The following is a 72,089-nucleotide window of genomic DNA, read 5'->3' as shown; positions in this document are numbered from 1 at the left end:
CACCTTTCCAGAACTGGCCAGAGCTGCACTGTCAGATCACAGCTGCACTCACGGCAGCACAGTCTCTCTGTTCCCAGCTCAGCCACACACAGGAACTGAGCAGCATTTCCTGCCTGTATGAGGTAACTGCTAATTGTATTAAAGCCAGAGCTTACAAGTGTAATTTTGGTAGACATCTCTGGAAATCCCTGGCTGTACTCAAGTGGGTGTGCTTTACGTGTCCTCCCTGTGTAGAGACAGCACTTGCTGCTGGGTGAATGTTTCAATGCGTTTTTGTGTCTGTGCTGGGGTTTAGGTGAGGTAAGCAGACAACTGAAGCCTTCCTGTAGCATAACCCTGCTTTGCTACTTGTCATGACCTCTGAGGCTCTGAATTACAACCCCATTTCTCTCTGCTCCAACTAATGGAAGGGCCTATGTAAAGATAAGACAAGATTGGTGTTTCGCGAACTTTTACAGAAGTTAGTTGTTCTAATATCAGACTCCATGGACAGCAGGTATTAGATATTTTTCCATGGACAGCAGGTATTAGATATTTTAAGATCACAGAGTTATTTTTAAACTAGCAATTAATCATCTTCTCAGCATATTCACCAATAACAAGTATAGTTAAAATCCTCATGCCTAGGTATTACAAAATAGGCCTGCACACATCCCTCACTGCTCTCACAACACAGCCTCAGTCTTTGATATGCTTGATCCAAAGACTTAGTGATACTGATACAGGTATTACTGGGATACATCCTCCAGCCTAATTAATGCAGATTACTGGGCCACAATATTCTACCTTTTTCTTGACTATTCAGCACTCAATAGCAGCAGCAAAATCAGAAGCTTATCATGCTATTAGCTGTAAGTAGACAGGTCTTACTCATTCCACTGTTTATGGTGATGAAGCCTTTCTCCTCTTAAGGGGTTTGCTATAACCTCAATAAAAGTTTAGATGACCTCTGAAACAATTCAACAGAGAACTAAATGCCAGAGCCAAGCATTAGGGTACAATATGTCAAGAACCATCCACAGCTGAGAGGAAATTTGGTCTTTTACTCTTGGTCATGCACAGTAAGAAGTCCTTCCAATTTGGAGTGTGCCACAGAACAGGCTGCAGGACAGATTAACATCAGGAGACCATGTGGATGAATGCTGTTAGAAGGGGACTTGGCAAAAGTAACACCATGAAGTGCAACCAGAGATGTAGGAAGAAAAAATGTACATGTTTGCATGCAAAAAGGAACACCAAACAAACAATATTAAAAGTGCAGGTTGGTAGATGGGACTGAGGCAGTCAGTAATGGCCTATGTTCCAAGAGAATACATTTCAGATTTATTCATGCCCTAAATGTTTGCAACTTAGTCTGCATTTACCAGCTTGCTTTACCAAATATAAATGAAGATTCTCCTCCCTCCAAAGGCACAAAGCTTTTCATGGACAGGATGGTAGAACAGGAGAATAAACATTATACATTATCTAAACCATCACAGCTGGAGCTGTTACAAATTCAGAGTAAAAATAATTGGTTTTAGTCATAAATAACCAAGATGCCTCCATTCTAACTGTTCAGTGAATACATACACATACAACATGCAGAGCACACTCATCAGTAGGAAAAAGGAACGTACTATCTGCCAGGCATATTAAAAGATGAAACCAGAAGAGGACTGTAAGAAATATATTGTTATAAAAACCCAAAGGCAATTATTCTAGTATCCCTTTAACACAGACAATACCAGCAACATATAAAGTTTTCCAGATCACCACAGAAAGTTGCTTAAAAGATATCCTGATTTATTGTAATGAAGAATGACAACATCTTCATTGCTGCCAGAAGTGGTGCTGAATATTTGTTATGTAGTTTTGAGTGCAAATATTAGAATCTCTTTTTTACTTGATCACAATTTCTGCTACTGAGATTTTTTAAAATACAAATAAAGACATAAGAATACTTCCAGTCACTTAACGCTATTTTTAATTCCCTTTGCTACGTACAACTTTGCCCAGTGCATTTTACTGTGAGGACTGAAGATTCTGAGACAAGAGGTTATCAAGTAAGACAAAGAACATAATTTTCTGAGAGACTAACTAGACTATACTCTCAGTAAAGCTGAGTTTCCTGCCATGGCAAACAAGCTTGCTGTAACTGAACACAAACCAGTTCCTCAGGGGTTCTCTAAATATGTCCATAATTCTATTAATTTATAATTGTAGGATTCACTGAAGTATTTTAAACTTTTTTAGTCCTCACAACAAGATTTTCAGGACTTATAAGGGTTAAGTTTTTGTAGCCTTTCAGTCATTTTTATCCCATTTTTATCCGTGCAGCCACTGTGCTGTTGGACACACACAGAAACACCACTCTGGGGAATGGCTGCTGCAGAAAAGGTTCCACTACACAGACCCAGAGGATACACATATAGTATTAAATTTAACAGCACAAAGGGATAAACAATTACTGGGACCAAAAATCAATTGCCTATACCATAAAATTGCTAAAGTAGTTCTGCAGGAATTACAAATAAATCCTATATCAGAATTTAGCTTGGTCCATGGACTATTCCCAGTGAATATTCTTTTTTTGAATCTGTTCTGGAAGCTCAGTGAACTCCACACTACGGACACAATCTGCTCCATGCCTCTGTTTTATTAGTATAGATAGAGCCTATCAGTCTATAAATTAGGGCAGCAGAGGTGGGGTGATCAATCATAGTAAGAGCCCATTCACAATGCTGTATGTGCATGCACACATTGTACTTTACCATGCACAGCCTTGGTGAATGGGACATGGCACATTCAAAGGTACCATGTACCCACTCTCACTTGTCCCAGAATGAAGAGCAGTTGGATAGTTACAACAAGAAGCAGAAAAGTTGATTTAATGGAGCAAGGAAATGTCAGGCAATCACAGAGGAACAGTATTTGGCAACACCAAGAGAGCTGGAAAAACTGGATCCAGCCTGGGATGTATTGAAATGGTCAGCAGAGATAGGTCTGGTTAAAGCTAACTAATTAAAAAAATGTAATAATATTCCATCCTCCACTACTTTCTGCTTTTTAAGAGGAAGAAAAAAAACAAACTTTCACTCTGGGATCATCATAGAATCATAGAATGGCCTGGGTTGAAAGGGACCCAAAAGATCATCTAATTCCAACTGCCCTGCCATGGGCAGGGACACCTTCCACCAGCCCAGGTTGCTCCAAACCCCGTCCAACCTGGCCTTGGACACTTCCAGGGATGGGGCAGCCACAGCTGCTCTGGGCAACCTGTGCCAGGGCCTCCCCACCCTCACAGGGAAGAATTTCTCTCTAATAGCCAATCTAAACCTCCTCTCTGTCAGTGTGGAGCCATTCCCCCTGTCCTGTCACTCCAGGCACTGGTGAGAGTCTCTGTCAGCTCCTTCAGGTGCTGGAAGGCCATGCTCAGGTCACCCCAAAGCCTTCTCCTCTCCAGGCTGAACAATCCCAGCTCTCTCAGCCTGTCCTCAGACCAGAGGTGCTCCATCCCTCTCATCAACTCAGTGGCCTCCTCTGGACTCCCTCCAACACAAAGTGTTAAATTCCTGACTAGAAGTTTTAAGAGTGCAAAGCTCACTCTTGCTGAGCCAAGGAGTCTCTTAACAAAAAGAACCAGACTTGAACATCCTGCAGGACCTCTGCAGTATATCCTTGCAATCCACCTCTCCTTACAGCACACTCATCTTTTCTCAGCCCTACATACACAGCAATAACTGCTGTGTACACCTTGGCTCAAATTGCTTTTTCTTTCCACCTTCACCATTGTTTGCCAGGGTCAAGCATAATTGGGTGAGGAAGAAGTCCTTGCAACCACAAATGGAATTAGAAGACAGTAAATAGCATTATTCCTATACATACAGCATGTCTTATACTCCGGGGAAAAAAAATAAATCGGGAAACAATCTACACATCGTATTTTTAGATCAAAATATGTGTGAGGTAGGGGCATATGCTTGGAAGCCTTTTGAAAAACCTAATTAAAACTGTTATATAAAAATATACTTGACAACTAAATCAGCATTAAAATAGTTTCTAGGAGATAAATAATTTACAGATTTTCACAGTTAACAATCTGCTTTCTGGAAATAAACTTCACAGTTTACTATAAAATGATCAAAGAGGGATTAGGTAGCTATTCAATTTACTGGAAAAATGTTACACCATATCAATGAGATTGGGAAAATGACTAAGGAGCTGAATATGTTAGAGAAAATGTAATGAATCTAAACAGTAATAGAAATTCACTGGGTATGGAGTCATTAATGTTAATTTTATGAATATTTAAATCACCAAGGGGAACAAATTTGCTGGCACTAAAGCTGATAATGTCTAAACAGTCCAAAAGACTTCAATTCTAAAAGGTTTAACAGATAGATACATTTTGAACCCTGAATTTGGAGATTCTTAGCGGTGGAACAGAAGTTACCCAGAACAATAATGTTCAGGTTTACGTTATTGTGGTTTACTATGAAAAATTCTGTGTTGTCTCTGATGTTACCTCAGGACATGAATTTATTACTCACCTTATTTGATCCCTCCTGGCCATTCCAGGGAGAAGTTAAACAGCGAAATGGAGGGTGTGAATATGCTCCATGTAGAGAAACACAAAATGAGATTTGAGATAACACCACTAACTCCAGCCTGAAACAGCTGAGTGGATTCACACTGGAAAGAATTAAGAATCTCCCTCTTTTTGATTCCAGAAAACTTAGTGTTATTCTCTGAAGCAACAAATAATACCTAGAAAATACGAACCCTCTTAGTCTTCAGCCTAATTTATTCTTCTCCATTTTCTGCATCTTGAAACACAGTAACAGCAGGAGATTTGATGTGCACACAATTCCTAATAAGTCTTTTACATCTTAGGCTTCAATACTGTTTAGAAAACTCTTTTTAGTACGAGTTTTCTTTTCTTTTTGAATGTGAATCTCGATATAATTTATCAGTTATAACTTTACATTTGGAAAAGTATGGTTTTATCTCCAATTATCTCTAGTTTCTTTAGGAAGGATGTAATTTCTACATGATCATCAAAATCTTGCTTGTCATGGTAAGGGAAATTTGCTTCTTGATTATGAAAGTGGAAAGGAATTTATATCAAATTTATTAATATACATTCAGGGTGTACTTGGCAATTCACCTTACACTGAGAAAAATGATTACTTTAGAATCTCAGAGGTCATAAAAAAACCAAATTTCCAAGTCTACTCTGCAAGGTGAAAATTAAACAAGCACAACCTGAAAACACAGACCCAGGAAATATTACATATTCACACCAATGCATATTTAAGAATGTGTGAATTGTGAATCTTTTATGCCCAACTTTGAGTAGAAACAGTACGATTAGGACCAGTCTCAGCAATAGCAAATTTATACCCCCTAATGAAAATGGACATTTCGAAAGATGCCACTCACCTCCCCTGCTCTGTCCTGCTGGACACCACAGTGACATTTCCAGGGGATTTCCTTATTCATTTTCTGTTGCAAGAGCTGCCACCATCCATGACCTGGAAATACCACAGGATGGAACAATCTGATGTCTCGTCACAAGTCAAAACTTTGTAACACAGTTTGCAAATGAATGGTTGTGAACCAGTTCCCTAATATTTGCCTGCCATTCCTATTTATGAACCTGGTTCTCTGGAGAAATGCATTTCCAGTTTCCCTACCAATTTCTCCCCATTAACTCTAATCACCCTTTTTCTCTCTTCCCAAAGAATTCTTTGATATCTCCATTTATTATCATTAGCCAGCAAGCAAGAAAATTATTACTATTATTACTTCCTTAATAGAGATCTTTGGAAATTGCTTTTAAAGTCCTATTTCTTGATTTTAAAACTTATTATAACAGAAACAGCAAGAAACATACTGAAATTAACATAACGCCCACTTCCAATATACTGGAAGTTTCTTGTTAAATCTTAAATATTCTAAATTTATGCCTCTAAAGTGTCTGCCTGCTTTCATTTCCCCACATCTTCTGCTTGAAGACAAATGTGGGAACAGAATAATTAGTTTCTATTGTAATGAACTGTAAAATTTATAGGAGATTATTAAATTCAGAAGCATAGAACAATATTATCATTAAGGATTTATAGGTTATAAAATTCAAATTATATATATTTCATAAATTTTCCCCGATCTTCATCGTTATTATGACTTTCCCAAATGTCCTTCCTGTTTCTTATTTCCATCTGACTCACACTCACAGGTTAAGGGAATCTTTAAAATTAAGGAAATGGAGTTTTACCCAGCTCAGCAGCAACAATTTGCTCTTTGTGGTTAATCAGGATGTTCCATGTGGTTGCAGGTGAGATCTACAACTCAGAAACAAACACCTGTCTTGGCTACATCCTGTGTTTAGAACACCCTACTCAGAATATGTAATTTGCAGTCATCAAAACAACATTAACCTTTTAGCACAGTACATATTATTTTATCCCGGAGAGAACGAAGCACATTTTAGAGCACTGTTAGCTCATACTTTCCTGCATCAGCCTGCTGACAGGTATGTTCTGGAAGTGGAATTCAGCTTAGCCCCCTGTTCAACCCTAACCCTTCCCTATTTTTTGTCCTCTTGTACCATAAACAGCTTAATGGCTCCCCCCCAGCAGCTCTGCAGCTGCCAGTGCCGACACCTTGCTGGGAGCAGGCAGCCACTGTCATTATCCAGTGATCTCCTAAACTGCCATTTTTCTTTTTCAACTATCTCTGCTATATATCTTCTTGATAGAAAACTACCATATGAAGTGCTTCTGAAGTAAAGAAATTCACTTCAGAGAGTCTGGAGATGTTTTTTCCTCCTATTTTTTTCTTAAATTCATGGCTCTAAAAAAAACACTGACAGTTTTGATGGAAGAGGTTGCTGCCAGCAAGAAAACAGATGCAAAATTGAGGAAAACGTGTGAAATGTTGAGAAGAGTAAATCAGTGCTTCAGTGTCAGAGTCACTATTTCATTATTCAGATGCAGTAGGCTGAGCAAAAAAGATGAAACACGTCAAAAGAACGAGGTTAGTATTGAAGTTCACTGAGAAACCTCCGCATCCAAGGTTCTGCTTTGTAATGTTTATAATTACTCTCCAAAATCCTTGTGCTCCTCTGCCTCATATCAGTTTTGATCAACATACCAAAGCAGATTACTGCAGTATTTGTTTCACTTCACTCCAATTTCACCGAACTCAGCTGAATTTCACCACTGGAAAGCTAAAGCTGTGTTGCAATGAATCAAGCCCAACAAAATTGCTTCCTTAAAAGTAAAGAAAAGATAATACTGAGAGAATGTAACATGTTTGGGAGAGTTAGAGGAAATTAAATTCCTTTTAGAAAAACATCCAAAATACACTGTCTGGGGTAGGACTGGATTTGCTGCCTGCAAATTAGACCCCATAGGGCTGAACGTGGATACAGATAGCTGATGATCACATTTGTAGGAGAGGACATGTATTCCTACATTTATTCATGTTTTTTTTTTCTTTAAATTAACAGTATTGTCATTACTTTCTGTCTCAGGACAGAAATACCCTGCAGAGGACCAAATAAAGGCTAATTTAAGGACCAAACCACCACAATTCTTCACTAGACCACAAATTGAGGCCAGGCTGAACTCAGCTCTACCACAGTCAGGCTGTATCAGAGCAAGGTTCATTTTCAACTAATTCACTTTGATCTAATATTCTTCACTTTACTGTTTCCAGCAAAGAATTCTTCAGAGGGGAAAAAAACCCAAACCAAACAAACTAGAGCAAACTATAATGTACCTGATCAGTTGTAAGGTCTGTTCATACCCTAAAATGTCACTTTAGTTGGGTTTTGTAGTGTTTTGTGCAACTCAGCCTCAACGATGGATAAACCTTCATGTCTGTAACCCTCTAAGGAAGGAGTTAATTTTGTTTTGAGAGGGTGGCAATGAAGTTAGCTCAAAAGCTTTGGCAAGTTCACCTCAGGTTTTTTAAGTGTACACACCAGAATGTTAACACAAATTCTTCTATAAAAATGACAATATGTTTAATTTTAATCTTTTCAAATTAATTTTTTACTGCAACTTACCCAAATCAACTTTTCACATCCAACTTGGCTGTTGTTTTTCAGAAAAAAATCCCAATAATGAAAATATTTTAAAAGTAAAATTAGTTTGGCAGAAAATGTCAAGATTTTTGTATAACTTGCCAGAAAATAGAAAAAAATACTTAGTTATTTACCTGTTCAATACCCTTAACCTTTATTAAACATCATAGACAACTTGCAGAAACACCTGGAACTACTGAGCATGCCCTGCATTTTCAGGAAAAGCCTCAGATTCAGCAATTTGCTTTTACAGATCTGCTTGGGATTCTCAGAAATATTAATCTATATCCAATTTAAGACACAAAGCACGACACAAAAAGGTGATATTCCCTGTGCCTTACTGCTTCAGTCTGTTTGAGCCAGAGGAACAACAGGATTATGAAGAGCTGGCCCAGAGATGATCTTGCTACTTACCAATTATGATGGCTGCTAATGGCTGATTTCTGCTCACACATTTTTTAAATAAAGCTTCTCATTAGTGTTAAGTACCGTCATTTGTAATTATTATAACATTTTTCTATGTTTTGCCTGTTATCCAACCATCCCACTGAAGGGGAAAGCCTGTAGCACCGTTTTTGAATGACATCTTCTCAAGTGGCAAGTCTGCACTAATCAATACATTTTATGTATAAAGCTAAATGCACTTCCAAGGATCTGCCACGTGAAGATGTGAGACAGCAGCTAGAATGCACTATCTGAAAGTCCTTCTAATTACTTTTCCTTCCCAAACATGCCTTGGTTATCCTGCAAGATTTCCAGCCTGATAGTAATCTCTTCATCTCACAGGGGAACTGTTTATTTCTCATGAATTAATATTTTAGAGCTTATACTGTTCATTACAATTTCCTATCCTCAGTCTAGACAAAAGTGATGATTTGTCATTTCCCAGAACAATATTTCTTATTCAGATTTTTATTCAGATTGTGCAGGAAAGGATCAGAGCCATCCTAAATTGAGTAAACAACCAGTGCACAGATGAAGGGAAGATGAAGGCAGGCTCACAAGAAACACAAAAAAGACATTTTAAAAACTTTTTCTCTTTCCTCTTGATCAATTTCTCTTCTCAAGGTGCTTTTTAAAAACGAGGCAAGGCAGCGTACTTGGCTCTGTCAAACCCAACAGTCCCTCAACGTCATTTGAAGAAATAATGATTTTCTACAGGAGAAAATCCTGTAGAAAGGACTCGACTGATGGCCCAGCAGATACATTTTTCAAGGGGGACAGACAGGCCTGCAGTTTTATACCAATTTTAGGAAGGCAGTTTTATACCACGAAAAGCGGAGATAGCACAGTTCAGCTTAAAGTTCAACCTCTTGTCCAGGTGCAGATGAAAGCAGCAGGATTTTGCAAAGAAAAACAAAAAAAAATAAAGAAAAAAATTAGTAATGAGCAAAATCCAGGGTAGAAGACTTTAACAGAAATGATAACAACTGAAAAGCTGTTAGAAAACCTTCATACACAGAGTGTTTCCTCTTCTGTTCAAAGCCTTTCTGCTGCCCTGGAGTCCCAGGCGATGCCCTCAGTTCACCCCAAGCCCTTGGCAGCACCGTGGAAGGAGGCAAGTCCTTTACCAGCAGTACCTGCCTCCCAGAGCTCCCTCCAGGAGGGAAAACACCTCCCCTCCTCCTGACCCTCTGTGCTGCTCTCCTCCTCGTGCCTTTTTTCCAAGGCATCATCACAAGGGAAGGCAGACTGTTCCCTTCCCTCCCTCCTGGGCAGCTCTGGGGGATCAGGGGTGAACGTACCCAGGAGGAGACACAAAGACTGTGTCAGTGCTGCCAAACCCAGGAGTGCTTCAGCAGCTTTAAACAATAATAGTCCCTTCTACTACAACCAATACCACAAATGAATTAAACAGAATTTCTCACTCGAGCAAGGCAGGCTGTCAAAGCTGCATTTCATACCCCTTTTAAATCCAGTGAAGGTGTTTCACACTCCTGTGACACCTCTGGCCACAGCTGTGTGTGGAGCAAAGCTGGTCCCCAAAGGCCAGGAGGAGCCAAGGTGCTGTGCAGCAACAAAGGTGGGGCAGGTTTTTATCTGCCCACAAAGGGACACTGTTCCCTGCCTGCAGGCAGAGCTCAGGCCAAGGGAGGAGGGAAACGAGGGCAAACAACAAGCACTGCTCTTCAGGAACGCTCCAGCTGCTCTCTTCTCTCTGTTGTCCTCACTCAGCTCCTTTTGAACTTCTCACCAAAAAGAGCAGCTCAAAGTCAAACTGTGGCCAGACATTTCCATGGCTTTGGGGATAACTCTGTGCAAGGTGTGTGCACAAAAATACTTTCTTAGCAGTAAATAGCAAAAACTGTGATCTCAATGGTTTCTTTTATGTCAAATTTAAATATGCAAAACTCCAGGGGTAAGTAGCACTGGCACAAAGCTATAGCAGCACACACACATGCAGAAAACACACAACAGTTAAGGAACTTTTTCCCCAGACCAAGCAGTTCCTAAAGCTGTTGTAGAGTTTGGGTGTCCCTAAGTTTGCACAAAGATGTTGACAAACCTATTCTATATTTTAGGTTATTCTTGGAGTGTTTTTTCTTTATTGTATGACCAGAATAAACATTGGGTGGGAGGATGGAATGTGTTTTGATTGCCCATACAGGCTGCAAATAATTTAACAAGCACCCTCATGATTTTTGCTGTAGGCAAAACATTCATTTTCTTCTGCTTAAAAGTAATGATTTTTTTATTATTTCCTTTTTACATTGATTCAGAAAAATGCTTAAAAGAATGCTTCTACTATAATCTTTTATGAAAAAGACAATGCCACAAAACTCACTCGAGCTCTTTCCATTAAAATCAAGCTATGCCAGACACTTGGCCACCATGGATTGCAAGTTCTAATAAAAGCTAAAAAAATCTATTGAGATTTTGATTATTACAAAACCGTTCAATGTGCAAAATTCCCTACACAGAAATATGTAAAAGATTCCAATTTACACTATGCTATCTTAACACTTAATTAATATTTTTGCTCTAATTAACAGTTACTGAGTACTCTTTTTATGATTCTTTTTTTATCTGATATCCCCTTTCCCTCCCTATCCTTGCAGTATCAAACACCAATTGAATATTAGCTTTCTGAACACTTTGATAAGAAAATATTATAAATTACATTTTGACCAACAGAACCCCCCCAAAAGTCACAGTTTCATAGCAAAATTACCCATCTATATTTTCAATTTAATAAAGAGCTTCTGAAGTTTTAAAGGATTATCAACCCAAAGAAGGTTAATAGAGCAGCTTGTCTATTCAAACTGGAATATACAGGACTCTGTTAAGGAACAACCCACAGTATACCCAAGAGTTGTTTATTTTCTTGGACACAACAAAATTAAAAGTATCGTTTGGAAACATTGCTTTCCACACACTCCTGTCCTTATTAAAACAAACAAATATTCACAGTATTGGGAACACTGTAATTGAAAGTCATGGTCTGACTGCTCCAGAGGTGTAAATCAATAAACCCATTGATCTGGTAGGAATGATTCAGTATTAAGTAAAATCCTGGTGGCAAATGTAAATCTGTGATAGATATAAAATATAAAATGTAAATTTGTGATAAATATGTAAACCTGTGATATTAATAGTGATTTCTCTCTTGTATTTTTCTTATTACTTTCACTTTAAAAATATCTTTTGTTTTCACTGACATCTGTTTATATCTGTTTACATACTTTTAATTGACAATCAATACCCAAAGTTTCAGAATCATATAAAAGGGGGGGAAATATTGATTATACAGAGGAATTGGACTTTGTGTTCTGCTCCAGATCCCACATTTCTCCACAGCCTGTGCCTTGATGTCCATGCACAGTGTTTGTGAGGTCATTTTCCTTCACAGAGTGTTTTCTAGAGCAAGGAAATAGTAGTTTGGTCCAAGAGAAGTAGTTCCCAGTGACCCCCACCAGTACAGAACAAGCCCATTAAAGGAACAACACTTCAAGGGAATGAATTCAGTTGGACCAGTTCCATCTTTGTGGAAGGACTGCAAGAACATTGCAGCCCAAGTAAACGACCAATAATTTTGTTGTTAGTAGAAGAATAAAAGACAAACAAGGAGTTTTACTGGAGTTCCCAAGTTATTTGTGGCTGAGCTGCACCTGAAATGTTGGTAATTAGTAAAAGAATGTGTTCTTTATAGTCCCATTAAGTCTGTATTTACTTAGCATTTTCTCTAACTTCCTTATTGGAAAACCAGGCAGAAGTAGTTTTCAAAAAGAATAAATATTTTCCAGTCTAGTTCAGCAAAAAGAAGGGGTTGAATTCCAGGGTGCCCAAAATAAAACTGGACAAACCTAATGATGTGCATTCGAGGTTCAACCACACAATACAGCTCCAGAATCAATTCATTACCACATTCATTCCAAATAGAGTTATTAACTGCAGACAGCACGATCTAGGAACACTTGAATTCCTTCAGAAGTGTGAGACTATGAAAGGACTGATGGATTTCAATGCCCTCTCTGTGGTGCAAGAAGAAGCAATCGATTAAAGCCTGTACAATTTAAAAAAGCATGCACAGATTCAGCCACCCAGCTCTCCTTGATGTAAACCCATAAAGTCACCTAGAAGTATTCAAAAAATGCAGGACTGTAACTTCAGACCAAAGCAGAGTAATCCAGTTTTCAAAGTTCCCTGATAAGAGCTGCAGTCTTTTGAATTCGCCTTGAGTTTCAGTTTGAAGATCTACAAAAAGATACCTATCTCTAAAGGACTCTGCTCAAGAAATGTCAAATGTAAACAGACTTTGAAGGACTTAAACAACTGTTTCCAGAGCAGCAATGACCAATTTTTAAGCTTATTTGTTGTTTTAGTCTGATTTAACACCAGCGAGAGGAGACCTCAGCACAAAGCAATAACACGTGGTGATGTGGTGGGTTGCAGCGTGATTTCATATTGCTGGGTACCCACATTAATTCTGGGTTATGTATGTACATCCAGCCCTTTGCAGCTGGCTTCATTTTAATATGTATAGAGTGACTGCTCTGACAGCTGTGTGCCATGACAGGATCCCATCTCTGCCTGACAGCAGTGATGTGCAGCCCTGGTGACAGCTATCTTTCACCACAAACAGGTATTATACAAGTAGGCCGTGTGAAAGAGGCAGCTTCTGTGAGAGGGGACCAAAGAGAAAAGGAAAAAAAAACCAACAATAAATTGAAAAGGGTTGCTTTTATTCAAAAAGCAGCAGGACAGGGAAAAGTAGGCCTTTAAGAAGAACCTTTCATCTCACAGTGCAGCCTTAGAAGATAAAAATGCTTCTCAATTTTCATATATGAATATCTAAATTCAATCTACAGACAGAAATTGAAACAAGAGTGGCCTGGTTTCCCAATATACCAAACACTTTCAATTCTTATTCTCTGTCTTATTTTCTGTATCATGCTGGTTTTTAAGGTATCTCTGTAGTGCATATTGCAAACTCCTGCAAGTTTGTTGTGTGCAATGCCCAAACCCAGCATAAGCAAGGCAGCTGGGGCAGGGTGATGGCTAAACCATGGCTGCTGCACCCAAAATTCCAACCAGGACATGGTGTTGTACTACCTGAACTGAAACACCTCTGGCAGGTCAGCTAAGTCCTAAAATTCAGATGCTGCTTTCTATACACCTGTACATCACACGTGCCTCACTGATCAAAGATGAGACATAGCATTCTATTTAAATAAAGGATTTAGATGAAAAATCAGGAAACAATAATATTGTTGTCCTTAAATGCAACCTAATATGAATTGATGGCGACCTGATAGCAAAGGGAATATTTTATTTTGATTATTTTTTTTTGACAATACAAAATATCTTCTATTCCCCCACCACATGTCTGTGTGCACATGCAAACATGCACACACTCAGATTTAGGTGTCTGAAGCATAAATTGATGGGAATTTTAACCTCTTCACCCAAACTGTGAAAGTCCCAAATCTTTGAACAGAGGTAAATCAACTGGGAGTTTTCTGAAATTGCGCATGTTCTGATTACAATGACCTGTAACATGTTGATAAGAAGACTCCACATGCACTGCAGGAAGAAAACACAAGAAAGTTTGTACCACTCCTTCCTCTATCTCTCCCTTTAAACTGTTCATTTTGCTGAAAGGAGGAGGAAGAAGGAAGGAGGCCAGACAGAAGGTGATTATACAGATATTCACACTGGACCAGGAGTCACAGGTCTGAGTGTTCAGCACAGAAAGACTTGAATAAAAAGTACCACCAATGAGGGATCCAGGACTAGAGATCAAGACAACCTCTACCCATCAATCACTAAACACTACACTAAAAAAATCTAATTTCTGTACCTGGCAAAGGCTTTGGGCATGTGGCTATCAGAGATCCTTCTAGAAGGCGGCCAGCCTCTGCTTTTGGTCACCAAAAAGGATGTCAGGAAATTCTGCAGCCTAAGTGGCATCACTATTGTTCCCAGTTCTCTTTGGTCCAGTGGTCAACTGCCTATATAAGAGGAAAGAATCAGGGTGAAACCCTTGTCTGGTGTGGAGCGGGTATTATCCTACAGGGAAGGGAAATGTGAAACACCTTTATCTTTTGCCTAAAAGAAGGTGAAACTATCTTGGTGAAACTTCCAAATTACAAAGGTGTTGCAACTGAAGTGCAAGGGTAACAGGAAACACCAGGGGACACATTTTATGTACACTTAAATTCAGTTCAGAGGAAATAATGAACATTTACTTCATGAATCCCATTAACACTTAAGTGTGAGATACACTAAGTGACTTAGCACTGTCAGAGCTGAGATACTGTTGAGACTGTCCTGAAGCCAAGCTTTTAACACTGGGATACATTAATTTAGAAAAGTGATTTATTAACACACAGATTCTAACCATCCAGTGGATTAGGCTGAGTGCAAACGGACTCAGAATGAGCAATTGCTGGGAGGTACAGACCTTTTCCTTATTTTCCCATTTGAAGCAACCATATGGCATCCTAAATGTTACCCAAGTGTCCTGAAACCATTACATTCTGCTAACAGGTTGACACCCATGAGCACTGCCAGAATTGCTCTCCTCCATCCCTCATTATTCCCACTTATAACCTACCAACCAGGAGTACTTGTTCTCTAGGATAATTGCTTCACCATAATTCACTATTAACTGTGGCCACACCGCAATGAATGGATCTAATACTAAGAGAGATTAGAAAATAAAAACCCCTGAGTGGGTATGGAGGATCATTTATGCTTCAAAATCAAGTTAAGGAATCATGATTGAGCTACTATTGCTCATATCCCTGCAGAATACAAAAAATTTAAAACCTGTCTGAACCTCTATTTTTCAATGTCTGTTTGGCACTGGCATAACTACCGACTTAAGAAATGGAAATATCCATTTCCAGCTGTTAGCAGCTTTTTCTTCTGACAAAAAAAAATATATCTGTGCTGAAACTGAGCCCCAGATAATCAAGACAATTAAGTTTGGTATCGATTGACAAGGCAAAAATATTTTTGTATTGTTAAGATTTCTCAAAATCAAGAATTAAAACACATATTATGTGCTGGTTAAAAAAAAGCTTAAAAATGCACCATATAATGACTGCTATAAAAATAAAAACACTGTGTAGTAAATCAGAAATATTTTTACAAGACTCATATTTGAAAAGATTATTCTCTTTTCAAAAAATGCATTTTATTGCACATGTATTATTTTAATCATGACATATATCAATTCCCAATTCCTTATCTTCCAGGGCTCTTCATCTGGATTAATCCAATTCACAGAATCACAGAGAATATCAAGTTGGAAGGGACCCACAGGGATCATGGAGTCCTGCACAGGACCATTCCCCAGAATCACACTCCTCTGTCATTCCCATTCCTTTCCACCCCTACACACCACATGTCCCATTATCAATTAATTACAGCCCATATTAACACCAAAATCTTTACCCAGCAGAGGGGACTCAACTCACCAGCAATAGGACACCCAACACAGACCCAAAGTCAGTAAAATTTACTAATATCCATCTCTCCAGTGTCATAAAACCTATCAAATTCACAGTATATTAAAAAAGTCAACCATGGTTATTATGGCATTGCAGCATTCCATACACAGAATGAAGAACATTGAGTACAATTGAATCTCCCAGGCTCACACCCAAGACTACTGCCAAAGCAAGAAGCAGGTTTGCTTTTCAGCAGACAAATGACTGATTATTATTAGACATTTTCTACTAGAGCTGTAACATCAAACCTTTCCTTTGAGAAATTTCAGAGATTGTTCCCAATGTTTCTGAGACACATTTATGGATAGTATATGACTTTCAAAGAAATTGCACCTTAGGATTTTGTTTCCATGACAAGAAATAATATTTCAACTCTTTCTTTAGTTCCAACAGACATATTGAAGGTCTGCATATTTAGACCTCCAGAGAAGGCAAAAAGTGAAAAGGCAAGTAAATCATCTTAAAAATACAAGAGCCTAACCATAAAAACCTATTGTTTATCTTTTGCAGGGATGGTATTTTACCATCCAAATAAAATTCCCAGTCCACCAATGAACAGAATTATTGAAGTAACACTGTACTACAGTGTTTTAATTTCAGGTATTTGAAATGATGATACCATAAAATGGTCTGAAGGATTGCTGTAGCATAAATCTCCAAGCACTTTCTGTGTCCTTAATGTTCAAGCTTAAAATTGTTCCATTCTTTAGCTGACAGTGCACATTGTAAAAGTTGCAGTTTATCACTTTTCTTCCCTTCTTCTCCAGCAGTTACATTACCACATTCTTTTTTATTACTATCGCAGGATGTCACTGTGTAAGTGACATCATGAGGGGAGAACAAGGATTTGCCAGGAATAATAGGAATTGCTCTGCTGTGCCACAGAGCTCTGCTTTTCAGAGACCAGGGGACAGTCTTGCATTTTAGCATGCTGAACATGTGCACTATCAAATCTATTGCCTGCCACTACAGTCCCTTGGACTGGATAAATTATATGCCACAGTTGGGTAGTACAAAGGTAATTCTGTTGCCATATGTTGTGCCAAAGAGCTCATGCCGTGACAGGGTGCATTACAGATTATGCTTTCCCATGTGATGCCAATTTTCTCCTTCATCTGTGAGGGATAAACCTTGCCTCTACTAAGGTTTTAAAGTGTCCAAATTAAAACAGTACCTTCGACACAGGGTAGATGCAAATTCTGTTTTAAAAAAATAATTTGAAAAAAAAAGGCAGAAGCCCAACAGTTTTTCAGATTTTGGAAATTAATTTTTTTGTCCCTGTATGCACACTATGCATCAATCCCATGGGATTTCCATCCCAGCTCAGAAAAAATTGAGTCAAGAACACTTTGATCAGCTTCACACATTTTCTTTATCAGACACTGCAGTATTTTTGAGTTCCTCTGGCTGGTTGATTTGGAATGCTGACATGGACAGCAGCTCACACAAAAAGAAAAAAAAACCACCATGAGCGTAGAAAGAAAATAGGTAAAGCCCCCCAGAGCATGTTTAAGAGATTTGGCTTGTCTGTTCAATCTATTACTGGATTTTATTACTCAGCAGAAATGAAGTGGTTGATAACGTGCCACAAATGATTTCACCCATCAGCAACCAGCTCAGCTCAAGAATAATCAAAAGCCATTGCTACCTGACTAGATTTGGGCAGTGGAGGGAAAGCAGCTCTGCCTGGAAGCTTCATCCTGGTGAGGACATGACCACAGCACGTGAGTGAACTCAGTGAACATGAGGCCTTCACCTCACAGAGCAGAAATGAAGATAACTACATTTTAGGCATAACTACAAAATATAATATGTCAGAGGGAAAAATGGACAGTAAGTACCTAACATCTCACAGGAGAAAAACTGCTCTTCGAGGTAAAAGGCTGAGGCAGGAATTGCCCATAAAAACACTTCTCACTTTCCTCAAGGATCAAGCAAGATACACTCCTGAACACACAGTCAGGTGTGCTCACAGCTCAGTGCTTCAGCCACTTTGGTTTTAGAACTCTTGGAGCAGAAACAGACATTCAGAAAGGTTTTGCATAACAACAGCCTTTGGAATTCAATGGTTTGGTGAGAAAAATCTTTGCTGTAAATTTGTCCAGGTATAGAGTCACAGTCACATCAGTGAGTCATCCCCACACAGCAAGGGAGTGACCGAGCTCTGACCGCAAGGATCATGCACTGGGCTGAACCCCAGCTCCCTCTGCAACCACCAGGAATGCTGCTTGCAAACCCAGGACCTGAGGAATACACACCTTGCCCACCAAAAGCAAGCCTGGGCCTGATAAAATGGCCACTCTAATGGGAATTTCCTTCTTTCACTGTTTTAAACTATGAGTTTAGATATTTGTTAGGCCAGTAGGCAGCCCGTAATCCTCACCCCAATTTCAAGGTTACTAGAACAAACTCTTTTTGATTTAAAGGCCTTTTGCCTTCAGCTAAAATAGAGCTTATTCTAATTATCTTCATTATAACACATAATTCAAGGCTCCCATGGGCACTAAGGGTGTAATGAGGATGGCACAACACATCCACTGACCTCTAAATTACTGCAAGTTTGTTTCACTGGAAGAGGGTACAAAGAAAAATAAATTCTTTGTTTTTACAAATGAAATGTTGGGGTGTGTTGTGTGAGAATATATGTCATCTGCATTCCTGTTTCTCAGTGCTACATACAACTCATGGTCCAGATGCTGCAGACATTCAAGGCTGTTGTATGTGCTACTTTCATGGCCAAATTGCTGTAAAGCCCAGGAAGGTTTATGGCCACATTAAAGAACATTCTCACATCAAGTCATCCAACTTTGCCACCGGGACACCACCTCCCTCTGTAAACATTAGAGGAGATCCTCATGTACAACCAGAGGAACCAAAAGCATCAAGTGGTCTTTCACCACAAGGAAATATTGTGGGTTTGTGGGTCTCCTTTTGCCCTGGGGCTCCCAAGACAAAAGAATAACGTGAGAATGGAAAGAGTATTCAAGGTGGGGTGAATAGAGGAAAATCATTGTTTCTCTTTAGCTGTGAGAAATAAAAAAAAAAATAAAACAAAGCACTGTTCCTAGGTGTGAGATTTGTTCTCACAAAGGCTCCCCAAGTTGTCCGAATTCAGTTACCACAGTGAATAGCATGGAAATGGCAGTATGGAGAATACCTTGACATGAAAAACAAGAACAAGTCCCATTATGTTCAGTAAACACTAAATCTATGATAAATCAACATATATAAATCAGCTAATCTCCTGTTCAGTTATTTAATAGGAATATTTGCTATCTACAGCCTGGACAGAGGTTATTACTTTTATATCACCTATTCCATCAAGCCTTGTCAGACCACCTGTTGTTAAGAAAACGCTGTAAGTGAGATCTGATGGGATTAGTTGTTTCAGGATTTCTCTTTTTCGTTTCTGCATGCCCCACCAGTTGGCAATTACTGCCTACTGTACAATCTCCTAAATATTCATGTCAGATATTATTTGCATAAAGCAGCTTTTCTCTGATAAAAAATATGTTATTCGTTCACTGCTTAGAAGATTGACCTCAGGTCCCTACTTTAAACACACAGTTATATTGATTGTGAAAATACTCTAGGAAAATTATGTAGTTTATATGCATGCATTATTTCTACTGAGTCATCCTCAAGCTTATAATTTAAGCCTCAGTGTTTCAGGTAAAATGAAATTGCTTCACTAAGTAAGGCTGCTTTGATTTCAGCTTTGCTCTGAGCTTTGCCAGGCAAGCAGAAAATCTTCATAGTATGAAAGGTCTTGTTCATATAGAATGTATAGTCATGCCTTGATAGAATCATATGCCTTCAAAACACATCATGCCTTTGTCCAAAGATTGTTTTACAAAACCTGCTTTTTGTTCCTTATGTAAATAATACCATGTCCTATATTAATGGAAGATCATCATAAATGAACAATGAATTTAGATTTCCAAAGCACTGCTGTGACTATTGCATTATACATAGCACAGGGGGACAGAGGAAAATAAGGAGCTTCCTTCAAACAGGAATAAAATCCCCAAACTGAACCAAAGGAACCCCAAGCAGCAACAGAAAGATAAGGTAACTGGATTTCAACTAAAAACAAATGTACTCCTTGTGAGTGAGTCCCCTTGAGGAAAAAAACTCTGAAATACACCACTTTTGAAAACCTTATCTGCATTTTACTTTTCTGCCCCTCTCAGCAGACAGAAACAGCTTAAGAGCGTAAACAGGGCAGGAAAAAAAGGAAAATAAACAGTGAGAGAGAAAAAGAGTGGCCATATTCTTTGCCTTCCTTCCTCTTTTAACATTGTGCTGTTTTCTTACATCCAGCCACTTGCTCTCTTTCCCAGGTCCTCTCCACACTTTATAACCCTTGCCTCCTTGCCTCTCACTTTGCTGTCTTCTGTTTGCTCCCCATTTCAGTCTTTCAAGAGAACACCACCTCTAGTATGGTTACTCATCACAAAAAAACAAAAAAAAAAAACAAAGAGAAAAGATTGAAACAATGAGGAAAATTAGAGTTCAACACTTAGAGGAATTGCATTACCCTGGCACTGTCGCTTTGCTCTGCCAGCAGAACTGTGTCCCAGTGAAGCCTGTTCCCCTTCCAGGTCCCACAGCTCCAAGCAGACTCCAGGTGGTGTTTGAGCCTTTCTCTCAGGTGATGTGCAGATAAACTGTGATCCCTCTGCAAGGCCATTTCATTCCAGAACCCACAGGTCACACCACTGCAGATGCCACTAAAATGCTGAGCTAAACAATGTGTTTGAAGGATGGAGCCCCTTCTAAAACTTTGGAATAGGTCCAATAGGGTTCATGCTGGTCCAGAACAAGGAGTCCAGGATGTGGTTTTCTCCTAAATCATGAAACCAAGAAAAAAGTTCTCTGAAGACAGCTGAAATTGGTATCCTGGGGTATACAATATTCTGCAAATTAGCCCAATGTGTACCCTTCTGTATTTCACCCAAAGTCTTCATTTAGTTCTGTTCAGAAAGTGTAAACTTCAGCCTCAGTGGAAACACTGGCAAATTCCTGCTGAGTTCTATTACCTGGGAAAGTCACCCCAGCACTGCAGGGTTAGGGAGGCTGCCTGGGTTTGATTTCCTTTATCAACAGAAAAGGGGTTTTTTAGCCAACAATAACATTCAGATGCAGGTATTAGGTAGGTTATTTTCTTCTCCAAATCCGACTCTTTTTAGTTCTAACACTGAGTTTCCATACATGCACACACTTTGTTTTCCTTAACCCCCAGTGATTATTGCATCTCATTAAAAAGCTGAATAATCCAAGGAATGCAGACTCAAAATTCAATCTACCTTTAGAAATGCAAGCAATACAGTAAAGATCTGCCATAACTTGTACTCACTGTGACATGATAGAAAGCCAAGCACAAGGCTGGAAAACAGATGCAGAGGGTGCTAAAGGTCTGTATAACGTGCAGGGTGGAAGAATAACAGGTAACAAGATGCTTTATCTATTGACATATTACAACATGTGTGTTAAAAGCCCATGACATTGGTTTTTAAATTTTGTTTCAAGGCTTTCTTTAAAAAAAAAAAAAAAGAGAATTAAACCAGCATTTACTTTCAGCTTGCAGAATGATGAAAAAGATTTAAAAATTATTTTAAAATTAAGGAGACCATATCCAGCCACATGGTGACTTTAACAAACCTTGGCTGTAGACAACTGTAAATCCAGCAAACAGAAGGATGCTGTGGGATCACTCTGAAGACCTAAAGTACATGTTCTGCATGTTAGTATTTTTATATAATTTCCTCCTATTTAAACAGGAAAATAGTGTCTCCAAGATGAAGGGTCTCCCTAGTTTTACTAAATTTGTAGCAATAGGCAAGACAAAAGTCCTTTATGTGGTACCTTACTTATGAGTGTGGAAAAAGCCTGTCCCATAACATGGGTATTGTATTTTCAGGCCATGAAGTAGTCTATACAAACAAATAAATTATTTTAATATCTTTGTATTTTTTCTACAGTGCCCAGAAATAGTCAAAAGGTAAATTAACCTTTTGTTAATTTGTTTATAGGTTTTTACTTTATGCCAGTAAAGGCTTTTTTCCTTTATGAAATTGTTTATTAAAATGATTCACTAGAAATGTTTCCTGAACGTGGTCACTCCACAGAACACTATATTACACTACAACTACAACACTCTTTCTAAAATGTTTCTCCTAAATGGATCTGAGGCTTTTCCCCTCACATTTTTATTCAGGCATATTTTATAGTGAGAATGGATGTTTTTGCAATATAGAAATGCATCCCAAGGATGTATCTCTAGAAATAAATCTGTAACAATTCACATCTCATACCAGTGAAAACCTGGAACATTTCCAATGATGTTTCTGAAATCATCCTAATGTACAGAAGAAATAAGTAAAACAAACACAGAGCCTTTTGTCTCCAAGGTCCATTGCTATACAAATAATTAATTAGTGTATCTTATGTGCTGTGGGCCTGCCTGTCTGACCACTGAGCAATTAAATAAAGTGATTCTAGGACCTATAAGTGGTTGCTTCTGGAAAACATAGCATCCTTCAAAACAAGAGAAAAAGCATTCTTTACTAATTCAATTTTTGCATAATTATAACCTAATCAATCTTATATAGACTTTTTGGCATCACTATTCTCTTATTGTTGTAACATTTCATAATTTATCCTTGCAGTAGCAATCTTAACAAGAAAGTTTGGACACGTTCCAGGCACAAGGGCAGGGGACAATTTCTACCAAATACATTATACATACATTTTACCATTACTTAATATTGCATGTAAGAGATACACTTAGAGAGAGATTTAGATTTCCCTTGGAGAAAACTCGTAGGCACTATAATCATTAGCTAAATATCCACCAACTGCATTAGGGAATACATCACCGTTTTGATTTCCCCAGAAAAAGCCTAAAATTCACAAAAATAGGAATAAAGGATCCTGCTTTATGAGAAGAAATTGGGATTGTAATACAACAGTTATCAGCACACAAATAGAAATACAGTATGTCATCAGCTATTTAGGGACTTACCTAAAAAATCTTCTTAAGGATTAGATGGGAAAACTCGAATCATAATAGGTGATGAGAGGTTACAGAAAACTGAACATGATTCAGACACCTGGAGGCCTCTCCAGCCTTCTTTGGGGATTCAACAGGGCAGAGAGCACTCAAAGTGATCATTAGCACATTCCAGATTAGCACACCTTACCCTGGATCCTTGTCTCAAGCACACAAACACAGTAGTAGAGAATAAGTCTCAAACAGGGAACAGAAACGAGTATTTCAACAGAGTTTATGGGAGTAATTTAAAAAATAATGCTAGTATCTCAGCAGTTGGGCAGACTTTGTATATTTGCTTGAAGGTGATATCCAATAGGCTTTTTTTTCCTACTTCAATTGAAAAAATCATGTTTAAGATTAAATGTGCTTATTGCAAATCCTATGATACCATAGAAATCAGGCCCTTTTGTAAATTCTCCATAAACAGTGACATTCCTGACTAATTCTGACATCAGAAAAGTTATAAGTTATAAAGTTGCATATCGCCCTTAATTCCATTTGATATTTTAGCCACAATCCCCTGCAATCATTTCCACAGCACAGACATGTAGATAGTAGGAGACAAAATTTTTCCCAAGAAGCATCATCAGAACTGTTCCTTTTGTCCAGTCTTCATCTGCAAATATGTGAGGGGGCTGAGTTGAAGACTGGGGTACCCTCAGGGTGTACACATGATGGGACTTCTTGCCTATATCCACCAAAAGTGCCTTTCCAAGGAGTATCTAGGAACATTATTATTAGTTCCAGGAAACATTATTACCTCTAGCAGCTGAAATACTTCCATACTGGCCTTGCAATGCCAGGGAAAAGCTGTCTCTTTCCATGAGGAGCTTTGGGGCTGGTCTGAGGTACAAACCAGAGGTGATTGTTAATCCCCGTGAAGGGTTTGTTTTGCAACCACTTTTCAAGCAGGGGTTCATCAATTCTGTGCATATTAGGTTCAGAAATACCCCTCCTCACTGGGGAGTACTTAGTGCAACTAGACAAACAGAGATGCTTCCCAGAAATCCCTAAGCACTCCCGTGTTCAAAGATTCTCATTTTCCAAATCGACTGTGCTAATCTCCCCTGTCCAACGGGTTAGAGCTTGTCTTCAGCAGGATCAGTTATGTCTAGATGTAATTGAAAATTATGGTCATCTCTGCTATTTATCTCTGCCACTGAACTAGGCCAGTCACTGCTTCGAGGGAAAAGGTTGGAAAGATTTAAAGGAATGGTGTGGATTGAAAAAAAATACTGAAAATGCAACAGACTCGTTCAGTTTTATAACAATTGCCCAAATTCCTCCTGCTATGTAATCCTTACAGATTGTAATTGTTATTCCCTGCCTTCACTATGGTATTTTGATTAAAACTTACATTCTATTCTTCTCCCTATATGTGACTGAATTCCGTTTTTCTTCCTATTTGTGACCTGGGGATTTTCAAAGGTACTTGAGACGCCAAGGAAATAAAAACTTGCCCGTTTTTAATTCTGACCAGCCGAGGCTCAAAGGAAACCATATGAGGAGTTGCCATTCCTTGCCCACGCAGCCTCAAAAGACTCTGCTGAGAGTTATTTTCTAGGTCAGAATTTTCTCATGAAAGTGTAACCATCTGAACTTAAGTATAAACAGATGAAATGATTCTTAGGTCAGGTTCTAAAAAAAAGCCCACCTCTTTATTGATCAAAGTGTTATAATAGTTACTACCTGTGCACTGAAATATATCTGGAGATTGGAAACTTTGGAGTTCATTCACAGCCATGCACTCCCTGCTGTCATGGGGATACATGAGTGTGTAACCTATTTACCCCATTCTGTTAGAAGATATGAATTGAGTCTGTACTGATCTTTCTTCCCTTTTAATAGCTTTGTCTTTTATTGCCTTACTCTTGGTTTGAATAAAACAGTTTAATCAAGCTGTTTGGAGCATGCCTGTAGGAGCCTGGTCAGTAAGGAGTTAATGTGTTGTTATGCCTCAACCCCAGTCAAGTAGGCAAGAAAGAAGTGGATGTGCCTGGAAAAGGGGGCAGTACAAAGGCAGGGCAGCACTTTCTGGAGCCAATTTACCTGCTCTGGTTCATGGTGACTGCACAACACAAAGGACAGTGCAAGCACAGAAGGGGGGTCAAAGAGTGGGCAAGACCAATACAGGGGGATTTTTACCACCAGAGAACCTTAAAGCCCCCAAGCCCATTTCCAGAAAGATCCAGAAGAACAGACAGCACATGCTAACTCATTTGACATGAAGAATGGGAAACCTAATCCCAGGGTGGGGAAAACTTACCTATGAAAGGTATCCCCCCAAAGCCCAGGTGGTGCCTTCAGGACTGTGGGCACCCTGTCTGCTGGATCAGTGCTGGACCCAGGGCTGGTGATCTCCTTCCCTCTCCTCTCTGATCTCTTTTCATGCTGTCCTTTCCTCTTTTAATTAATTCTTTCATTTGTCTTACTATTAGGAGATGGGGCAAAACATACACCAGTTTCCATTCCCCGTGTGCTTTTTGCTAATACAACTTTGTGAGCTTTATTTTTTTAGATACTTTTGGCTTTTGCCATTCCTTTTCAAACACGGGCATCCACACATCATGGAGAGGAAGATTCTGTAGGAATGGAACGCAGCACATGCCACAGCCACTGCACTGAACAGCACATGCCAGCTCACCCATGAGCAAAAGAAGAGCAAGGCTAAATAACCAGTGTTACATACTGAAGACAAGATGTGCAGGTATCACTGGAGGAGAAGGAATGATCTGGTAAGAAAACTGTCTCCTGGAAGCATCCCAAAAGAGGAAATGGTGATGGCAGTTTGTACTGATGGAGCTTCCCTCGAGGAGCCAGGGCAGCAGAGCCCATGAGGAGCCACAGAGCTGGCCCTGCCATAACTGAGTCAGCTGCAATTCACAGCACAGGGGAGTGTTACTAAGAGCCAGGCTGTGTTGTAACATGAGTGAATTAAATCATTAGAGGAAGCTCAGCAGGTGTATGTCCAGTCCAACACTTGGTCAGTTTAATGGTGGAGAAACAGTGAGAATTAACAGTAACCTGTGATGTGCCACGCTGGACCTGGGTGGGAGTGGATACAGAGGTGGTACTACTTCAAGCACTAAAAGAGGTGTAGAAATTCTTGATTTATTGAATACCAGGTACTTTGAACCCCAAAAGCACAGTGCACTGTGAAAAAATTTGAAATAAGTCCAAAAAGGTGCTTGTAATTTAGAGAAAAACAGCAGAAGACTCATTTCTTACTGGCTGCTCCATAATAATGTCTCGTATAAGCAAAGGAATGGCCCAGTATTACTTGTAAGGATAACAGAATGCACCGTGATATGTTTTGGCTTGAGGCATGTGTTTGTGGTTTCCAGCTAATCCCTTAATCACTGATGTGAAAATTCCTCGGGATATATCCAGCCAGGATAGCTCCAATCCCCAGCACAGCCTCAGCACCTTTTATTTCAAAGAACGAGCACAGCTTGGAGAATAAACAATTAACACTTGATGTTATATACTTAATTTAATTTGGGATAATAGAGTGATATCTTTATAAGATACTTAATGAAAATGTAAAAATACAAAAAAATAAAATAATGAGAAACAGAAGAGGATTTGTTCCACTTAGCACAGAAAACATAGTCACTATACAGAGGCCAAAAAGAGGATTTTTAAAAAGAAGCTGTAGAATGAACAGCTGAAGAGCCACTAACAGAAGGCCCATAGCAACTAGAGATCAATCTGCTCTCCTGGATGGCAGTGTAAATTAGGAGTATTTGCACAGAATTTAACAGTTTGGGTTGCATAATACTAATGGCAGAATGAATGAAATTAAAAATCAGGGTAAAATCAGAGAAAATAGCATGTGCAGTATAAGAGGCATGCATGAAAGATTAAAATACCTTAACCTGGCAACAGAGAAGAACTTTATAATGCAAAACAGGCAAAAAGAGAACGTAATGTAAAAGACGATGGAAAAGCACAGTCTCATGGCAGCAATGGAACATTGCCCAAATTCCACAAATACTGGAATGAAGATAATTTAAAATGAAACTTGATAAAGGTAAATTTCATAAATCTGCCATCTAGCCAATAAAACTGCTTTGACTATGTAGGGATTTGCATTATAGAATATATACAATGTATGGTCTGTGTTTCTTCCTGGGCACCTGTGGGACATTTTCACAAGTGTAGAGGGAAAATTTTCATGATAAAATCTCCATGTTCACAAGACAAAAAGGGAGTGAAAAGCAATATGTGTACCTGCAACTCTCTGGGAAGAAAGTGTGCTCCCCATCCAGAGCAGGTCAGGTAGAGCAGATGGCCCAGGACTGTGCCTGGGCAGGTATGGAATGTATGGAAAGGACAGAGACTCTGCAGCTTCTTTGGGAAACTTATTCTGATGTCTGATCACATCCAAAATGCAATTTTTTCTTATGTTTAAGTAAGAACAGCTTCAGGAACCACAACAGCACCTGGTGATTAAATGCAGCTCACTTCTTAAGCTTAGCTTCTCTCTCTGAATTCTCTCTTGCCTCCAATACACCCAGTAAATGTGGAAAGCATTTCAAAGCACCATATGCTGGTGTTTTCTAAACTATCATTTTCTGCAAATTGCCATTTCATAGAAGTTTAGGTGAAAATGCTTTTGTTCTTATTTGGATGAAAACTCATTTTGAAAGATGAAGAAATTCCCTGAACATGCAATTCCTGATATTGGGTTGTCTCTAGCATAAGATAAAGCTGGGAAGTCAAGCTCATGATTCTCTAATAATTTCCCTCATGTATGGCATATTTTTAAACATCTATGCTTAGAAAAGTAACGTACCTTTGGGAGTCATCATTATTGTTATACTAGTTTATTATATAAACTAGTTCTTTTGTTGGAAATGGTAATCTTCAGAATATCTCTCCTAAGAAAATTAACTGTGAAGCCAAATATCCTGGAAACAAATATGGTTCACTTTTAAAACAAGCAACCTCAGACTAATTAAACCAGTTCCTAATTGCTGGTACTCTGATTTCTTCGTTGTGGATGAATTAATTTACTTAATCAGAGTCTTACAAGCAAGCTTAAATTTTACAGTAACGTGTGAGAAGTAATCAGAGCCTGGAAAATACCCCAACTACAACTGAGAACAGATTTTTAGAGTAACTTGGTTTGTGCTCCAGTTTGTTATTGTTTAAACCTTTATTACTGACTACCTAAGCTGTCTGAAAATAAACATTACGATGGAAGAGAATTAATGATTTAAGATAAAACCATCAATGATTCTGTGTGGCTGCCATAGCTGAGACAATGAACCTCAGATACACAACATCTAGTTGTGAAACAACAACATCTAGTACTGCCTTTTGCCATATATTCTGATATTCCATAAATTTTGAATCAGGCTCCATAATGTGTGTGTGTATATATATATACATGTATATCTATCTCTATATATTTTTGGCTCTCAGACTCTGGCTCTGAAGCTTGTTCCTTGAAAGCTAGCCTGAAGTATTTCCAGTTTTAATATGAAGAACCACTAGAATAACTGTCTTTTTAATTTTTCAGTAAATGATACCATATAGAAATCTCTACCACAAAATTCAACAGGAGATACATTTAATTCAGAAAAACTGAATGACATGTTAAAACAAGGCTTGATACCTTGAAAGAACCCACTGATTTTCAGTTCTGTATTCTTAGCACATATACTTAAAATTTGAGAATGGCTTCAGCTGAGAGGAGTCTTCAAAGACTAATTTAAATGTTTGGTGGGATGGTGATGTAATTTGATAACACAAGTTTTTGTTTGCTTTCTTAATCACTTTTTAATTGCACTGCATTCTTCTCTTTGATAGATAAATTTGCATTATGGAGCACAGTAAATCAAGAAAGCTGAATGTTATTAGTTTTCTATGAATTAACATACTCCTAATTTTACTCAACTGCTCTGTTTCTCAAAAATCACAGTCATTGCTGCTGACTCACCCTGCCCCTAGAATTAGACCCAGTGAGCTAAACAAGATGAACAGGATTCACACCTTAACCTAAAATATATGTTTATTAATTTTACTATTTAAACAGTTTGACATAAGAGAAAGCTCTCTTCATTGCTCTCAGCTAATAAGAAAATGGGACTAGACACTTATGTGTGTACTCTACCAGAGTATCAAGTAGATGTTAATTTCAATATTTGTTAGCTCTGGATTGTTCCAGATTTTCCTCTTTAGTTGTTCGTCATTTACCAAACCCATAAAATCAACAGTGATTTTGGGTGGCAAGTATGGAATATTCAACATTTCAGGTTTTCATCACTGAGTCAGTTGCCTGAAGGGAAACATTTCCTTAATGAATAAACCACTTTTTTCTTCAAACTGTAATTGTTTCAAATACCTTGATGTTTTCCATGTAACGTGATTTCTTTAGTGCAAAGGAAAAGCACCTGTGCAAGAAGAGCAATGCCAGGGAGAGGTGGAGTCATTAGAACTAATGAGTACATTAGACATTCAAATCTCTGCAGACCCATCGCTGGAACCACAACTTCCTCCGCTTACTATAAAGAGATAGATCTTGCCACTGTTAAGAAGTTCCCTCTACCCCCTTAGAGGAGATAATCCCATCAGATAACAAGGTAAATCAGCCTCTGTGCCCTTTTTCTCAGCAGCCACCACAACTGCACTAAGGGTCATGATGATGCCATTGAATTTCAGTGCTTCAGGTTATGGACACTCACCTCATGGAGAGATCCCTGGGGCAGCAGATGCAGTGTCTGAGAGGTTCAGGGGCAGTCTCCTGCTCAGTGTTCTGTACAGGACTGGTCAAATCCACTCTGCATTCCTTGGCCCAGCATTCCTTCTGCACTCCATCACCCCTGAGCCTCGAAGACACATCATTTTTTGTGATTTGTTTTTTTTCCTCACTTCCAAATGAGGGCTGGGTCTTAATCTGCCCTGATGGCATTTCATGCAGAGAAATGAAACAATGCTGAGGAGAGGCTGGTGACAGATGAGGGGGTTGCAGGGGCACAGCTTGCTGGGCCAGCACTGAAGGATCCTTCAGGACAGAGACAGCCAAATAAGGCTCAGATAAACTATTCTCTAAAATTCATCTGAGGTTTGCATCTGAGGAAAGGCTTCTCACTCCAAGAGGAGCTCAGCAACACACTAATAAACAGGAGGTGTAGCCAACCAGAAGAAGGGAACAGGGAACAAAGCAGGTAGAGAAGGTAGATATGAACTAAAGATTGACAGGTTTGTTCAGTTCTTACCCGAGAAGAGTTATCCACAAAAGTGGTTTTGGTGGTTTTTTTTGCTAAATACCATTAAACTGGTAAACACTTTGCCTCTATTTCAGTGGGGAAAAAAGCTATTTCCATTGCAAATATGAACTCTGTTCCATTGACTGTGCTCTTACAGAGCACTTTTTGTACCTGAGAATTCCTCCTGCTAGAAGACTACAAAGTGCCACCTATTATGATTTCATGAATAATGACAACCTATATTATAAACTTTTGCTGCAATATTTGCATTCACACAATTCTTTTGTTCTGGGCTCGTGCCTTGTGATATTATAAAAAGCCTTATTTTAACTCACCTGAACGTCTTTCAAAGTGTAGATGAAGGTCAGTACTTTTATAAAGCTTTCTTCCTCTGTAAGCCCATAATACTCTTATGACATTAAGGTATGTACTTAAAGACTTGATTGCTGGCTTTCATTTACTTAATATCTTGGCAAGTTTGCAGTACTGCCACGAAATCTGTTTAGTAGCAAAGCACACAACTGTTCTGCTTTTTAAGCTAGGCTTATTTATATAAATTTATTCCATAGCCTGCTCATCTTATTTTAATGGCCAGATGTTCTTTTCTCTTCACTTCTTAATAAACAAATACCCTTAACTAACCAGAGATTCTCAAAGTTCTTCATCCTAATGGCTTTGGTATTACCAACTTTTTTTTTTCCTTTTTGGTCACCTTCTCCTATGAACAGTTAAGGGCACTAAAGGCATTTCCACCATAAAAATATTCATTTGTAAGAGAAGGACAGAAGTATATCAAACTCCTGCTCTCAGAAGCAGTTTACTTCAATATCTAACTGCAAGCTCACCACTTTTTCTAAAGTGAGCTTGACATCTGTTTTTGTTTACCATTTGGTAATGACATGAATTCATACTAAGAGGATGAAACAAAATTTAAATATAAGTACTCCCTCAGATGCACTGGATGGAGAATATAGCATTTTCAAGACTCTATTCATCTCCTTACAGTGTACATGGAGGCTCTGTGATGGCTTAGTTGTGTTAAAAACAACAGTTGGATTTCCTGCTTGGTTTACAAGAACAATGCAGTGGAAAACATTTCATCCAAAAATACCCCACAAACAAATAAAAAACCCCAAAGCATAACAAGCACAAAGCACATTTGCACTTCTAATGTAGCATTTTTGACCAGTTTTAGTTCTGAATGTAGGCATTCTTTTAAAGATAAGCAAATGGCCTTTTTCATTACCAAGGTTAGGCTAAACCCCACTGTAAAGCAGGAAAAGATATAACATATATGTAAAAGACATTGAAAAGAGCTCAGACTTATGGCAGCAATCAAACTTCATGAACCTGTTAACACAAAAGTAGATTTGTACAAATCCCAAATAAAACATATTAGAAGTATTTCAGGACTGTATTAGATCCCACATTACCTGTTTGTATAACCCAGGATGTGTTTGCCCTTCCTCTGAATCATTTGGTAGAGACACAATGGTGGAGCAGGATGCTGACTGAGGCTCAAGTGATTTTGCAAAGACCACCTTCTCAGCCTGGTCATTCTGCCTCTGAAAAGCCTACAACCACTAATACTGACAATGAGAGTTAAAAATATCTGTAAGATTAAGATGAATGTACCACAGTACCAAAGTACTACTGTTCTGTCTAAATGACACGGTCAGAAACAGTTGGTACTTAGCAAAGTGTTTTGCTGAATTACAGAAAATTACCACTGACACTGGTAAAGTTCATTAAGACAGCTCTATTGCATTCCATTTTGTATGGAATTAAAATGGAAATTGAACAAGAATACAAACTCATTATTTAGCATGGTTCCTCTTCCCTATTTTACTTGTGTATATGCAGTAGATATTTTTAAGAACAGTGCACAACAACACCTAGATAGAGCTGCATTCCTCTGTTCTAACCTCGCAGGACTACAACTCGTTTCAAGTTTCTAAAGTGTGGTTTATACAAACCCCTCGTGCAGGGCTGGCCCAGAGGCAGCAGCAGCACCAAGTGCCAAGTGAAAGTCCCAGATTTAAGAGCTCAGGCAAAAGCCCAGACAATGGGACATGAGGCTGCTCTGCCTATTATGGGGAATTGTTCAGTCTTTGAGGTGGGATGCTGCCAACTGTCAGGGCACTAACATTCCCAGTGCCTGAGTCATTCATGTGGTAAAGCTGAGCGCCACGAGATGCCACTCACCATTCATTTCATCCCTTTGGAAAGGTTTGGGCTGCAATGAGAAATGAAAGGGAGGGAAGCACGGAAATAATGAACCATATGCAAAAACAGCAAGAGCAATTTACTCCCATTCTAACACTCTTTACATCAGAAATAGAAGGCATTGTGCACTGTTCAAAGGTGCTGATCACACAGCCCTGGGAATCAAACTCACTGATGTGCTTTAAAGGTGTTAAACACCCATCTAAAATAGAATATCCAAGTATCTTTTGGTGTCTGAGCATCAGATAGTGTGGACTAAAGCATGGAGTAGTACCCCTTAAATTAATAACATTCCCTAACCATAAAATCTCAGTAATGTAGATCCTGATTAATGACTTTGGAACTGACAATTCAGTAATTTTTTCAGTGCAAAACCAGCTTAGATCAGTGTAACTCAGGCTGAGGGAGTGAGGATGGTGTGTATTGCCTATTAGTAAAGGGGCTGACAACACTGAGGGCAGAACCCCCAGCCTGGGGCTCTCTGTAGTGAGTTACATCCCTGTAACCTCTGCAGGGTGATGTGCAGCCCATCCAGTTTGACATGGGATATACTGTTGTTTTTAAGCATATCATGGAATCACAGGATGGTTGGGGTTGGAAGGGACCTTAAAGCTCATCTTGTTCCACACCCTACCATGGGCAGGGACACCTTCCACTAGACCAAGCTGCTCAGGGCCCCATCCAACCTGGCCTTGGACACTTCCATAATGATAAGGGAATTCTGGGAGCCCACAATTACAGGGGCCTGCTGGAGTGTGCTTTCAGCAAAAATTGCCACCACAGTAAATCTGAAGGTGGAGACACAGAGAACATTATGCTCAAAGCAATAACCCAGAAAGCATTAAGCCACTTCCTACCTCTTACTCCATGTTCTTCCAGTTGTGTTTCTAACTAGCATATTGTCTATACAAACTAGATTTTTTAAAATATTAAACAGATGATACATGAACTCATACTATTTTGCTTACGTGAAGCTTATAATCAGTCTTTAAACTTTCCAAACAGAGAAAAGACAATTACCATGGCCCCTAATTTTACAGGAATATGAAGAGGGAAATAGCAGGGAAGACAGAAAGAATTAATATATTAGTTCTTTTCTTTCTTTTAAACAGACATATTTAAGGAAAGAAAAGACTAATTTGAATATTATGCAAAACCTAAGAGAAGGATATTGTGATCATAGAGAACCTCAAGCACTGATTTAATCCTCAACTTTCTCATTATGGACTTTATAAATTAATTTTGATTCTTCCTGAAAAGTTCTTAATGAACTGTGTTCTAAAGTAATAATATCTGATGTAATTTATAGTGTTAGGAAAATTCTTTTACAACTCTCATATGACTGCCTTCAGTGAGAGTAATTATTCCCTTCTTAAATTTTGATCTACGGGTCTCATTTCAAATAAAGGCTTAAAGGTTAAAACCAGGCTAAGATGGTTCTGTCTGTCTTGGACACAAGGGAAATGCTCCTTTAGCCCTACCAAAGCAACCTTGAATTCTCACAGGGAAGAAAACCACTTCTTAGCTTTTAGAATTTCCTGGCTTTGATTCAGGAGAAAAAGGTTTTCATAATTTGTTGATTCTCTCAAACCTTGAATTGCTAAAACCAATAGTTAGGTTGTGATTGTAAAAAGGGGAGGACAAAAATCATAAAACTCCTGGAATGGTTTTGTTTGGAAGGGACCTTAAAGATCACCCAGTTCCAACCCCCTGCCATGGGCAGGGACACCTTCCACCAGCCCAGGTTGCTTAGAGCCACATCCAACCTGGCCTTGGACACTTCCAGGGATGGGGCAGCCACAGCTTCTCTGGGCAACCTGTGCCAGGGCCTCCCCACCCTCACAGGGAATAATATTCTTCCCGATATCTAACCTAAATCTGCCCTCTGTCACTTTAAAGCCATTACCCCTTGTCCTGTCACTGCATGCCTTTGTAAAAAGTCCCTTTCCAGATTTCTTGTAGGCCCTTTAGACACTGGAAGGTGCCATAAGATGCTTCATGCTTAAGCCTGAAGGAAATATTTAGGAGTTCCTGCTAAGATGACCACATTATTAGGATCACTAAAGACCTTTCCTCTCCCAACACTGGTAGATACCCTTGGTTACATCTGAGTCCTCCTCCTGGATCTTTGCTGTGCCTGCCACATTCCATATGCTATTTCTGAAAAGTGAGAGTTCAGTAGTCTGGACTTATTTGCTCCTTTATCTTCAAACTGCTGATGTTACTCAGAAAATACCAGGGCTAATTCTCTGCTTACACAAATTGTCCTTTTCATGCCTCTGCATCTGACTGATATGAATGTAATTAACTCCATTAACTTGCACGGTCATATTCTCTCCCTTCCCCCTTTTTTATTAATATTAATGAAAAAGAATTTGGACCTCTATTTTCTGAAGTCAGTGCTGCAGAGATTGGTGCTAGGAAAGCAAGCTACTCTAGAAATACACCTAATTATTTATGATATTATCCATACCGTGAGAGTTTGACACACTCACATTAGACAATTCACAGTGCATTTTAATTTAGATGAACCACTGTTTTTGGAAGGATTTAGACTATCTCAGTGACTGCTGATTGACATAAAATTAAAAGGGAGAAAGAGTGGCTTTGAAAGTGGTTGTGCATATATTTAACTTGGTGGTGTACTGAGGGAATGAAGGGACTGCCTCTCATGACCTGTGTGGAAAGGCAGTAGAATAAAAATGTGGCTCTGCACTTAGCCTCTCCTTTCTAATACCTGTCACGTCTCAGATTTGCCACCTTCAGATGAATTGCTGCTCCTCCCATGCATAGTGTGAATTGTTTGATGTATCTTTGGAGCAGCTGTTAAATCTGGGATACAGGAAAGTCGTGTAATTTATCCCGAGTCAGGGGAGGCATTCCTCTCTGCTGCACCCAGCAGCAGGACAGAAAAACTTAGGATTTTCAGTTCTATGTTAGGAAGAAGCAACTAGTTTCATCAATTTAGTTAGAATAAATTATTTCCTATCATATGCCCCACCTTTTTATTGTAGCCAGCAAAAAACATGAGGTGAATTCATATCTACCAACTTACTGGCTCTTAAGGGAAAATAATTTCTTCCCATACTTAGATAGATTCAACATCCACCCAGAGACACAGGAGAATGTACTAAAATGCAGCTGTCCATGAAAAAGGCTTTTCTATAGGGCAGTAATCTTACTACCTTTACAACAAATTCAATTTTTGCATTGGCAGGAAATCCAAAGAGAAAAGACACCATAACACCTGGGACAGTGACATTCTACTGCACAAGGAGAAATGTATGTTCCAATCAAAACAGTCCCTTCCATAGCAATTTTTTTTATCTGCATTTCAGAAAGTGTCCCTCTTGAAATGACAGTCCTTGTACAAATGTTTGAGAACAGAATCTAGAACACTGTGCTGATTTTATCAATTTATTTCTGACATTTGTTAATATTTGTACCCGATAAGGGAAAGCATTTCTGATATAAGAGGTAGATTGGGTATTGCATATATCCAGACTTATTTTTAGTGGTGAAACATTATATCTTGGTATGTTATAAGTCAAAATAAAATAAAGCTAGAAAATTCAAAACAGTCCATAGTAAATATATAAAGATTATAAACAGATGAAGCTGACTGACACCTGGTTGAATTCTTCTTACCTGACTCATCTATTTTTCTTTATATAAAACCAGCCAAAGCAAAACAGAAGAGGGTTTCTGTCAGATTCAAAGCATTGATATATGTCACAGAGAGGTGCTATATGATACTTTCTTTGACTTTTATCAAATCCTGCAGAAAAAGCAAAAAGTTCAGTGAGGGAAGGCTACCCAGCCATTTCATGGGAACACAGAGGGATTGTACCAGTTCATGTCTAAAGAAATGTTGTTCAGTCATCTCCCAATTCTGTCTCCTGAGGGATGGCACATGACATTTATAGATAAAGGCAGTAATGGCCATCCTGAGGATCAGAGGCAGCTGCCCAGCACACCCAGCTGTACCAGCACTAGGTGTGAAGTGCAGTGGAAGGGTTTTGCACAGCACATATTTAAACCCTGACTAATTGCTTAAACAATACTGTCACTTTCTCAGTGTCACTTGCTAGATATGTCCTCTGACACAGTTAGTCTTTCTAAAAACCTCAAAGTAAAAAATGCAGGATGTAGCAATCCCTCCAATGTTAAAAGCTGGAGTTCTGAGCCTTTCATTAGTATACAGAAGGTGAGCCTTTAATTACTAATCTTTCACAGTCTGTAGCACCCTAGGGCTTCCAAACATCCTGGTGAAGGCAGGAAGGATATTTCAGACTTCATTTCAATTCCCTTAAACTTTTGTCAACAGCCTCATTTCAAATGGAAGCTGCTCAGTGCTGCTCAGCTGTGCTGCCTCAGCTGCTAAACCAGCCCAGCCCTGGAAAAAACTGCCCTCATTAAAAGAGACGGGCATGAAATAAGACTCAGCTTCAAAAACCTCTAAACTACTGCAACACTGAAAGAGATGAATATAAACTTTTGGGGCTTTTCTATATCATAAAGACATTTGGCCATAAAAATATTTTATATCCCCTGCAGATGGTAAACAGGAGGGAAGCAGTGATGTGGTGGATATGTATGAGGCTTGTCCCACGACTGCCTTGAGTCCTTTGCAGTGCTGTAAGACACACACACGCCCCAGGCACATGCTCTGGGGCTTGCTAAGGCCTGCAGGGAGCCTTTCTGAAGGCTTCTGGCAGATTTCTGTCACCAGAAGGAAATGCTGCTCAAAATTCAACAAATCACAACACAATGGCCTATTTTGCAGACTGGCAGAAAGTACTTTCCAGTTCTTTACTCCTGTTATGTGGGTATTTTCACCTGCTTCCTTTTACATTCTTTACAAGTTGGTTTTTGGACACAAATGCCCTGTTAGTTCAGAGTAGGCTCAGGCAAACTCAAAGACAGTTCTCCATAAACCAGAGCAAGTGTCACTGGCCAAGTGATATATGAACCACGTAAGTATAATTGATAGCTATTCCCAGGAAAGACACCTTGGGTGATTAAATGATATTTCTACTTCATTCTTAATTCAAAACTGATTAGTACATGTACAGTTACTCGTGTTATACTTCCCAATTTGAAAAATGAAGGCAAGGAGGTTGAAAACCTCTTTAACAATGCCAAGGAAGAGACACACAGATACTGCACTGAAAGCATGAAAAAGGCATCTGTTCTGAGCTTCATGTTTTAAACTGAATGTTCAAAACACCTTTTGCTGTTCCTGTTGACTTCCAGTGATAATTGTCAAAATCTAATTGTATGGCAACCATTCAGGAGAAACAAATCTCTGTCTTGTAAATGTCATGATATATAGTGTGGCTTGTTGAAATAGCTTCTATGGTTTGTATAATGTTTTATGACATTTTATGAAGTTTGTTAATTAATGCTGCACAGTATTGTAAAATTGGCAGCCAGAATTATTTTGAACTTTTCATTTTTTTCCTTTCAAATCCAGTTAAATATTCCACAGGTGCATACAATGATATTTGGTAAAACAACCAACCAACCAACCAAACCAACAAAACCCCACCAAAAAAACCAAGCAACCAATCAACCAAAAACCCCAAAACTTCTTTTAAATTTAATAGGAACAAAGTTTTACAGTAGGTTGGACACTCTCTAATGTCAATGATCTGGCTGTTAAAACCCCATTGACACTGGTAACACCAGCAAACCATAGTGTACTATGCCTCATACTTAGTGTTCAGGGAAAACATGATCTGTAGCTGCTCTAAAGAGTAATTCTGATCTCTAGAGAGGAGTCTCGATGATCCCATTAACATTGATCCTGTTTAAGAAGTCTCAGGCATAATACATTATTAATATGACCCCCTTTCTGTTTGTTTTTTTTTAATGGTTCAAAAAGAAACAAAGGAAATTAGAGAGAAATGTCTCCATTAAAATAACATAAGTGGTCAGACTAAAACTCTTCAATGACAGGAAATCCAGAATTCAGAGCTGCTGCTCCCACTGTCTCCAGACATCAGCTGAACTCATGTGCAATACTTTGCAATATTGAAGCCTGGAGGGAGTTCAAAACAAGGTGACTAAAGGATGAGTCACCTCCTTCCTGCAGGTTTATGTCCAAACCTTAATGCATTTTTTGTGTATCATACCAGTAACTGTCTTCTAGTTTTCACCCCTTTAAAACGTGATTTTTCACAAGAATTTCATCTTCCATGAAAGACAAAATCATACTAAGAGTAAAAAAATATAAATTCTCGAGGGATTTGATGGAAAGACATTGCATAGGATTCTCATGTCCCAGGCTAGATATAATGTTAACAAGAAATATCAAAAATAAAAAAAACAGAATATATTACCTGACCAGACTTTTTTTCAGTAGTGGAAAATAACTGTAAATTAACATGTCTACCATCCCTATGCTTAAAGCTAGCTTTAGCTTAAAGCTGGGAACCAGAGTCAATATTCAACTCAAATTACTCCAGCTCCATATTTTCCAACAAAATACTTCCTAAGTATTTCAAAAGAAGATGGACTTACCCATCTTACAACATGCAGAAATAGGAGTTTGAGGTGGATCCCTGCTATAGAGGGAGCATTGGTTTATAGGGACCTGTCAGAGGGGGTCATTCCCTGGTCCCCCACGCCTTGGAAACCTGTCTAACCTGGAGCAGAGGGGCAGGGGCCTGGACTGCTGGGAGTGTGCAGTGTGTGAGATAGAATAGAAACCTTCAACAGAGAAAAATAGAACCTGCTATCTACCCACCCAACCCACCCCCCTTTGCAAAGACATGTTAGACTTCATGCATTGATCCATGGTTTCCTTCTTGCTCATCCACCCCACATTCCCTCAGGGCACCACTCACTGATCCACAGACTGACACGAAGTACCTTGTCACCCTGTAAACATTGCTGTGTGCTTTGGTCACATCCTTAAGAACAACACATGTCATCTAGTGTGTGTTTTAAAAAGAAAATTGCATATGTCTATCACACAGAAACCCAGGAATGAATCAGCAGAAAGCCCAAGAGCACATAATTAGTCCTATCTGACAAATAATTAGTCATAAATTCCTATTCTAAGTATTCAACAAAAGAATTTGGTAAACCATGAAGATATTTGCAAAGAACACCACATCCCTTTGCCATGTGTGTGCACAGTGGACTCCTGTCAGGGCAGCTCTCAGGGCACTATTTTGGAATTCAAGTGCCAGCACACATCCTGCACTGAAGCGGGATGCAACTGCACAGAACAAGACTGCTTTTACAATCACCCACCTCCAAAAGCTGCTTTTGAAACAGATACATGTTGGTTTCTTTCAGAACAAAGATGCCTGATGTGCTATTAGTGAACTGATCAGTATTATTCAAGAGATAACGTTCACGTAGAAGGGCATAAAAGCTCCTTGTGGGAAGGAAAAGGCTAAAGAAATTCTCTCTGAATTACATTTTTCTCTCCAAAATTTAAAATATCTAGGGAGTTACAGCCAATGGACAAACTTGTTTATTCTATTTTTATGACCTAAGAAGGACAGAGCCCATAACACCACAACAAAGGTTTGCAGGCTCGAATCACAAACTGGATCTGCCAAACTGACTGCACATTTTTGCAAGTACTCCAAAATAAAAGATTACTCTGGCATTGCTAATAGGTTTACTACAGGAGTTTACTTTGCTGCCAAATCAACACAAAATAACAGTAAAAACACCTTTTGCTCTTCCTTTACCACCAGCAAAATTTCCTACTGGGAGTGCCACCAGTCACAGAATTATATCTGTGCAGTTTTTTTGAGCACAGTAAAGTCTTCAGTTCTCTTAAAAAATGATACCATAGGGAAAAGCATTCCTGCTTTATTGTGAAAGATTTCCTGTTTTTAAGGTGAACCTTCGAAATATTTCCACATAGCACTTCTGTACTAATGCATACAGGCTGATCTAGTTGTTTTATGGTTCCTTGTTACGTAAAGTACAAAATCTTATTTAATTTCCAATCAAACGTCAGTGATTTGGCTTTCATTTTTCACAGTACCCTTTGTGGAATGCAAAGAAGCTTATATATGGAATTATTCATGTCTATACTGATTTCATATATGTATACACAGGCCCAAGTGTACCTCCATACATGTGTGCATATATAAATCTATGTCTAAAATCAAGGAAATGTGGTTGCTAAAGTTTTCTTTCAGAGCACAACAGCAAAAACAGCAGGGGGCAAGCAGCAGCAGGGAAACGGGAAGAGCTTTAGAGTGAAGAGCATGACAAGATCCCAAACACATTAGAAACAGATTTGTGTAATAGTATTTCAGCATTAGGGAAATATCTGGTTATGTTGCCTTTTTAAAGTGCATCCCCGAGCAGTTAATATCAATTACTATAAGCAGGTAAAATTCCAGTTCTATCTCTGTGCAAAAACACAGATTTCAGTCTTTAGGGAAAATGTTGGCTACTTTCACCCACAAAAACTGTAAAAAAAGGAAATTCATATCCTTTTTGAAGATGTAATTCAAAATCAAATGCTTTTTTTGATGAGCAATTTTTTTATTTCTGTGCATATTGAACTAAATGCAACAAATAGTAGGTATTTCCTTTAAGAAAAACAAAACCTAGTAGGCAGCTGGATCCCACCAGTCATTAGAAATGTATACACTGAAAAAAAATGAAAGCCAGATGCCAGAGATAATGGCAAGATTTGTACTGGTGTTCACCTCAGTTTACTTAAAGAAAAAAATAAAAACCAAAAAAAGTTTAGTTGTCTCCTATTAAATCTTAAATCTTTTTACTGGGATTTCCTCTGTAAACCCTGTGGATGCAGCTTGGGAAAAGCACCCTTACATCCCTCATGAGAAGAGAAAGGGATAAATAGGGGGGTAGGTGGCACAGACGAGAGGTGCCAAAGTGTTCTGGAAAGATGCATCAATTCAAAGAAAAGTAACTGTTTCTGTGCTGCCCAGGGCAGCTGGACCAGCAGTTCACATAGTAAAATGGAAGGTTTTACCCTTCTCTCTCTCTCAGACACCACAGAATCTTGGACAGCCACTTCTGTCCATATCAGAGTTGAGGGACAGCTCTGCTAATAAGTTGTAAACCCCTTTCTGTTAGAGGTAGACTAATTTAAGCACTCAAAGTCCACACATCTATTTGGAATTTCCTGACATTTGATATTTGCTCTGGAGTTCAGCAAGATTAACATTTCGAGGTCAAAGTCATTCAAGTCCTCAGAAAGTAATGCTTGTAATAAAATCCATGCCTGCCTTTATGCTGGCAGATGTTAATTATGTCTCTTCTACAGCCTCAGATATCAGGACAGAACTACAGCCTTTTGTAAAATGGTCTTGATCATTCAATACCTACCCAATTAATTTTAAATACTGAAAATAACTCTTTAAAAGGAATCCAGTTCCCTAGATAGCTTCTATAGTCTAGGTAACTCTGCTTCCCCATCTTCCTGCTGCCAAAGTGGTTCTTGTTTGTTGATTAGGAAGAAAATAACCTGAGTGTTGAAGAAGAAGTCCTACTTACTTCCATTCCTTTTACTTCAGAGCAGACTGGGTGGGATACCTGTTCCCTCTCTGACGAATTTGCCACAGGAGATAACAGCAGGAAAATCTGAGGAAGTAGAAAACAGCAAAACATCCTCATCTAGATTATTTAAAAACCCTGAATTCTACTTGCACGTGTACAAGTGGAGGTTGGAAAGATGCTGCTCTACAGAAACTTAAGATAATCAGAGATTGTTTTTTTTTCCCTTGTCCTTCACCCCTATTCATAAAACATCATCCCTGTACCAGTCCTGCCATCAAAATATATATGGATGGTTCACTAACTAGTTCAGAGAGCTGAATAGCCAAATGTCTCCCCAAAAAATGATGGGAGGAAGCAGTTGCTCATCTGAGCCAGTTCAAGGTTAGCAGAGGAAAAGGAACAGGACAGCAGCATCTCTAAAAGCCTTGAGTTGAGCTGGGTTTCTGTCTTTTTTTTAGAGCCTCCTTGCAGTCCTCACAACAATTACAGGAGTGCTGAAGTCTGGAACGGATTGTTGACCTTTGCCTAGACATTTGGTGGATACATAGCTTGTGCTACTTTAATTAAATATAGGGCTGATAGCCTGGACCACTGGTCAGAAACTCATTAAAGTAATGAGAATGCCTTTGCAACTACCTTCCAGCCTATCTTTGTAAACTCTTCAGGCAATATTAGAGATTGCAGAGTTGAGAACAGGTCCAAAAATCTACTAGAGGAATAAATGATGATGGGAACTCATTATCAGATGAGAGAAATTAATCCAGATGGCTGGGAACGGGAATAGGGCAAGTTCAACCTAGTTCTGTTTATTTCAACTAAAATTTTTCCATTCCCAGCACATCAGTGAATGGAGAAAATGATTGCATAAAATTCTTATTTATAGTATGGTCCTGAAATGTCCAGGGAAAGCATCTGATTCGCAGATATTAAGATTTAATTACATTTTAAATTCATTTAATAAGATGAAAAAGTTTGAAAGATTAGATATGAATCTACATCTGAACTTTTCCCAAATCTCTCTTCCTAAAGTGCCTGTAACTGGAGGTTCCCCCAGGATTAACATCTTGAGTATCCTTTCCCTCACATTCTCTGTCAAATCTCTGTTCAAAACCTCCAAAAGCCAAGCAAACCCTCAGAGCCACAGCTATGAGATTCCTGCCATCAGAAACCTAAGAAGGTGTCTCTACAGTGTTGCTACATAACACACAGCACAGGCACTTGTTAAACTCACACTGGAACTGGTTTTATTTGAGTAAATTGTGAGCAATCTCACAAAAGCCTCTGCATTATCATTTAAAACTATATTGGCAAAAAGGCTTTTGAGCTTGTAGTGCCTTAAATTTTCCAAACAAGGGCATACAGCTCATCAGCCCGAATGTGAAATTTTGCCTGGTTGGTTTTATTTCCCTTGGCATTTTTCCTTTTTCTCTTGACAAAAGACATCTCCATTGCTATGCTGATAAAAGAGCAACAAAGCTATATGATACTGCCACCTCCATCAAAAATCACTTCCTTGTCAAAAATCTATATATTATTGCTGTAGCTGAGAGTGGCTTTGGTGTGGATTCAAGGGAGTGCTGCTGTGACACTCTGCCTGTGTTTGCACTGGGCCTTTGCTCTGCTCTGCCTGGGAACTGTTTCAGGCACAGAACCTTTTTTTTGTCTGTGCTATACTTGTCAACTGCTTCGTGGGCTGACCATTGGGAGAACTGAAGCTTTGAGAAGCCTGTTTTCAAGGTAATTAAAAGTAAAGATTTTTCCTCTCGTTGTTTTGGGGCTTTTTTTCTGCCCCAGGATTTTTGCTCTTGAGCAGAAACTCGCCTTTGAAGTGAACAGAGCTTTCAAGAATGACACCTCTGGTCAGTGCAGCTGCACTTGTACAGCAATGATTTTATTATATAGGGCTGTGTTTGGCCAGCTGAGAATGGGACAACAATTAAAATAAAGCTCTTGTAAAGAACCTGCACTTGGGCAGATGTATGATGTGCTTTTAAGAGATAATATGCCTCAGAGAATGAGATGGCAAAATTCAGCTGAGATGTGAGCTCTTTTGAAAAATCCCCTTCACCAGTTAAACTGTGCCTGTGTACCGGAGCTGTTGTCATCTGAATAATCCCAAGGTGAGCCATGACAATAAAGCAGAATTCCTAAGGCAGAAGAACAGAGAAGGAAGAGGATTTCACGATGCTTTCTTTGGCAAGAACATTTTAAATTGGCCCATTTCAGACCGAGGGCAGCCCTGCCCAGAAGGACCTGGGGGTGCTGGTGGGTGAGAGGCTGGACATGCCCTGGCCCTGAAACCCCCTGTCTGGGCTGATCCCACAGCCTGGGCAGCAGGGGATGGGGGAACTCTGCCCCTCTGCTCCCCTCAGGTGAGACCCCACTGCAGAGCTGCCTCCAGCCCTGGGAACAGCACAGGAGGGATGTGGAGCTGCTGGAGAGAGTCCAGAGAAGGGACACCAAGGTGATCTAGGGATGGAGCACCTCTGCTATGAAGAAAGGCTGAAAGAATTGGGATTGTTCAGCCTGGAGAAGAGAAAGCTTTGGGGTAACATAACTGAGGTCTTCCAGTACCCGAAGGGAGCTGACAAGAAAGAAGGGGAGGGACTATTTACACAGGCATGTAGTGACAGGATAAGGGGGAATAGATTCAAACTGACAGACAGTAGGTTTAGATTAGACATTAGGAATAAATTCTTCCCTGTGAGGGTGATGAGGCCCTGGCACAGGTTGCCCTGGCTGTGGCTGTCCCACCCCTGGAAGTGTCCAAGGCCAGGTTAGAGGGAGCTTGGAGCAACCTGGGCTGGTGGAAGGTGTCCCTGCCCATGGCAGGGGTGGAACTGGATGACCTTTAAGGTCCCTTTCAACCCACTCAAACCCCTTTCAAACCCATTCTATGATGCTACTATTCCTAGCTGGATATACAGGTTATTACCAAGATCTCCTTTGCTGAGACAGTAGGACCTGAATTTAAAATGTTAATAAAGGAGTAAAAAAGAAGTTCTTATCTTTATCCTGCACAGCTCTTTCCAAGTTTTCCTTGGATCTATACTTTTCTTTTTTTTCCTATCCTTTCCACTTTATATTATTCAGTGAAAAAACGGGGGGAGTGGGATGGGAGGAAGTAGGTGAAAAAAAATTACATTAGGCAAATCAGTGTGTTTCTGTCCATATGGTCTCTCCAGAAAACAGAAGATATGGTGAAAATCACTCATATCAGACAGCAAAAGAAAGGCTGCAGCAAAGACTGTAACAGGATAAAATATCTGGCAGCATAATCCATCCCTGCTCAGGGCCTGACTATACACTGGTGTAAAAAAGGAAAAACCTGTTTCAGAGAAGCCAATTCAGCTCCATGAAATATCACTGCAAATCTTCTCACGGCCTGGCCTTCCACCCTTCCAGCAGAACACACTGAGGGACAGTGACAATCTGGTGGTGAAGGCAATTAACAGCTCCAAAATGTCTTCATTGCTAACTTTGGGAAATGAGGTCAAGAACAAGTTTTTCAAATTCAGAAATAATTTTTCAAACTTTGCTCTCAAAACTGTAGTGAGGTCCAAGTGTGACACTTAGAGGTCAGTCAACAGGCTTAATAAGCACTGATCAGACACTGACAGGCCAGACTGAAACCCATCTTTGGTTTCATTTGGGATCTGTCTGAAATTAAGAATTTAAGGATAATGGGAAACATTGAAATATTCATATTTTCTTTGAAAATGAGGAAAAGCACATTTAGTATTTTCAGCTATACTTGCAACACATAAAATAGCTGCAGAAAAGTTTTCTTTTTAAATTTTATGCCCTAATTTCGTCTTCCTTTTTTTTTTTTAAGTATCAAGTCATTTCATACCAAGACAAGTAGGAACACTCTGAATTAAAGGTCAAAGTATTTCATTACAGCCACCCATTCAGAGCAGCGGGAAGGGAATATCTTTCAAACATCTTTCAAACTCTCTTTCAAGTGTTCTGTATTGCAGCTGCCCTTTGTTGAACTTGCTCACGTTTTGTTGGGCTTAGAGCAGTAGCAGATAATTTTTGGAGTTGTTCTGACACAAATGTTTGTTACTGGTATGTAGATCTACAGAAATTATTACTTAAAAAAGTGGAGCTGTACTGTTAAGTGGTTAGAGAAAATCACAAACTGATAATATTTGTTAAATTTAACATTTGCCTGATAAACTTCATTTTGGTCAATAAGCCATCTCTTATGCAAAGAAAAATAGTAAAACATGTAAATGTTCCAATGTAATTTTGATGTGTATGTATAATTTATATGAAATATATGCATGTCAAATTAGGCATATTCGTGTTAACAAACAAATAGTAAATGCTTAGAAAATGAATATATAAAGTAAATAATATATGAAAGACTATTTATGGAGGTGATTTCTTGAATTTCCCTCCTCAGGAATCATACTGACAACAGGCCTTCAGTTAATGCAGGGTGGTGTATCTGTGGAGGTATATGAGTGCATATGTGCAGTTACATGAGTAAAAATATAATGTTACCATTCGTCCTGAAATAAAGTTGGTTTTTTCTAGTATATTCAGAGTGGTTAGATAGACACAAACCTAACCAAAATAAAAGCATTAGCACACCACATTCAATTTCAAACTAATCTGATGAAGTGTCACAATGACTTCTAAGACACAAGTTAAATAGAAAGTAAAATACTGAAATATGTATACTACTGTGCTGTGGCATATTATGGGTATATTTCCTATGATGCATTTTTACATAAGAGCTCATTAAATATCTCAGAAATTTTAAAAAAATATTTTAAAGCATATATAATTCAGTGTACTAACATCTATAAAACATAGCAGCAAAATGATGACATTCAGAAAATGAAGTTCTGAAAAATTTAAAAAGTTCCAGATATTGCTTACAAGAATTCTCACTGAACTTCAAACGCTTTTAAACATTTTGACAATTTTTTTTCATTATAAGATGGACATACCTTTGTAGCCAATTCAAGTGCTGTCTAAAATGTCAGCTTTCACCTCTTAATCATCCCACTGTCATAAAGCTTCTGATTCGCAGGAATATATAATAAATGCTTGGAAAACATCCAGAAACTGGAGTGATGATGTCAGTACAAGTGGAGAACCAGATAAATGACATCCAGTGTTTCAGCACCACTGTAAAAGAAAATGTGTGCTTTCAGCAAGAGACTCATTTAACAGTTGAGTTGATCTTAGTTAATGCTTTAAGAATAGAAGTGTATAACTTAATGACTGTCAATAATAGTAGTAAGGGGTTTAATGCTCAAAGCACCTTTCTGTTATTTTAGTATTAGTCATTTTGATTGCATGTTGTATCTGTAATAATTTAGTCCTCAGACACTCAAAATTCTTGTAATCCATATAAATATCCTTACACCAAGTTTTCCTTATAGATGATCCTCAGATTTCAGTGTGTACACTTGTCTTAAAAATCAGCAGTTTGACTTGCAAAGACACTGAGTACTGAAGTAACTCACTGCTTTAAAAAGAGGAGTTGCTAGCCTGTATCAGGTATACAAACTAATAACTCATCCTAATCTATGACATACTCTGTGAGACATTTCTATTCCTTTAAAATCCATTTCAATTCAAGCTGCTTTGGTCAAACTTGACAGTCACTGTCCAAAGCTGAGATATTTCTATATATCCATTTTAATTCCCATGCAATGAAGTATGAATTACTACAGAGCTCACACAGTTCTGGACTGTGGGCAGCTTGATTGATCCATCTCCCAGAATGGTACAACATGCCCAGGTATTGCACAAATCCATAAATCCAAGTACATTTCCAGGGCTTGAAGCAGGTGGAGGCTGGAGGACACAATTTAGGATTTAGTGGCCACATACTATGAAGTTTGCAGAGAGCATCTAATAATAAACATTTTCAAAAGTCTAAAAATATCAAGAGTTTAAGGAAATAAGGAAAAGAGACAAATAAGTGTCTTTGCCAAATATCAACTCCCTATTGTAAAAATTAGCAGTGCCAAGACTTCTCAAAAAGAAAAACCCCGTGGGTTCTTTCTGGTTTTACCACAGCAAAGAAAACTTTATTGCCTTCCCTAGTTCTTGTATATGTCCAGAGCATTTTAGGTGCTGTTCTGTAAACAAAATAAAAAGAAAATATTTTCTTGACCTTGATGCTTTGTACAGAGAATTGCAATCCAAATTGTCAGATTTCTGTAAAGTCAGGATACATGTACATTGACATTAATAATGAACAGGCAATTGCCAGTTCTTATGGTAACATGGTTAGTACAGTTCAGTGTAAACATTTCACACTCTGGTAAGAAAGATCAGGTTGGGATGTTTAAATCAATATTCATTTTGGTTTTCAATTCACCATTTTTAGTTTTGCAAGTGCCTAAATACAAGTGGGATCTGCAGGCAAAAGCAGCTGTGCATCAAGAGCCATGTGGTGCAACCTGAGTAGAAATACACGTGGAGTTCTGAGCCTCATCCTAAACCTCCTATTCAAGCAGTATTCTTAATGCCATCTGTTGTTGCATTGCAATGTTGTTAGTCTTCTAACATTAGCTGATTAGTCTTTCCTTGTGCATCAAAATAAATGAAAATGTCTCAAAATACATTTTCACAGTAGACACTGTAGTAAATGAGGGAAAAAATGGCACAGAATCAGTTCATTCTAATGAATGGCAAAGGAGAGGGAAAAGCTCTTTTGGATTTTTTAGTTATTTAAATGTTATTAATTATTTGTATTTAAAATGCTTAATATATCACTTAAATCTTTACAGTGTAATCTTATAAGTACATATCCATCATATTTTACTATATATGTTTTACAGGTATACACACAGATACACACTTTGGGGGAAAAATCAGGTGCTTCTAAGTAGAGACAAATACAAAATGTCTCGGTGTCTAGAAATACTCTAACAAAGAGAATGTAGCAGTAACTGCTCCAAGACAGCTCCATTTAGCTTTGCCTGATCCCACAGTCCAGCAGGACTCCCCTGGCAGGGAATGAGGCCCTTCTCCAGCCCCAGAGCCCTGTGGATCCAGCTCTGCAGGCACATTACATGGCACGATGCTCTGCCTGGGCTTGCTGTAATTATCCCTCCTGAGGAACAGGATAGATTAGCCTGAGAAAAGTACAGTATTAATGCTCCTGGCTGCCCTACTACTGCTCTCCTTTGAGAGAGGCTAAAGGGCTGCAGAAGCTGAGGGTGGGGGACTGGTGTCCCTGTTCCCCTGGCAGTCACATTGTCTGTCAGGGCAACTTGACAGATTGATCCCTTCCAGAAGCTGGGCTATGCCTGCAGCTCCACACTGGAACTGACAGAAGTACTGAGGAGCTGGTTATGTGCCCAGGAGCTAGGAGTGGGCCCAGAGGAAAAAAAAATATATGTATGTCCTTATGCCCTGAGAGAAGCAGTAAGGAAAACACAGACATAATATTGGCCTGAGTTTCCTTAAAAACGAGGGCAGGAAGCAACATTTGGGAGTTGTGACTCCGGCACAAAGAGAATGGAAATGGAGCAGGAAAGACCTGATAAAAACAAAACAAAAAACCAAACCAAACCAACAAACAAACCCACAACAAAAAGTCCCCCCCAAAGCCAAAATCCTACCAGAAAACAAAAAAGACACAGATAGAGGTTATTAATTCTAGCGAGGCCAATATCTCAGCACCTTTTATCCAGCTTTACCCTGAACACATCCACACATTTGGATGTCATGGCCTGGTGTTTTGATCCAGTTCTATGCACCTTAAAGCCTTCCTTCCACATCTTCCTTCTACACCAGAAGAAATAACCAAGCAAATAAAAAATTAAAACCTTTCTGCTGGGAATTAGCAGAATTGGCTAAAAAATGGTCCAACAAGTCCCAAAGCCAACACTAAGGAGGGGGTGGGAGGAGGTGGATTTCCCCTTTCAGCAGGCTCAGCTGAAATGTGCAGCTTTGCTCACACAGTACCAAGGTTTTTCCCTAAAAATTTGTTCAGGGACAGGTTCCTGAGAACCAGTCACCAGAGCAGCATGTTCAGCAGCACTAGGCAAAAGCTGATAATGAGAATAACTACCCAGCAACCAAAATTGGAAGGAAAGAACAGTTGTTAAAGGAATTTGGCAAGAACATCAAGCTTAATACGCTGATTTTATAGAAACATTGGGTAATGGGGAATCAGCCCAAGTGCTGTTCTGTCTCATCTGGAATGTAGAAAGCAGAGACAGTGTCCTTTAGTCCTGTGCTGTCTATAACAATGAGAGACAAAGCTGCCCTGGTAGCAGCCTCATCCAAGTCCTGGTGCTATTCCAGCCCTGGCACTGAGGGTGCTCTGAATTTTTCTAACATTGGCCACCTGCAGCTTCACACACTCCTGACCTTCCATTAAACTCTGTAGATTAAAGTGTCAGCTCTTCCTCTGGAATTCCTGCTTCTTGTGGCTCATAACTACAAGCAAATGGGAAGCTCTGGGAGATTTTTTTCCCCACAGTGTTTTGAAAGGTAGAATTTGATATCAGCATCTCCCTGCTGCAGAAAACTCAACTTTTGACTATCTCTAATTATGGATAGTTGATGTTATACCTACACTGAATGCCTTGGTAAGAGCATTTGACTCCAGTGTTAGGCATATCCACCTCTGGATCAATTCTAATAAACATAAATATCCTTAAATAACCTTATAATCGGAAGGTAAATTAGACAGGAAGAGACAGACAAACTTGGATGACCAAACACTGCACCTTTGCCAGCTGTCCATAGCTTACAGTAGTATATGGCAGAGTGTGAAATACATATAGTTTCTTTAAATGTCTGTCCAAGGTTTAAAGAAAGCATAAATAAGCTGTTATTAATAATTATTTTTAATAGAACATTACATTATCAGCAAGATTATCCTTATTTTCTATCAATCTATGTCAGATGTGGAATTCCTTTAAATACACCTGTCCTGTATTTGTCTTCCTACTTCTAAAGAACCTAAAATGCATTCACATGGTAAAGCTTATTCAGGAATAATGCAAAATAAATGCATTTCCCTAAAAGATCCATTTCAGTCTACTGCATACAGGTGTACTGAAGACAGGCTGTGCATATTAAACCTCCACGTAAAAAAACAGCTGAAAAAATATTGCTACCCAAGCACTTTCTCCCATTTCCAAAACTCACTGAATGTGCAGATGCACAGGATACTTCACCAGAAGCAGGGATAATGTCTGCATTTTTCCTTTTACCCACTGCTTCCTCCCATAGCTCTCAGCATACAGGTCTGATAATACACCTAAGGACAAGAGAGAAGAAAGAACTTTACAAATTGTGCCAAATAACATTAATCCATTGAAAAGACCATAAATTAATCCTCTCTTTTCGGGGGTTGAAAGCTTGATATCTGTGAGCAAGTATTCTAGAAGCTCTTATTTCATTCCTGAATTGAGAAACCTTCATTAATTTGGGCCATTAATTGTGGAGACTCATTACTGGCATATTTTCATCACTTTAGTTTCCTTTTAATGTATTCTTAATGAAATGCTTCTATTTTCATACAGGCCTTCTATAGCAGAATTAACTTGGGCAGCTTTGCAAAAGCTGCACTATAAAAAAGGCAGATGAATGAGCCATGAGCTTATCATAAAACACTATGATTTACTAATAATGCTGAGCACACTTTGGTATTAGGCACTGCAGAAGAAAGGCTCTGTATATTAATTGTTTTCTATGCAGTGACAAGTCTGCCCTTTAAAATACGGGCATCTGTGAAATGCTGTCTTAGAAGGAGGTCAATTTGTCTTTTTAGGGGTAAATATTAGTTTCAGGTGCTCTTCCTCCAGCTCTGTTTTCCTTCCAAACTCCCACAAACTCCCAAAGGCATTAATGGGACATGAAACGTGTGCAATAAAGAGAGGGACAAGGGCTCCTGCAGTGTTAAGGTGAGATCCCCAGGAAAACAGGGGTCAGCAATGTGTTAACTACCTGCATATTACCAACATTCATAAACTATGAAATAAATAATGGGAAAATAATGCTGGCAAACAGACAAACATATAGCCAAATATACATTTGGGTACAACACACCCACCCTCAGAATGTGCTTGGCTTCTTTAGGGTCCTGAGACATAAAACTAATGAAGTCAATTGGACTGAAAACCCTGGGGCCAAATTGTCTACAACAACTTTTTTCCTATTCTCTGGACCTTTCCCTGAATGTCTTTATTAGGGTAGTAAGAAAAAAGGCATTCAGACTTTATTGAGAGACACTTCCTATAAAATTCATGATTACAGGTGTATAATGTTACTCACCTGCTCTTGCAATGTATTCACTTTGAGTGATATCTCTTGATTTCCCTTTCACAATCTTAATGGCAAATCCAGTTTGCAATTAGCAGAAAATACTTTTGAAATTAACTTTTTTCTATTTATGTAACATCCATCAATTTAATTTCAAATTTAATTTCAAATTCTTAGCTTTATATTTAGAGAAAGAAATATATAGATCCTCACTGAAAATACCTTTGACACTTCACTGTAATATATTTTACAGATATTTGTTTCTTTTTATAGGTATGTTTTTAGGCATCAGTTTATTAATTGGATAAAGTTAAATATGCTTTTAGAACCCAATCTCTGCAGACTTATTCAATTAGCACTGGTGAAAGTCCACTGTAACCAGCTGCAGCTACACAAATGCTTCACTGGTTGATATTTGGAGTTGCATTCAGCAGACCATTCCTAATCAGTACATTTTTTAAGCAAGTTGCTTGTATCAATGACTTAATCACAAGCTTAACATTAATTATACCTTAAATAGTTAGTTGAGCAGCCTGCACTTCAGCTTTGATTAATTTTTTCCCCAGAATAGGGGAAGGACAGACAGAAGAGGGAAGCTTCTTGCCTTCAGCCAATTTTTAATTTCATTTCCCAGCCAGAAACATGCATTTTGCTCTCACTGTAACCCAGATTGCAAGCAACAATTTGTCTTGCAACAAACAAGACTGGCAAAAAAACATCACAGTGTCAAAAGCAATTTTTTTCTTTAAAGAAAAGTATTTTATGAGTTTTGTTGTGTTTCTTGTTCGTGACATAACATTTCATAACACTGTGTTCCTTTTAGCATAAATGTCCTTAAATGTCACTGGCTCATTAGTGCAAACATACTTATTACTTCTTATAATTACAGGTTACTTCTGATTAAAGTGCATTTTTTAGATGTTACCTGCTCACTGAGGATTAATTAGAAGCACCTTCTTGAGGAGTTAATTTCTAAAAGTTAACCTACATCAGTATTTGCGCATAACAACCACAGAGTTTAAATTCAGAATTCCAGATTATTTTTAATGCAATCTAAGATAAGTCTAGGTAAGGAAACTGCTATGGGACATTCCTGTGGTCTCTCTTCAGTGGGATGAGACCCATCCAGAATGATCCAAAGTTCTTGTTTTCTGAAGTTCTTATTTAACCTGTTTTTTTGGTACCTGCAACTGGCATTAACTGGTAGAATTCCCTACAGCTCCTGAAACTCCTGGCACCCTCCCAGATCACTGGGCTACACTTGTGACATTTCAATTCTGCTGGCACATTCTTTCCACTCCCAATATGATTTCAGTGATCTATATTTTTCCCTGTATTGACAGAGTTGTTTATGGCACTCCTCAGGTACAGGCCTTGGGTCCCATTCTACATTTATCTGCTCCCATTAAGTGGTGTCATTAAAGACTTTTCGACAGCTCTCAGCACTCTATGAATGTTTGTGACATTAAGGTTTGAATGTCTTCAAATTTCCTGCAGCTAAATGTTGACAAGCTTGAATTCTTATTTATTGGTTCCCTGCAGTAACAAACTGCATGTTCCTCTTTGACAGTTGCTTTCATGATGAGCTCTGTCCACAAAAGGCTGATGTTTTGAAACCACATTTGAGCAAATCCACACATTTTAAGGGCTAAATTTCTTGCAGTACTAAAAAAAAAAAAAAAAGAAAAATACATTAATATAAAGGGACATAATGAGATATTTAAATGTTATACTGACTCATATGCACTTATTTCAAGCAAGCAAGTTCCATGAGAAAAAATAAGTCTGGCTTTTGTTTGAATATGGGAAGAAGATAAAAGTATCCTCATTCTCAGCTGCACTAAAGGACAACACTGCTGCAATTATAAATTAGCAAATGCAAATCAGCATTTATATCACTGTCCATCACCTATAGAAATCTCAGAACTTCTAAATTAGATTAATTTTCATGTAACTTCCATTTAGAGACATTCCACTAACTGTCAACCAAACAATCTTAGCCAAGAACCTCAGCTCAGGTGTGCATTTTCCCCATTTTCTATTAAGTTGAACATCTTAAACAATACAGAACTAAGCGGAGTAGTAATTTGTTTTATTCATCTGAAGGAGAGGAAAAAAGGTTCACTTAAGACACTAGGTACAACTAATATTTATATTTTTCATACATATATATATATGTATAAAAGAAACAACAAAGACCAAGTTATCACAAATTCAGAATCTCAGTGTCACGTTAAGCCAATATATAAACTCAGATTATACTAAACCGTAAATGTTCCCTAAGCAGGTCTTCAAGAAGGATCAGAGATTTTTAATATAGACAGTGCATTGAGAATGCTTGTTTACACAGAACCTACCAATTCTGTATATACCAGGAGATAAAAATGCAATGATATTACGGTCTCTACCATGTGCTAGAAATGTCCAAACATGGACTAGAAGAGACAGATAATCAAATGATAGTGCAAAGACTCTGTTCTATATTGTTCTATATCACACTTGACATGCAGATCTTCATTTCCTGTGCCTACCCATTTCCTCATGCCTTGTGCTGCTGTTCTCAATATTCAATCTTGGGTAACATTCTGCAGTGGAAACAGAAATCACTAAATCTACAGATGGCAAGGGCAAGGAACAAGCCACCCAGAGCCCAGAATAGGTAATTCACAAAAGCCATAAGGCCAAGATTGGGATGTGTTCTCCTTATTTTCTGTGCTGCAGTACTTTTCCAAAGTTTTAGAAATAGGTATTTACAAACAAGAGTCAAGTGACTTGACTCTAGAAGTCATTTTTTCCTGTGGTATCAGCAGGATAGCATTGATTTATTTGGGGACAAGTTCAAGCCCAGCATTTGTTCTTTGTAGACTGCCTCTCTAAAGGTGAGACTCATAGTTCAAATCCTATACACCAAATAAATTCCACTTAAATCTACTTTGATGGCTTAATTGGGGTGTATGACTCGTGCTGGCCTCCTGCAGAGTGCTGGATTTCACTCTATGTTATTTGACCTTATTGTGAGAACAGTGTTGCATCTTTTACTGTTTGTTTTATTCATGATCCAGAGGTGAAGGCAATAAATAAAAGCTTGAAAAAGCATTCTTGGAGCAATTCCACTGTTAGAGGAAAGCACTGTTTACCTTAGTCCTGGGTAAGCAATGGGTGCCAGCGGTGCTCAGGGTAACTGTTCATTCCAGAGACAGAGTTTGACTCCACTGATGACTTTACAATCACCCCCAAATCCCAGCCTCTGTTAAAGTGGTGTGAGGTGTATAAAATACAGAGCACTCAGAATACTCACAAAGAGAATTTTCCTCTTTACCAAACAGTTCTGCCCATTTTATGGGAAATGGTCACATCTAAGTCAAGTACGGGTAACAATTTCCTTGCTGATGACTGAGTAGGATTATCAGATATGTACACAAAGCTCATATTCATACTACACTTGTTCCATAAGCACATAAACTGCCTTTTGCTTGCTCCAGTAAATGGCCAAGTGAACCAGTGTGCATGGAGAAACCACAGTGCTTCACTAGAGCACTACTGAGCTCAGATTAATAAAGATCAGTATTAGTAACATATTAGTAACAGAGGCTTGTTTCCTGAGACCAGCCAGATTAATAGGTTTACAAGTCTTTGAAATATGGCTCACTCAGCTGCATCTTGGAGTGTTTTTAACTTGCTCACCCCTGAGATTATATGTGTACCCAGTGAGAGTGGGTGAGGAGAGGGACACTGGAGCATGGAGATGGAAAAAGCACCATCTCCTGTTGGCTCAAACCCCACCCCAGTCTGGCTCCAGGCATCGTGTTCCTCAGTTTCCAGAGAGATGTAGTGCCCTGGTGCTGCAGGCACACGAAGTACATAACACAGGAGAGATTTATTACATATATACATCCATTACTTCGATTATAAAAAATGATTCAAAACCTCAACTCAAAAGAAAGCTTGAGTGGGCTTAAATACAGTCATAAAATCAGTGTAAAAATCTATGAAGTTTACGTTTCCAAAGTCTCTTCCACTGTGCAGGAAAGAAGAATTATGCTGAGCCATTCTGCAGGTGTGCCAGGCAGATCTGAGACAGGTATCTCCTACTCTCCTAACACTTCCCTCAGCCTCACTGCTCATAGATTCAGGGTCCTTCAACACCCACCCAAATACTCATGCAAAGAAATCCTGGTGGATGCTTTTGGAAAGGCAACGTGACACAGGCTTTCTGTAAGCACTGATGCAAATGTCTGTCAGAGCTCAAGGTGAAGCTGCTTCCCTGGGCAGCCCCATCACCTGCAGGCCCTCACACACCCTGCAGGGAAAGCTCCAAGGCCCCCAGTAAAAACTACCCTCATAGAACAAACACACTGCTGCCCTTTGAGGGAAACGACAGCCCATGAGCTCATGTTCCAGGAGCTTTTTGTGTCTGTTGCACTTCTTAAAATACAGATACCAAGTCTAGAGCAAAATGTCAGCCATTCATATAGTTTAACAGTTTAGGGGAAGAATTAGTTGAAGAAGACAAAGAGAAATCCCCTAACCTTGCAGTTTTACTCTGTTTCTAGATATTGATTGCACCAAAGCTCATAATATCCACTTTACCAAGAAGAGAGGGGCAATAGCAGCAATTACCTGTTCATAAAGAGAAATATAAAAGCTCTACAAGGAACAGTGTCTGAAATTAACTTCGGAATAGATTTAGGTGAATTTTCTAGTCTGAAATTTTTTGGGGATTTATAAGCTAAATATCAGTTTCACTAACTATTCAATATTTCCCAACAAAAAAAAAGCTCCATAAAAATTTTTAAAATCAAAGAGATATATTTAATCATGATGCTGACAAATTTTCTTCAACTATTGCTAATATAAATACTCAGAAGTTAAGGACTCTTCAGTAAGGTAAATTTCAGAGATGCCTTAGGTTCATATCTGATGTTTTTTGAGAGGGTTTTTTTTGTTGTGGCTTTTTTTTATTTTTTCTTTTGGAGGAGTGAATGGAGTTGGACCCAAAGAGTACTAAATATTTCTATAGTATAATATGGGAGAGAAAAAAAGAAAACATTTTCTTACCACTAATTAGAGTTCTTCATATGAATGCACTATATGACCTATCAGTCTGGTCTGGAAAATATCTCTTCTTTGCAAAAAACTAGAGAATATATGCATACCCTTGCTCCATCATGATTATCCCAAAGGTAGAAAGGAGAGAATATCCAGGACCATTCAAATTTTCTTTTGACTGCAGATACTGAACATTAAATTCTCAAAAACTCAGCAGGAAAAAGGAGAAAATACACATATTTTCATATCGCTCATCTCGTATTCCAGTTTAATTCAATCTTCCAGTCTTTAGGAGTTAATCCTATTTTCATTCACATTGCAGATATAGCTCCACAGAGCTTCCTCCCTCCTGGAAATTACGTGACAAACTGCTCTGGTGCCATCTGATGTCCCAACAGCAAGTGAGGAGCTCTGCACATGCCAAAGCATTGCCCAAGGCCTGGGAGATGATACAGCTCACAGCGGAGGGATGAGAGAAACCCCCGTTGCTGCAGAACAGATGTCAGATGCAAAGATGTTTCTCAACTGAGCAGTAAAGCACATTTCAGTTGAGTCCTAATAATTCATGAGTATAAAGATTCTAATATATCATGGTTAACACCCAGCAGTCACCTACTCCCTGGAAAGTCTACTGCAAAGTGTCAGAGTAAGTCATATATAAACACATTAAATTCTAACAAGTAGCCGCAGAACCACTGAGATCACTGTACCTCAAAATCACTTATTAGTCATCCTAATTTAAGGTAGCACTATAAAAATAAGCCTCTGCCTCATAAGGCTGAGCTATGAATCACCATAATATATGAATCATAACTTCAAATGCAGTAATGAGAAGACATGAGAAAATAATACGTTTTTTTCAGGAGAGTGCTGATTATTCCATTTCACAGAAGACTGAGAAAAAGCAAGTTTCATTATTTTTAGATAATCATTTTAAATTGCAAAGTCCTCCACACATCCAGCCTATTTAAATACTATTTTAACAATGTAATTGTTAGAGATATTTCTCTCTGTCTTCTTTTGAAAAAAACACACCAGTAACAACACCTTAATCTATTTTCCTATTCATTATTCCAAGGGGCTGACACCTGGTGGAAACTATTTTGTTTATATTCCTTCCTATCAGGGTACTCAGCTGGAGAAGCCCCAAGTGAATAATTAACTAATCAGTGGAAGCACAGTGCACATCCCAGCACAGAGGAGATCTTGGAATTCCCACTCTGTGACAAAGATAAATTCACATGCAAGCCTGAAAAGTCTCAAAATTCTAGATCCCTAAATATGAAACAATAAAATATTTATTCCATACTTTGTGGCTGTCAATCTTTTATCCATTTAATAATTGTGGATCAACAAAACTATGCTCATCTGAGCTTTTTTTTGCACCAGAGGCATATTGGCACAGGGAATTTAATAACATATTCTACCTCACATTTGGTACCATTTCCAGCCCAGTGGAATCCAATCCAGTGACAGCTCCTGAACGTACATTATCCTCTTCACAGTGGAATTAACCTTGTGCATAGGAGGTTACACACTTAAGATGTAACATTATCCACGTTTTCATCACATTCCTTTGAAGTTTGGAAAGCTTTGTGTACGTTCTTGATTCAAACTCCAATTCCTCCCCAGAGGAACAGAATATAAAATCTGCTGAATTCTAATCCCTCCTTTCAGGGATAAAGTGTCCAGTGACTGGAATCAAAGGAATTGGACTTAATATGCTTAGACATGTGCTGACCCTCCCCATGCACTACAGGTATCTTAGGCCTTAATATCCAGGATATTATTATTAATATACAGGATATTGGCTTTCCCCTCGGGGCCAAGCAATTAGAAGTTGGGCACCAAATTACACTTTCAGTTTTCTAACTCTTTGACAGGCCCAGTCATCATTTTCATTAAGAGAACTTGTGTTTCTAGCTAAGTTTTTCACTGTTGTGGGGCAGGAGGCAGAGCACCAGGCTGTGCATCCTCAGCTGCTCTCAAGCAACGAATCCCTGGCACACAAAGAGCTCCCTTGCACATGTTACCTCTGTGCCCCCCTGACATTTTGATTAAAAATGTAACTAATCTTACAAGAAGTCTTGTCCAAATGCAATCAATTATATTTTGTTCAAAATGGAGCCGTAGCACTTCTGTGGAAGAAAAATGAGAGGAGCTGCTGGTTTGTGGAGGTTCTGAATTGATGAATGGACAGAGAGCTGGGAGCACACCAACCCCATTACTGCTACAGACAAATTAAAACTAATGCACTGCTTTGGATTTCACCAGTTATACACTTTTTTACCTCAAAGTCTGACTAAATTGGATTTAAGGTCTTCTGAATTATGTCAAAGATGAACTATTGAGCCCCAAAATTTCCATTGTGTACTTTCTTGCCCTTTTATAATATGTTAAAAATATTAAAATTAGAATACTTCAAATAACACAGAAATAGGGAACTTAGTCAACACTTACTAGGTGCCAACAACCAAGGTTTTTAGTTTTACATAGTACCATACTATGTGAAGTTGAAGCTGATGAAACTACTTCAAGCTAGATAGAAATAATTGATTCACAAATCAAAGTTGTAAAGCACAGTCAGGCTTTTTGCCTCTCAGAAATCATGTTGAACAGGTAGTAACACGTTGCATCTGAAATTCATTCTCATTTCTTCAAAAGATATATAGAAACTCTACATCCCCCAAAGCTACACACTACGACAGCCAGGGCAAGGAATACTAGAAAGGAATAAAAAATAACACAGCAGACTAGAGGTAGTAGCCTAATTTTCTGCTCTGGTATGGTGTAAATGTAATGTTATTTTTAAAGATACATCAGTATATAAAAAGGCAGATACCAAACCTGTGGAGTCCTCTTGACATTGTTGGAGTCCTAGATACTTTTAATGATTAATTTTATTTAATTATTTAATTAATAATTCCTTAAAAGTGTAATAGTAGAAAATTACAAACCTAGATATTCATGAAGACAGTGAGTAAAAAAGAACACTACACACAGGGATTTTGGTGATCCAAAAAAGCCTTACCTTCTAACAATACTGAGAGAAGCATTGACTAATTTGAAATCATTAAAATATTGTGGAATCTTCAAATAATTTTGATTGACATGAACTACACTCCTCTATCTTACACTAATTTCTGGGACAAACCACTGAATTAAGTACTCTAACCCTCCCTGTGATTGTAATCCTACACTGCACAGACTGAAGGTTGAATGCATTTAATTTAACAGTACACATTTTAGGTTTGTCAGTCTGGTTGAATGTTTAAAAACAGATTACTGTAAGGCTATTTTGACAGGGTTTTTATTAGCTAGATTTGCTTGTGAATAAAAGTTTAGAAATTAATTAGCTTCAGATGAAAGTATCACAGATGATGTATTACAAAAACATCACGAATCCAGTTCCCTAAATTAAAATACTATATTAAAATGTGTCAAGAAGCCTGCTTAATTTTCACATTTATACGTATATAAGCATGCAGCAGACTTGTTGAGTATGGCCACCTCTCCCCTTTACTGGCTTGTGTACCTATATAGTTTTCCTGAAACATCCGTGCAGGGCCAGGAGTTGGATTTCGATGTTTCTGGTGGGATATTCTACAATTCTGTGATCTTGTTAGACAAGGTGGCAGCCACAGAAAAAAGTGAAGTTTAAAGGCTGGTTTTATCTGTAGTGTTTGTTTTCCCCCTCTTAAGGCAGATAATTGATGTTTCAACTATGAGACACTCCAGGCCAACTGCAGTCCTGCTGCAAAGGCAGTGACTGAGCAGCTCAGCCCTTCTGGCCTGAAAAATACTAATAAAGACAAATCATCAAGTATGTTCTCACATGTCCTTGACTGTAATAAAAGGAATTTTATTTACATGTCTTGTAAGATGTATAAAGATATAGATGCTCCTGCAATTCAGCCCAGTTCTTCAGCAACACCTCACTTCCTATTCTGACTTCTACAGATTAAATTATTACCAGGATTTCTGACCTGGAGACACTGAGTGCACAGGTACTGAGACCCACCAGTGTCAGTGGTGTTCTCTGAAAGTCTATTTGCAATTGCATTGTTTTGTCTAAATTATTTGCATAAAGCTGAAAAGAGATTCATTTCCCCTTTAAAACTTACAGCACTCATAGGAAGCAGCTGCTATTAAGAGACCTTATTCAGTATAATGGTACTTACAGTTGATATTAAAAGATTATTCTAACACAACTTTTCTGAAAATCAGGAGCAGTCCACATCACAGAATTGGCAAAGAGCATGAAGACCCCACACATGAAATGGACATTTTATGAGCGTGAACTCAACAAAGATCATCTGTGAACAGAAAGTGAAATTATTTTCTGTTAATTTGCAGGAGTTTCCTTTGAATCTAGAAAGAAATTATTTCTCTTAAATTGTCAGATTACTGGAGGATTAACATATTCTTGGGTCAGGCTTTGGTTTTAATTATTGAAAGAGCAAATAATTGATACGATTTCCTAGTCTACAATACATTTTCCATATTGTTTAAGGCTAATTTATACTTTAGTTTAAAATTTTTATGAATCCGGAATTAATAAGGAACTTTCAGCTAAAGTAACGTTGCATTGCACATGTAAAACAGCAGTATTTTGGAACTGTAATATATTCATCAAATATCTCTGGTGCCTGCAGTTGTCATCTGTCAGTCCCCAGGATATGATGTTTCCAGGGATGTCCCATCACTGGGGTACTGACTGAAATCCCTGAGAACCCACTTCCAGAAACAAGGATGTAACTTCGAGGAATGATGTTAAAGCATAACTTGTTGATGGTTTGATAGGTTTTATAATACTCAGGGTGATGCACACACTGAGTGCCTGAAGCATGACTCATTTTATTGGCAGGGGGGATCCCTTGCCCAGCACATTTGGCATTTTCTTTGTAGATGAAAGCCAGTGTATTGGTGCAAAATGAGATATGGCCATTATGTATTTAACCATAAATACTATTATGATAGTAACCATCAATACAGTTATGATAACAAATACAGGACTTATTACAGCTTTTTGGATCATTTCTTTTTGTTGAGTACACACAAAATCAATGTATTAAGTGTTAAAGGACTTAAGATCACCTTTCCATTATTTTGGGAGCTCCTTATGCCCTTCTAGAAATGCTGCTGTACTTTGAATTCAGCAAGCCATCACTTTTTGTCTCTGCTAAATTTAAGCAAGTGGAAAGCAGCAGAGAAATTGTACAGAGGGGAAAAAAAGTATGTTCTGGATATTTTTAAACTCTAACTAATATCAGAACAGCCTATGCAATATGTAGATTATATTTATTTTTTTCTTTATCCCACAACAGTCATTGAAATGAATTCCAACTGGAGATCTGAAAAGCTGGCATAAAGCTATTTTTTCCTCTGGATTCTTTTGTACTGTACACTGAGCTCAACTGAACTAGAGAGAAGAGTTATGCATATTACAGTTGAAAAGAGCTGAGAATACAAAATGCAGATCTTTCTCAGGACGAACATGATCATTCTCTGCATGCAGAATATGAATGTCTCCTTTTGGCATTCTTCATATTGGGAGTTTTAAAGTTTAAGTTTTTTATTTTCTTCTATTCACAGCAAGATAACCAAGTCAAGCATCATTTAAAAATTAATAGTAAACCCCACACTTATAAGTACTTTGAGGACAATTTCACTCATATCCAAAAGATTAATTTGGCAAATTTGGACAAAATAATTTAAAATAATTTCCAATTATTTTAAAGAAAGGTCCATAAGTCATCACAGATACAGTTCACAGCTGACAATATCCCCAAACCAATGGGTGTTCAAGTTTGGGATACAGCAACTACAGAAATTCTGAATGAACATAGCAGTGTATATTCCTAAACTTTATAATTGCACATAAAATCTGATGCTTCTGGCTCAAACTACAAAAGAAATAGCTCTGTACTTGCACCAAGTTCATATACTGGAATTTTTAAAGCAATTCCATAACTTCGGAGTTGAGCTGTAGCCTGACTTATTTTCTGTGCACATATCCCCGTGTTTATTACAATGAGAGTTTAAGCTTGTAATTAACAATAAGGTCTCTGTCCTGTACCTTTGCTAGATGTCCAAATGTGCCAAAACAAGCAGTGTGATAAGACCAAAATAATATGTGTAGACTCAAAAAAATAATATCAAGCATACTAAGTTTTGGAAGGAGTTTAAGCAGCTAATATATGGACACATGCTGCTCCTCAGCAGGAATCCTAACTCCGACTGACTAATCTGAGCTTTTAGTAAAGAAAAAGAAAAAGTAAAAGCTGTTATTCAGAAAATACAGTCTATGTACCTTCTAATTTATTTGTATTTAGGAGACTGTTCCATGTTTTATCAATCTCAGAGGAATCTTGTGAGTCTTAAATAGCACATGTAAGTTTTTCAGTCTGCTGATAGAGAACAGGCCATAAGAGGAAGCAAAAAGGATTCCAAAACTATTATATAGTTGACATATATCTGATATCTATAACTGAGAAATATCAGCTTGTAGCAGGCTCTAGTGAATGATTAACAAAGATACTACAGATACAGTATAATTAAGATGTTCTTCCCTAAAAATGACCCCCCAAAAGCTACAGGTCTCCAGATTTACAAAGCTGAAGTTACATGAGCCAGGGAGCAAATGTCTGGCTATTTGTATAGCACACTGGGCTTATTCATTCTGACATATGTTGTTAGGTTCCTCCCAACAAATCCAGACAGAAAACATGTAGGAAAACATATATCAACCACATAGAAAACGCAAAAAGGACATATAGAAAATGACTTACCAAAGGGGCTGAGCTAGACACTTAGAACAAAGCTTGCTGGATGTCTCCATCTTTTATTCCTATAAAAAGAGGAGTGATAAAATGAGAGTAAAAAACACAAGGAAAAAAGTGACAACTTAGGAAAGCAAAAACATTTTAAGTAAAATTTTAACTCTAATTCTTTTCTTGTAAATAAGAAAAGGGGAAAGAAATGGGCAAATACAGAACTTTGTAAGAACTTTTCCAATTTCCTATAACTTCCATTTTTTCCCTTTTAATTCTCATCATCAACATCCACTATGAAGTTATTTACAGTTCCTTACCGGTTATGATTAAAGAATAAAAATAAAAGATTGTGCTCTGAAATATCTATTTACATCAGTATCTCTGCAGACAACATTGTTATTCTTTATTTGAGCTATTTCCAATTCAGATTAAAGTGAAAGTATATCAGTTCCTCACTAGTAATTTAAAAATCCTTCACTCATGTGTGCCAGGTTTATTTATTTCAGAACATATGCCAAAAAGTGGGTGCTTAAGACAGGGTATTTCAGGTAACGGAATTGTGTGAGAAAGAAAATGAATAAAACAATTGCAAAAATATTTTATTCTTCTGATTGAATTTTTATCTCATCTCATTTTCATGCATTTGCTTTCTGTTTTTTTCTCTAAAGCCAGTGATACTGAATGCTGATAAGATTATGTTGGTGCAGCTCCAGCCCATCACATTATTTAAGAAACTTGCACACACACACTTTAAATAAATAAACCTGTCTTGAGAATATTTCCTAACTGGGCTGAAGGCTCATCTGAATACTACAGAACACTACAGGAAAAGGTGGTTGGTGGCAGATGATAAATTACCTGATTAATTCACTGTTGTTCTTGGAAGCTCTGCCTCAGTCCGCTGCCGTTCCTGGATATTTGTTGGCCATGCCCCTGTGGCAGTGACCAGCAAAGTCAGAACCAGCACCTGAGGGGCAATCATTGAAAACAAGTTATTGTAACAGTGAAAGAGAGGGATGAGAACTCGTGCAGGGAAAGGTTTTCTTATCATTCAATGATAAAACCCATCACACACATAGTTAAGGTTATTGACAGTGTTCTGAGCTTCTAGAAAGCAAAGTTCACTGTCACTCAAGCATCTAAAAAACAAGGAGTGAAGAATTACAGTGCTTCAGATGGGAATTTTTCAGGCCTGAAAAGGTGGAAGATGTATCGTCAGGGAGAAGAAAAACAAAGCAACCTTAACTCTGCCCCTTCAAGTGGCCACTTGAAAGAGTCGCTGTGTTCATTATTGCAGCCCAGGGGCATGGAGGGATCTGCTGGAGCAACTTCCCAGGGTTGCATTGAGAAATGGGATCCAAAGACCCATGTGAGCACTGTAACTGTGACAGGGAGAATTCATCTAAGAACTCTGCTCACCGTTTTCCCTCAACAAAGTTCTCCGTGCCAATGAAACATATATTTAAATTAAATAAATGTAGTTGCATTTTGACATTGATGTAACAAATTCACTGCTTTCATGAATATTTTGAAAGTGTAAATATTTAAAAAATATTATTGGGAAATGTAAATCTATATATTAAACACATAATGATATTATTATAACTATACAGAAACATATACTAAGACATCATGTGATCTTTTATAGTGCTGACTGCAGAAACTGACACTGATTTTAAATGAATTGAATTGTCTCTCTTGGTGAACTGTAGTATAAAAACCAGTAATCTGTTTTAAAAACTGTTTTTAATGTAAATCACCAATTCAATCATAAGTATAGGTTTTAAAGTTAGTACTATTGCCAATCCTGCTTAAGTAATATAGGGGGACACTCAAATAGAAAAGTTTATGGCTAAACTGTTCACAAAATTGGGCAAAATGACTGAAAACACAACAAAGTTTTATTTATTAAGAACAGAAAAGAGTTTACTACTTCATCTAGAACATTCTCCTACAATTAAAGGAAATCACTAAGTGATATGGAACCTATTTTATCTTCCACTCACTCCATATTTTCTGTGTTTAGTTTCTATGAGCCCCTCAAAGCTCCTTTAAAATCGCAGAGTTTCTGTGTTTGAAAGGATTACAAATTTCATGGGTGAAGGATCCCTAACAAACATGCTGGGACGTGTTATTGTCATGTCACTTCTCCTTATATTGACAAGCTGGTGATGAAAGCTGGATGTACCTTCCCAGCTCTGATCTACTGCAGTGTCTGAATCAGACACATGAAAGACAGCTCGAGATGAGATATGAGTCAAGGTGTGGAGACCTCTGAGGATTCAGTGAACAAAGACTTCCTCTTATTCTTAGGTATCAGTGTTCACAGACATTTCTGCTTTATGTTGAAACATGTCCTATAAAACTTGATAGTTACATCACAGAGAGCAAAATCCTGGAGCTTTTCTGAATCAAGTTTATGAGGTCTTCATTTAGAATTATTTGAGGCTCAAAAGGCTAGATCCACACCTGCTGGAAGATGAGCCCACTTCCATCACAAATAAAAGTGGCCCAGAGACTTCTCTATTTACAACTGCCCACTCCTGGCTCAGGGCTGTTCTGTGAGATCAGGATTGCAGGGATGTTGAAATCCAACCTCTTTTCACCGGTCACAAGTTTCTGAACTGAGAAATCACAATGGCTTTCACCTCAGGACCTCTGGGACCAGCAAGCATTAGCAGAGAGCCATAACAATGACTGAAGAACTGGGAAACCAGCCTGGATGAGAGATTTGAAAGCTCAGACTGTTTGACTCAACAAGGAAGTTAAAAGAAATTCAACTGAAGTCCAAGTATCTGAAATATACCTGAACCCAAAGAGGACAAATGCAGAGTTTTATGTGTGTGCAGGAAAACAGAATTGCAAAATTATCACCTACAGGAGCAAACACAGCTCCACAGAACCAAAACTGGATTTTATATTATGTGTAGCTGGTTCAAAAAGGTATGTGCATGAGCAATATGTCTATAAATAATATAAATAATATGGTGCAAAATTATTTTTTTCTACTAGTTGATAAATCTCAGGTGAAACACCATGTGTCAAGAAAAATGATGGGATTCCTGGAGAGACCAATGCAAGAATGAAGTGTGAACATGACTTTTCAACAGATGTGACAGTGAAAAGCACTTTAAAGTCTAATCCATTAAGCTTGTAAGTAATTTTAAAGGATATTTAATAGAGGGACTACACTCAATTGTAGGACTGCTTCCACAAACAAAGGAGCTTTCAAAGAACTACAGGACCTACGTGTGCAATGGCATCACTCAGACACATGGCCCACCATACTTCTTTCCCCTGTCCTATCTGACACCAGCAGCCCACATGGTTATGGGATAAATTCAGCATTCCTAATAGGATGAGAGTCAACAGTGCTGGAAAATCATAGTCACGCAGTATTAATGAATTTTTAACTGGAATTCTTCCTTCCAGAGCAGATCAGGAGAAATGCCACCAAATGATATCTTCTGCAGCAGGAATATCTGTATTTCTGGGTGACTTCCATTAGTAGGGTCTGACCACTTAGGATCATTACAGGTTTCATTTTTCATAAGTTTCATTTTTTAGTTTGGCAGGAGATAATAACATCCAGTGAGCTGACCCAGCCTCAGATAATTACTATCAAAATTGGCCCTGCAGCTTCAATTGGAAAAAGTTTTCTTCTTCACTTCCTGCCTAAAACTCCTGTGCTGCACGGGTGCATTTCAGCAGTGACCCAAATAATTACAAGACTGTAAGTCGAAGACTGAAGAATTCATTTGCTGCAAATATTTTTCCTGGCAGTGATATATTCAGTGATTATGCTGTGTTTACATTTGTACTTGCATTCCCTTTGATGACTGATCTGTTGTAATCCTCATAATTGAGAATATAAAAGCCAGTGTTTAGTAGCAATGGACATCAGTCACATGGTACAATCTACTTCCACTTTTAGGGTCAGGTCATCAGCCCACAGTTAATGAATATTTTGCCCCTGACTTAAGTTGATGCTGAAACGAGACAAATAAGTTGAAACAGGTTCATAACTAAACAGAATTGGAGTTATTTAAAAGAGATTTTAAAACATCTATCTGAGCTTTACCCCACTGGACTGCCCAAGGCAGGATTTCCAGAAAAAATGGTGACAAATTTCTTGAGATTGCTGGGTTAGTTTAGCATAAAAAGCATTCCCATGTGGTCCAGGGAAGAGAAGTGTCATTTCAGCAAACATTTTCAAAAGTATTCCCACTATTTGAGGACTACTGGTAAGGAAATTTCTGAATTCTTCAGGATGTGTAACCTTTCTGTTACCTGAGGGATTAAACAGGTGATTTATAAGCACAAATCACACCGACCCCTTTTTTTGTCCCAAAGTCTGGATGATTATTTCACTAAAACACAGAATGATTTAAATATGCAAGAAGGAACACTAGAATATCTACCACATGCTGTATCACAGCCAGAGTATTTGGTCTGCAGGTCAGAAAAGAAAACCTGTAGAAAAAAGCTTGCTGAGAAGACATTTTCTTATTCAGGTACAAAGTGTGAACACGTTATTTAAAATGTGTTTACTATGGCCCAAAGAATCTTTTACATCTCACAGTTCTTTCTGAACAGAACGCTTTCAAAACTCTCTAGAAGAAATTGCTGAGTATCACTGAAGTTCCTGATGGAACCACAGAAATAATTACTCAACCGAATCAGAAGATTGCTGAAAAATAAAAATAGAGTGGAAACAATGGCTTGGAAACAAAAGTAATGAGTCAGTCTGAAACCTTAATAACAACTGGATAACTCTTAGAAAGAAAACACCTTGACTACAATAAAAAAATAGGTTTGAAAAAAACTAGTTGTTGGTCGTAACATCCCTACAATGCAAGACAATGCAGAGACAGATTTAGATTCCTTCCTGGAAAAAGCTGAAAACCTGGTTACAAAAGGGTTCACGTGTATCCTTATTCCAACAAAGTTCTCTGTCATTTCATCTGAACAGACACTGCACTACTAAAATCTTCTCGGGAACTCACTGGTGTCTGCTTTGAAGTGAATATTAAAACAGTTTGCAGATAACTTGCAATTGCTGTTGAATTTCAATTGCTTTCCTACCCAGGCAATCCAGAGCACTCAGAAGGCCAGTGGAAAATCCAGGGAAGAAAAGCAGATTTGCACAGCTCATCCTCAGTGTTATCCCACAGGGATTTCTTCAGGAAAGCTTGTACAGGGTGATCAAAACATCATAGAATGGTTTCAGTTATGCCAGTGATTTTGAATAAACTAACTTTTGGAAGAGATTAAAATTGGAGATACTTATTAGAGATGGCTGAAGAATTGTTGAAGAAATTGGAAGGGACCCACAGTATAATTTCCATATGTCTAACTCTTTTACTTACACAGTTGTGAATCACTTAACATCAAAGTACCAGGACACAAATGGCCTTCAGGATCCAAACCACTTGCTTCTCAGAATGAATCCAGCTATAAAGAAGCTACAGTAGATTCTGAACATTAACAGAAATTGCTTTTTTTTTTCAATAAGTTGTCCTACTTCACTGCATTTATCACTTCCATAGTGGTAAGAAATTTATAAGCAGAATAGCAGGCAAACTTTTAATTTTAAAACCAAAATAAAGGTCATACAGGAACTTACAGTGTGCTCAGAAGACAAAAATGTATCTGGAAGATGTTTTCCACTTAGGAATTTTTTTCTGGATAACAAAAAAACAGAACTGGAAAAATATAAACCTGGCAAAGTAGGCTCACACTGAAGATAAAAGTTTTCAACAAGCTCTGAAATTTTAAAGAAAGGCAGAGAACATCTTTTTTTTCCTTATATTCATAAATATATTTCTAACTTTAAGATAAGCATTTCATTGCATGCCTCCCAGAACTGGAAAATACACCAGGGAAAAATGAATGTCTTCCAAACCATGGTCAGTCAGTGTGAGCTCCATGAGCTGCCTCTCCCATTTATATCAAGGCTTGCAGGTTTTACAAAAGCCATTTTTACTGTGCTGCTAATTTAACTTTCAGTGTGTGATGTCTTGGGTGTATTGATAATCCATATTTTCTTCTCTTTGTTGTATTACAGAAATAAAGCATATACTGCTTTTAAAACCCTTTTCCACATCACTCCCAGCAGAGGAATCTTCATATTTCTATAAGATGATTCTTCTTTCAGAGAGCAGGACAGAATTCATGAGGTGCATGAGCAGCTATCAACACCCCAAGAAAGCTGTTAATAATTTTTGGCAAGAGTAGATTCTATCCTGAATGAAGTATGGGCCAAGAAATCCTGAATTGTACTGCTGATAAGTAAGTCTAGCACATAATAGACTCATTTTTGGTCCTCAAAAAGATAAAGGGCTGTTCTCTGGGACTTTTTTGGCAAGCTGTGATGGAAAGGTATTTTGGCAAGGATACAAGACACACTTGAATGCTTATTCAGTCTGAATATACCTGGAGATAAGCAGCATCCATCTCCCAAAGAGGTCTTTATTCATCACTATCCAAACATATTTGGCAAAAGTTTACTTCAAAATTAATGAGGGCTAGAACATATTTGAGATGAGGAATAAATTAACTCAGACATGGCATTTTTTTGTCAGTTTTAAGCACTTCATTTATGAAGGGATTTTTATCAACTGTAATTCTTTTCCTGGTTCTGACTCTGTTATTGAGGCAGGCAGGATGAAGACAAGAGACAGGAATTCCTTGCTTGCCCCAGTCAGGACTCCAAAAGAAAAATGAAGTTCACCCTGGAGATTTCTGTGCTACAACTCATGAGATGGATATTAAACACATACACACACAAAAATCCTCAATAACAAAGGCTTAACCTTCCCATTCTTATAGAAATGAAAAGATCATTCCAAAGCCCTGGCAACTGGTGAGAACACTGGGTATGGCCTTTTAAATGGATCTTGAGCAGAAACAAAGTACAGCATTTCAATTGAAACCAGCTGCTTGAGTCTAAAGGATGATGGTTTAGTTTTAACATATGTTTTTAACTAATTTGAAACCATTTTGTTGCAGTGCTGCTATATTTATGTCTAAGCCAAAGATGAACAGTACATTTCACACACATAAGAAGGGCCGGGTCCTCTCCAACAGCCACTGTTGGTGGCTGGGCTGGAGGGGGAAACAAAGAAAGGGGAAGAAACCAAATTAATGTACTTGGGTAAAAAAAGCAGAATCCACGTCCTTGATTCTAACTTTGTGCCCTGTGCACTCCAACAACTTATTTACAGGGCTCTTCCTTCTTGGACTGAGTCTGCTTGTGTAGAAAAAATTGCCTTAATGAAAATATATTTCTTGTAAAATGCTTATAATTCACAGTCTGTTTAATTATCAAAAGTCTACAGTTAAAAATTCAGTCCCAACAATGAAAGCGATGGTGGGTATTTCTCTCCTGGTAACTAGCATAAAAATAAATAACTCCATTTCAAAGTGACACGAGGAAATAAGAGTCAAATTTCTGTATAAGTTCAGAGATGCAGCGATTCTGCCTCACTGGTGTTGGTTTGGGTTGGTCTGACTCCTGGAACAGCACACATTCCATGAATCACAACCAAGGACCTCACTGTCCTTCACCACTTCTGTCACACTGTCCTTTTGAAGAAAGAGTGGATGAATCTGTCCATTTGTTGGAAGTAGATTCAGCAACCCTATTTCATTTTTGCAATTTCTGTCAACATATCCCATCTTGTTCTCTGGAAATGCAGGTTTGTTTTTATGGTGTTTTTGCAAAGAGAATCTTAGAGAGTCTGTAAAGAATCTAAATCTCTTATCTTGTTTTAAAATACAACTTTAATACTTCAATGGTAAGTCTTTTCAGAGTATTTAATTATAATTATTTCAGGAAAACCTGATGAAAATGAAATATAAAAGATAAGGGCTTTTTGCATTTTATGGAGAAAACGTCCAGCTAAGATGAAGAAAAGTGCTTTCCTTTGTACATTTGATAATAAAATAACCTTTCCTTCTTTCATTAGT

Source organism: Neopelma chrysocephalum, unplaced genomic scaffold, assembly GCF_003984885.1.
Source record: "Neopelma chrysocephalum unplaced genomic scaffold, ASM398488v2 Primary Assembly neopelma1_73b, whole genome shotgun sequence".
In the NCBI taxonomy this organism is placed as follows: Eukaryota; Metazoa; Chordata; class Aves; order Passeriformes; family Pipridae; genus Neopelma; species Neopelma chrysocephalum.
The sequence above is the reverse complement of the archived record's forward strand: the minus strand, read 5'-3'. Positions refer to the sequence as shown.